General features: G+C 34.0%; 1 protein-coding gene across 1 annotated transcript; it reads left to right on the top strand.

Annotated features, from left to right (window-relative positions):
• Nucleotides 1-18,826: 18,826 nt before the first annotated feature.
• LOC128553689 (fibropellin-1-like) lies at nt 18,827-33,263 on the top strand (the record flags this gene model as incomplete). Its single annotated transcript, XM_053534865.1, has 14 exons — nt 18,827-18,987; nt 20,646-20,759; nt 20,988-21,101; nt 23,599-23,709; nt 24,929-25,042; nt 25,272-25,385; nt 26,495-26,608; nt 27,060-27,212; nt 27,466-27,579; nt 28,802-28,951; nt 29,320-29,480; nt 32,179-32,377; nt 32,802-32,825; nt 33,117-33,263. Coding segments are annotated over 14 exons (1,648 nt in total), but the record flags the coding sequence as incomplete, so codon positions are not given.
• Nucleotides 33,264-72,089: the final 38,826 nt, after the last annotated feature.

The following is a 72,089-nucleotide window of genomic DNA, read 5'->3' as shown; positions in this document are numbered from 1 at the left end:
GGGGTCCTAAATTTTACGTAGACTTATATTGGAAAAAATGTTACAAATTTTTTTTGTCTGAAACCAAAAGACATAAGCCTTTGATATTGGTTTGTAGCGTTGTCTTATGGTTCTCAACAAAAATTGTTCAAAATGTACCCCTGGGTGAAAAGAATTCCTGCCCTGGGGGTCCCAAGTATTATATAGACTTATATAGGAAAAAAGACTTTAAAAATCTTCTAAACCACATGACCTAGGCTTTTGATATTTAGTATGATGCATTGCCTAGTAGTCCTCTATCTAAATTGTTCAAATTATGCCCCTTGGGTTAAAAGAGGTCCCGCCCCGGGGTCATTTAGTTATTATATGAGTTATATAGGAAAAAATACTTTAATAATTATCTGATCTTATTTCCAAGACTGTTTAATTATAATTACCTTAGATCCTAAGTAATATGATGTCACTTGACTGTGACCTTGACCTGCTGAATTTCATTGACCATGAATGTGACCTACTGACTTTCTTAATGGTTTAGCATCAGTTTGTAATTTGAAACATGTAGCTCATATTACTCAGGTGAGCGATCCAGGGTCATCATGACCCTCTTGTTTATCCGCGCTAGCCAATGTGCGCTCAGCATAGCACTATCTCTTTGCACAGCATTTTTATATTTTCCTACTTTATATCTACTGTTGACTGCCCTAATTCTTAATGCTTAGATATCGATGACTGCAGTATAAACCCTTGCAAAAATGCTGCAACGTGTGTGGATAAAGTCAACGGTTACAAGTGCAACTGCGTTATTGGGTATACCGGTCATGACTGTGATACAGGTAATTTTAAAAGAACAAATTGAGTTCTCAGTCAAAATCAAAACATGTTTGCAGACCAATTCCCGAAGAATGATACAAACCTTCCGTCCTGATACGCGTTTTTGTGCATAAGGTTTATAAATTAACAAGAATGTAAAATTATTATCCGCGTTAGCTGTAAGCGAACATTTAATGTTTTCTTGAGTGTGTCCTCAGTTTATTGTTCACTTCTTTATCCGCTCTAGCCAAATGAGTATCTCTTATTTTAGTTGCACTTTTATTCACTTTTCCACAGTTTTATTTAATAAACTGTATTTCATAAACATTTTTAGAAATCAATGACTGTAGTATGAATCTTTGCAAAAATGGTGCAACATGAATTGATAAAGTCAACGAGTACACGTGTACCGGTATTTCCGGCTATCCTGGTCATGAATGTCAAACAGTTAATTGTCACACTAAGTGAAAAGGATTTCTGCAAAAAGAATCGATAAATACAAGAACCTATACCTCATGAAACACACGAGCTTTCATTTGTTTTGCAAATTAAACAAGGAAACAAAATTGCCTTCCACCCGACCTTATCAAAGTACTCTGCTTCTTTCGTAACGAATTTGATTCATTTCGTAGCATTTTTTGTCGCTTAATTCCTCTTATAATATCTCTTTGCACTGTATTTTATCTGTTGTCTTACTTAATATCTACTCTATATCTTGCTTAAATTCTAAATGCATAGATATCGATGACTGCAGTACAAATCCTTGCAAACATGGTGCAAGGTGTGCGGATAAAGTCAACGATTACAAATGCAACTGCGTTATTGGGTATACTGGTCATGACTGTGAGACGGGTAATTTTCAAAGAACAAAATGAGTTCTTAGTCGATGTGAAGACATTTGTGCTTCCTGGTGAATACTACAAACTTTCCGTCGTGAAACGCATTTTCTTTTCTTGCATAAGGTTTATAAATAAAGAAGAAAATAACATTGTTATTAACACTTGCTATGGCTAACATTTAACCCTTCCTTGATTTTATCCTCAGTCTATTGTTCACTTCTTTATCTGCTGTAGTCAAATGTGCTTACCATAGTATATCTTATTCTAATTGGACTTTTATTCACTTTCCTACTTCATATATTTTATCATTTCATAAACTGTATTTCATAACCTATGTTTGGCTGTTAATGACTATACTAATAATTACATGACTGTGAAACAGCTAATTGTCACTCTAAATGAACAGGAATTTTACAAATTAAATTTCGATAATACAAGAATCTTTACCTCATGACACACATGAGCTTTCTTAAGCTTTGCAAATTAAACAAGAAAACAAAATTGCCTTCCACACTGACCTTATCAAAACTTTTTACATTTACTGTGCTTCTTTTCATTTTGTACGAGGGATGTTCGAAATGAATTGCTTATTTCTATCTAGAGACTTCAAATTTCAAGTTAGCCCAAAAGGGCTCATTTCATGCCCTCGAAGTACTCCCCGTGGCTAGAAATGCAAAGTTTCAGCCGATGTATCCACTTCTTGAAGGCGTCACGGTACGCTGATTTGGGCACAGTAATAAGGTACTGATGAATTGCAGATCCAAGTGCCTGTCGGGACTGGTATTTCCGCCCAGCAAGGAATGATTTCAATTTCGGAAACAAAAAGAAATCACATGGGGCAAGGTCTGGAGAATACGGGGCGTGAGGCAAAACAGTTACTTTTTCTTTCTTCAAAAACGCCGTAACTATTGCGGAGGTATGAGCGGGGGCATTGTCATGTAGAAGACGGACATGTTTAAAACCAGTGGCAGGGCGTCGTTTCTGATAATACTTTTTCAGTTTCTTCAGTACTACGTCTTTGTAGTACTTTCCGGTGATGCTTTTGCCCTTTTTCACCGGCACTTTTATCGCGACTCCTTCACCAGAGAAGAAGATTGCATACAAAACCTTCTTTGCACTCAAAGAACGTTTGGCAATTATTGGGCGTTTGCTGTGTTTAGTGGCCCAGATCTTATTGCTAACCTTTCTGACGGGCTCAAAATAATGGACCCAGGTTTCATCACCTGTGACGACATTGACACTGCTATTTGTCATATTTTGGAAACATTTGAAGCAGCTTTTTGGCCACTTTAACCCGTTGCCTCTTTTGCTCATCAGTCAACAGATGTGGCACCCATCTAGCAGAAATCTTTCTGACTTTCAAATGCTTCTTCAAAATAAGGCGAACCGTTGATAGTGATATGCCTACCTTTCGTGCAATATCACGAACTGTAAATCTGGCATCTCCTTCAATGATTTCCTTTATTTTGGAAACGATTTCTTTACGAGATGCAGATATTGGCCTACCTGATTTCGGTGCATTTTTGATGGACTCTACACCAGACTCAGATTTCTTTTTCCACCGCCGAACTGTGTCATAAGACACACAAGAAGGTCCATAAGCAGTAGAAAATTCAGTCATCAGCTGTTTCAAAGAACAACCAAGTTTTGAGCGAGCTTTGATGTAAGCCCGTATTTCATCTTTCTTGTCGACGCTTCTACCAACCATTTTTACTACAGTGGTCAAGGATTGCGTGTATTTAAATGGCAAATTTTATGTCTTACACTTAGTCTAACATGTACATTTATACATATATTGTGTAGGTATTGAATAACCCTATACAGGTAGGTATTGGTTTTTATCGTGCCCCACGTGGATATCGAGCTAGAGGACAATAAGCAATTCATATCGAACACTCCTCGTATTTGATTCATTTCAGAGCATTTTGTTGTCGCATAATTCCTCTTATAATATCTCTTTGTACTGAATTTTTATCTATTTCCCTACTTTATATCTACTCTATCTGTTGACTGCTTTAATTTTTAATGCCTAGATATCGATGACTGCAGTACAAATCCTTGCAAACATGGTGCAACGTGTGTGGATAAAGTCAACGATTACAAATGCAACTGCGTTATTGGGTATACTGGTCATTACTGTGAGACAGGTAATTTTCAAAGAACAAAATGAGTTCTTTGTCAAAATGAAGACAATTTTGCAGACCAGTTCCCGTTGGATGCTACAAACCTTCCGTCATAAGACGCATTTTCTTGCCTAAGGTTTATAAATCAACAAGAATATATCATTGTTATTCACGCTAACAAAGGCGAACATTTAATCCTTCTTTTATTCTGTTCTCAATTTATTGATCACTTCTTTATCAGCTGTAGTCAAATGTGCTTACCGTAGAATATATTATTCTTACTGCACTTTTATTCACTTTCCTACTTCATGTATTTAATTATTTTATAAACTGTTTTTCATAACCTATGTTTAGATATCAATGACTGTAGTACTAATCTTTGCGAAAATTGTGCATCATGTGCTGATAAAGTCAACGATTACACGTGTAACTGTATTTCCTGCTATACTTGTCATGACTGGACTGTGAAACAGCTAAAATTTTGTCACTCTAAGTGAAAACCAAATTTGGAAAAGAAATTTCGATAAATACCAGAATCTATACCTCATGAAACACATGAGATTTCTTAAGCATTACAAATTAAACACGAAAAAAAACAAAATTGCCTTCTACACTGACCTTATCAAACATTTTTGCTTTTACTGTGCTTCTTTCGTAATGAATTTGATTCATTCCAGAGCATTTTGTTGTCGCATAATTCCTCTTTGGAGCAGGGTCCTCCTATTAACTGCTGTAAGCATTTTAGGTCACCCCCCGCCTCACACCTCATCCCCGTTTCCTCCCAAACAAGAGTTTTCCCCGAATGGCGGACACCCCTGCCGGGTGGGGGACAACCCCCTCTACAACGGCCACCCGGTCCGATCCAAAAGTCAAGGTCTGGGGCGGAGCTAGGGGTGCCCAAACTGAAAAAAGTGAAAATTTTCAAAAACGGCCTCGGACCAACTTTGAGACCCGCTTACAAGTAAACAAAAGTTTTCCCGGGGTAGCCGCTATGCCGGCCCCCCATAGACCGTCACCCTCTACAACAGCCACCCGGTCCCGTCTCAAAGTCAAGGTCCCGTAGGGTCCTCCTATTAACTGCTGTAAGCATTTTAGGTCATCCCCGCCTCACACTTCCTCCCAAATTAGAGTTTTCCCCGAATGGCGGAAACCCCTGCCGGGTGGGGGACAACCCCCTCTACAACCGCCACCCGGTCAGATGCAAAAGTCAAGGTCTGGGGCGGAGATGGTAGAGCCCAAACTGAAAAAAGTGAAAATTTCCAAAAACGGCCTCGGACCAACTTTGAGACCCGCTCACGAGTAAACATGAGTTTCCCCGAGTTAGCCGCTATGCTGGCCCCCATAGACCGTCACCCTCTACAACAGTCACCCTGTCCCGTCCCAAAGTCAAGGTCCCGTAGGGTCCTCCTATTAACTCACCCCGGGTCCTCCTAGACAAGAGTTTTCCCCGAATGGCGGACTCCCCTGCCGGGTGGCGGACAACCCCCTCTACAACGGCCACCCGGTTACCTTCTTTTGGACAAAGAAAATCCTGGTTAAAGATTTACATATTTTTCATTTTTGTAGATCAATATCCAACCTCACTGGGTCAAGTCATATTACTCTGACCTTATTTTAATAAAGTATTTGTTAAATGGGTTAAAAAATTATCAAAAGAGGATACGATGTGAAAATCGTAAAGCACAGTGCACGTTTAGTGATTGTCCCCTCTACAGTTAATTGCTACGCTTTCCTATTTGATTGTGCGATGACTAATAAAGTGTAAGACTCCATGATGCTTTTCTCCTAAATCCTACATACAACGGACAGAGGATGTTGATTTTTGTCTTACAGTTTTCTTAGTCGTGCCTTTAAAAGTCAGGCTCTTGTTGCTCTGACTTCAGACAAGTTGTTGAGTACATTGGTGTATTTATACCTTAATTCAAGCTTAATTTTACTTTATCTGTTATTTTTGTACTATGTTAGAGCCTTTTCTCAGCGGGGATTTTATTTACATTGTGTTGTCTTACTTGTTGAAGATAGGGTAAGTGTGAGGTTGGCATGCCCTAAACGCGTGTAAACCCCCAGTTTCCTTTATATAGGTTACTGACCGTTCCAAGGCGGTGTCCCTATTTTCCACTGGTTTTTGTCTGTCTTGTATTTTTCCCTCCTCACTCCCCCTATTGCCCCCTCCTTTCCCCTTGCAATTACGCTACTTTTTTGCCTTCTCCCTTTATGTACGTTTTCATGGCTCCCCTTTGTTTTTGCTGCCGGAATCCTAAGATGGTACATTTCTGTCATTTCCTACTTGTGTGGATGCGTTTGTGTGCTTCTGAGTGAAAAACGGTGCCCTACTGCTTGTTCGTTTTTCTATGTTATTTAGTTGGGTTTGGTTGTGTGTTTATCTTTGGTACATGAGTGTTTGCTCTATTGTGATTTACATTGTAGTATGATTGTTATAAAGGAACGTGGCTCTCCCTTTCCTTATGCGTCCTTGTTCAACTTTCCTTTATTCCGACCCCGTTTTGCCCCTTACCATTTCATTCCCCTCCTTCTATATTTAGCATTTTGTATAAACTAATATGTACTTGTTAGATATTTGAAGCAACCCGTCTGAAATATTTTTCCATTACAGCTTTTTTTGTTGTGGGCCTGTTTTGCGGTCGCGTGGCTCTATTTGTGTGTTTAGTGCTCTGTGCTTCCGAGAAGTCTACCCTTACATTTTATCTTTTGTAGTTCATTGTTGGATATAAGGGTACCAAAACTCGATTTTAAAATAGAAGAAAGATTCTTTTCTTACAAAAGCCATGTTTGAATCATGATGCTTTTACATTTTGGAAACAACTGGATATTATTTTTTGCTATTGTCAGTCACCGGAAATTAAAGACTAACCAAATCTTATTATGATTCTAACCATGTTCTTGATACTTGTCAGGAACGATGTCATGCACCCAGGTATTTAAAGTTTTAAATTTCTGATGTAAGAATTAAGGATTGACAAATCATATCAAATATACAGCATTTCAAATAGATTTATCATTTTAACTCATCTAAAGGATAATATATTCGTTTCAATATGATCATGATGTGGCCCGACATACGGGACATTTGCCTGAAAAGTACAAAATCGAAACGGACATGTACTTCTAATTACACATAAAATTTTGCATATTCCAGATTTAGACATTATTCCGGAAAGAAGAAAAGCTGAAGTCATGTAGAAGCGTTTTTAAATATTTATATCATTATTAACCAAAATAACAATCTTCATCATGCCGATTAAAATTGTATTAACTAATGTGTCTTAGGTTTTCATAATTCTAAATCAGTATTTACTCTGTCTAATTTACGAATTATTGTATTGAGAGAAAACAAAACTCTCCCTTCATATTGGTCTTCCTCCTCCGTGAAAAGTGGAAATCCATTATGCCCAACAAAAACAATATAATCTTGATACTTTTCATTACTGCTTATTTCAAAAAAAGGGCGTCGATCATAAACGTAGTGATTGACTGATTGTGAGTGGCTAATTTTGAAACCGTCATTTACATAATTTCCGCCAGTTATGTATATTTCATTTTGTGGGTTTTTAACTGAAAAGTCAGTCATACAATGTATTTACGATTTTTTAAAATTGATGATATTACAGTTTTAATCGTATCTCAGAGATGGTTTCAAACTAAACAATATTTACAATCTCTATCTTAAACGTGCAAAATAGACATCTACCAGCGTTTACTTAACACTCGGACTCTGTAAAGCTGCCCCCACCACACCTTCGATCACGGTAGTACATCGTACAGCGGATATAGCAAGTTATTGAGCTGTAAATAATGGCATGTTTTGAAAATCTGTACTACCACTGGTAAGATTTAAAACTCTTTCAACACCTTTAAGATAAAAATTGTGGAAACGGCGAATTTTATCAAAAGTGGAATGATTTCAATGCCTGAAAATACATCCATACAGCTTGTAACGTGCGCAAAGGAGTTTATAAATAGACTGATGTTCCGTTTGATCACTGTCGAACCTTTATTTATGTGCATATTTTAGTAAAGTAGATCGGTTTTAGCCGATGCATCGAAATTCTGAACCGGCAATTCTCTTTTCGTTTCTTTTAATATCATACGAAAAATCCTGGATATCTGACTATAACAGTTTTTTGTATTATCCAAATGAATTTTGACTCGAGTTTACGGGGTATAGAATTTGCATTACAGGGTATAGACCGTTTTCAGAAATATCCTGTACGGTGTATAGACGAAGAATTGAGATGTACTGAAGGTTTCATTCAAAATGATTACTTAAAGTTATCTTTTCAGAATGTAAACAATGATGTATAAAATTAATGTGGAGCCAAACATGAAGCTTAAAAAAAGATAATGGAACATTATTTTATGAAACCTCATTTTATTTTTTGAGTATTATTAATATACTTATTCTTATTTTCATTAATAGTCATGTATGCATCTCTTCATAAAATTGTGAAAAATTAAACGATGATTTGTCAAAAGATGCAAACTTCACTGGAATGATCCTTGGGCGCCCCTCCCCCTTTCAAAATTGTTCAAAGAATTGAATTCCATGCAGAACTCTGGTTGCCACGGCAACCGAAAAGAAAATCTTTAAAAATTTTCTTCTCAAAAACCAGATGCCCTAGAGCTTAGATATTTGGTGTGAAGCATTGTAGTAGACCTCTACCAAGTTTGTTCAAATCATGACCCCGGGGTCAAAATTGACCCCGCCCCAGGGGTCACTTGATTTTACATAGGAAAATATTTAAAAATCTTCTCAAAAACCAAAAACTTGATTTTACATAGGAAAATCTTCAAAATTTTTTTAAAAAATAAACCAGAAGGCCTAGAGCTTAGATATTTGACATGTAGCATTGCCTAGTAGACCTCTACAAAAGTTGTTCAAATAATGACCCCCGGGATCAAAATTGACCCCGCCCCAGGGGTCACTTGATTTTACAAAGGAAAATCTTCAAAAATTTTCTAAAAATAAACCAGATGCCCTAGAGCTTAGATATTTGACATGTAGCATTGCCTAGTAGATCTTTACAAGATTTGTTCAAATCATGACACCGAGGGTAAAAATTGACCCCGCCCAAGGGGTCACTTGATTTTACATAGGAAAATCTTCAAAATTTTTCTAAAAATAAACCAGAAGGCCTAGAGCTTAGATGTTTGACATGTAGCATTGCCTAGAGGACCTTTACAAGATTTGTTCAAATAATGACCCCTCGGGGTCAAAATTGACCCCGCCCCATGGGGTTACTTGATTGTAAATAGAAAAATCTTCAAAATTTTCTAAAAATAAACCAGAAGGCCTAGAGCTTAGATATTTGACATGTAGCATTGCCTAGTGGACCTCTACAAAATTTGTTCAAATCTTGACCCCCTATCTTGACCCCCCCCCCTCAGGGGTTACTTGATTGTTCATCAGAAAATCTTCCAAAAAATTCTAAAAGTCATCAGTTTGACATTTGAAACATGTAGCTCATATTACTCAGGTGAGCGATCCAGGGTCATCTTGACCCTCTTGTTAGTACTTACATTCATACTTTTTCTGCTGCATTCACTATGAAAAAATAGATCATATGAAAATAAAAATGTTTAAGAAATCAAAATTAATTCTGTATTTATTCTGTAATTATGCATTTACAATTGTCCTTGATTTACACTGTGTGTACAAGTTAACATTTAAATATTTGCACTTGTCCATTCATGTATAGCAGAATCATGGCTCTTCAGATTGTGCATTGCACTTCACAAGGCTGTAAATCAGCTTTGGAAGATACCCACTTGAAGTTTTGTTTTTGCAGAAGAGTTATGAACCTTGAGTCAATATTTTTGATTATTTCTAAAATCTGGTTGAAATTCCTAAAAACTCTCTTTTGAAGACAATATTCCAAGCCATCAATGTCTATATGGAATAAGCAGCTGTTATGTTGCCTTCGCTGGAAAGAATCCAATTTATTCAAATTAAATCCTGCACAATGACTAAGGCATTTTAGTATATTACAGACTAACTTTGCCAGTTGAACACGGAATGCTCCAGTATTTTGCATGGATTGATTTAAGATTAAAATGAGCAAATTGTACGATTCACATTTTTGATAACTGATGCAGTTACATTCCTAAACGAAAGAAACTTTTCAGTTGTGCTCAAATCAGCGATGAGCATCTGAACTTTACACCGTTAATTTCGTCTTTTTTGTCAGGGCAATTTGCTTTAAATAATCCACATGCATTGTCTATACACCCTAGCTATTTACAGAAGTTTGAATGTAAACGGCCATTAATGAAAAAAGGCATAAAATATGGTTTCAAAATTTGATCTTCTTGTTTATTTTTGCTCGCTGGACCAGCTATATCCGCTGTACGATGTATCACCGTGTCGATAGGTGTTGATTAAGGTCGTATCTTCAGCCTCACTACAAAATGCAAATTAAGTAACGGGTGCATGAGATCAAAAGATGTGTAAACATCATGTGTTTTTTATTGCTTGGTCAGGATCTAAGTTGACAATAATAAATCATTGCCTGTTTGGTATCACTTTTCATAAATGCCCCGTTTGTACACATTACTAAAGTTATAAATCTGTAAAAGACAATGACAATTTCTTACAGAAAGACTTTTCCACATGCGGTAAATATATTTTTTCTTAAACGTAATAGTATTTGACAAAACCTTGTTTTTCTTTAAAAAAAAGTACTTTACATTGAGGTATTTGTGTGTAGAGGTTCAGAATTTATACGAGCATAAGAAATGTTGCAGTTTTGATCATTTCAGATTTTGTTCAGTGTGTAGTAGTTTATTTTGATCTCGTTATTCCATTTTACGCCTTTTCCAAGATATTCTAGTGAAAATGAAAGCAGCATGTACTGTGACATAGAGTTCACTTATACTATTATGCGCGCACACCTTAATTACAAAACAGTCTGTTTGAAGCACATGACGCAACTAAGCGTCATAAAGTGAGCAAGTAATTATAGACTACTATATTTTTATTGAGAAGTACGCACGAGTTTTGAAGTAGAAATATTGTGCGACTTTAGGAGCGCAGTAATATTACGCGAAAAACCCCCCAACTAATTCATACTCAAGGGATTGCTCGCATACTTCAAGCTAAGGCTGGGACGATTTCAGAATTTTGAAACCGATTAATCATTTGTTTTAAATCGAATCGAACCCGTTAATCGGGCAAAATGAAAATACTGTTTTCTTTCCTGACAACCGTATCAAGGTATTTCAAGCGGCAGACTTCCTAAGAAACTTACCAACTATATCGTTTGTAAGCATTTTGGCAATTAATTCATTATTAAGTCATAATATATCACGACATGATCTGAGACTATTGATTATGTAAAGTCGATGTGTTTTAGCGGAAATATACTTTGGATCTACGTGCTTGCCAAAGAAATAAAGTACGTCTCATGATATTTAGATATTGTTTCAGAGCGATAACAGGTTTTGCAAAATTGAAACCGCTTTCACAAGGTTATCGAATCGGATCTGGTTAAAAGTGATGAAGGGTTTTACGTCACTCACATTTAAAGATAATTATGCGAGTTTTAAGCTTTTCGTGGTGACGAAATTATTGTGCATCTTCTTATCTTCTGTCTAGTAAACGATTATCATCGAAAAGCGATGCTGGAATTTTTTATTACAAAGCTTGGCATACCTGCATATATATAATATATTTTATACAATTCACCGACAATAAATGAAACATGATAATATATACATTATAAAAAATATTCACAATGAGTATGAATAATGAGACAAGATTATATATCCCTTGCAATGTTACGGTGGCTCACGTATAGCCTCGTGTTTAAAACCAATCTCTGACAACTGCGTCAGGGAATCGACTCTTTAACTCAGTGGTTGGATTATTGGCAACTTTTGACAGTGACGTCACTTTGTAAAAAAGCTATAAATAACCTCGTTATATCCCCAAACGGATGTAATACATAAAAAAGATAATAAATATGTCCTTATCATATGAGAAACTCTAAGTAAGGTATAACCTAGTGGATATGTTGGTTACTTATCATGCAGGAGATGTAAGTTCATAACCAGTGGTAGTCGAGGTATAAATTAAGTTTTTTTTTGTAGCAAAAACATATATTTGTTTGAAAGACCAGCTACATTTGCTTTCCTTGATTTGGAAAAATGATGTTTTATATATTTTTCTTGTTAGTGTTTTTTTTTAATATGGTTTAAAACCCTGTAAAATATCCATTAAAATAGGAAAAAACCGTTAATTAACCTCATTAATTCTTGCATCACTTTATTTAACAGGTTTCACAATATTAATTGGTTACATGTTAAAATACCATTAAAACATCCATTTTTGACCATGAATCATGCCGTTGAAAATTTAGTTTGGTAGCCAAAAACGTAAATGGCTTTGAAAAATAGTGAAATTCTGTATATTTTGAATTTAACAGGATTATTCATGGCCCTTTAATTTGATTTAATGCCCATTAAATGTTCAGGTTCTGTACGATTTCATTTAAGAATAAACGTAATGGCCCTTAACAGCAATTTGATGCCCATTAAATCCTACATTCTGTAAAATGTGATTCGTATATTTTCAGAAGCACAAAAACTATTGTTTTTTTGTTTGTTTTTGGCTTGCACTCGTCCCATTGAATGCTTATAATTCCAGTCCCATATTGTTCTAAAATGGACTTTAATCACAATAAATACATACTGCATACACATCGTCTATAATATATCATGATGTTATATTTAGTTGCATTAAGGTTATTTTCCCTTGTTGCAGTTACGCTATTTTTTTCAAATGTTTGCCAAATTGTGTTCCTACAAAAAAATCTGATTTATTTCAATGAAAGTCGGATGAAAATATATTAATTTATTTGATAACATCAGTCTACATTATTTTGGTAAGGGTAAATACTTATTGGTGCATACCACTTTTTCTGTTTTTTGTTTTTCCTGTCCAAATAATCAGCATTTGTATAAGAAAGTGGGTGGGGCTAGGAATTTACATTATAAAATGTGTTCAGACCAGTTTAGATTTTCAAATTTTCCAATCCTTGAGTAGAAACTAAGGTTTATAGAAAAGTGAACAGTACACATGATTGTGAAGATTAACAGTCTGATTTGAATTCATTTGGGGCATGGGCAGTTCAATGGCTTCTTCGTTTCAATGAATCAAAGAGTGTGGTACGCTTGATTTTTTTTTTTGGGGGGGGGGGGGGGGGGGGGGGGTGAAGCTACTTGTGATGCAATCCCTCAAACATTTGCTCTTAGCTGTTAAAGTGCATGCACCTGAGCATGAAGGAGAGCTAAATTGTGATCGCCCATTGTGCGCTGACATGGTCATCAACAGTTGCTTTTTGAATACACCTGACGCCTAATGTCTTTACCAATAAAAACTTGGTCAGAATGTTTGTCAATATAAAAATGTTGAATAGTTAAAACTACCCACATGGTCACTTGATCTATTAAACCGGTGCCTGTTAATCCTTCTCAGTACAACACAATACAATACAATAGCCATTTTTTTCTCATTTCATATGAACATATGACAGAATGAGGATACAATATGAAAAATGTTTGTACGAGGCTGTTACATGTGTTTACATTACAAAATAATGAGAGAAAAAAGAAGAATCAAATATTCTTCTAGCATTTTACAAAACAGTACATTTGTATAGATACTATTACGTGTGTAGTAATACGTAGTTTAAATCAATACAGCAAATATCAATATGAAGTTGATTATCTTAAGATGTCTAATTCTGATGGCAAATTTTCATGTTCCTTAATTTGATATACCAGTAAAATATTACGAACTCATTAAAATTGAATCTGACATATTTAATGAGGCCACTAATCAATTTTTAATAATTAACGGCCATTAACAGAGTATTAAAAACAATAATTGCCCCATTAGTATTTACTATTTAATGTGGAATTAAGGAGTACTTTTTAATGGTACATTAATTTCATGCTTATTTCATGGCTTTTTATTAATATATGGCATTAAAACTATGGTTATGAAAATCCCATTAAATAGTAAGAATTAATGGGTGAATTTTAATGTTAACCTGTTAAAACTCTGGTAAAAACGTTTGAAAAAATTAAGGCCAATTTCATGACCCTTTTAATGGCATGTGCATCGAGTAGTGATGTGCTTTTCTCATTGTCAGTCCATTGTGTTTTAGAATAGATATTGCTTTCTCGTTTTTCTCCAAAGGCTCGTTACAGTTAAAAACGTGTTCATGGCCAGTTAGCCATTGTATTTGGAGTGAAAGGACGAACGTTTTCTACACAAATTGTTAAGTACGCGTAGTTCAAGAAGCAGAATAAGAAAATATCGTGCAGAAAAAAGTTTCGCCGACCGAATTCGAACTTGGTACTTTTCGGTTACTGCGATATCCTTTCGGCTACGTTTCCATATATGCTATAGGTAAAGAAACATAATCATAATCCAGTGCAATATAAGGTAAGGAAAACATTGGAAAGTAAACACAATATGACGTCACTGTCAGGTAGCACTGGTCGGATAGTACCTTGTTTATCTCTTCATACTATGGAGGATTTAAATAAATATATACTTTGTAAATTGTTTACAAACCGCATATGATTTTGATATCATATTAGAGTAGAAGGTATCCCCAGCTTGAATGTGTAACTGTTTTTTTGTTATACTAAGTGAAACCTTTTAGCTGTGTCGTCGCAAAAATTACCTTGCACGTCTATTCTGGCGCCACGTTAAAAACTGATAAAAATCGGCTTATTTTCTCTCGTTTGTTTATTTTCCAATTTGAATCTTACATCGTTATGTACGTTATAAAAATGTCAACGACGCTAGACAATTTGTTACTTCTATTTTTAAAATGATGGAAAAATATGAAGAAAAACGACATTCTCATTCTTTTTAGATGTTTGAAAAAATGGCACATTCGTCTAATTAATGTTTAGTTTAAACATATTTTATTGCTTATAAATACATTTATATACAGAGACAAAACATTTACGATAAATTGAAAAGTAAAAGGGCTGGGCGCAAGTTCTTACAACATTAGCGATCGGCCCTCCCCTACATAGAAAGTAAATATATATCATTATTTAGTATTTATTGCATTATTTTAAGCCAGTCAGTGAGATCGGTCGATAGTTTGAAGGTATATTTATTTCTCTTTTTGAAATTGGCATAACTTTTACAATTTTCCATATATTTGGATAGATACCTTCATAAATTGCCTATTAAACAAATAGTTAAAGGATATCTAATACTGAATAGAGTTTCTTTAAATAATTTATGACTTTTTTCATCTGGTCAGACAGCTTTATTTATTGGTAGTGATGAAAGTATATCTATTATCTCTTGACGGTTTATAGTGAAATCTGTCAAAATATTATTTGATTTATTGACAAATATTGGAAGTTGAGTTTCTGAAGAGTTAATTTTATTCATTTCAGCAATTTGCTTTTTCGTTATCAGAAGTATAATATTTTTCAATGTTTACTTCGCCAACGACTAATGTTGGTATTGAGTTGAAGGCGTTAGAATTTTCCTTTATAAGTAATTTTACAGTTCTCCAGTACTCCTTTGGATTATTCACGTGTGATTCTTCTAACGAAAATTCTAGATATGAAAAACTGTTCTTTAGTATGTGCTTTTAAGTTATTTACTTTACAGATGACCTTGACCTCGGGTATAATGAGCCGAGCCCCTGTTTATACTTTGTTCGCATACTAAGCAATGTTAATATTAAGTTATACAAAAATGTAGTAAGAAATAAGCAATAGGAACAAAGAAAAACAAAAGGTTGCCGAAAACTTTTAACAAAGAAAGCTCACGCCGACGCCGACACCGGGGCGAGTAGAATAGCACCTTTTTTCTGAAAAGTGGAGCTAAAAGGGAGAAAATAGCAGTTACTATAACGAATTTACTGTAGCTCATTCTTTCACGGCGCATACGTTCATGTGTAAATTTTCAATGATTGAATCAATTGTAATACAAGTATACGAATGAATACTAAAACCCGCAGAAAGAAAAATGTACTCAATTTACTCAATCTACTCACTAATCATTTATTAAAACGGTAATATAAGTAAAATTAATAAATGTCACCAAACGTTCAAATGTCTTCCACGATAACAGTCAACATTTAAGATATTAACTTTACAGGTTGAAAATCCCCATCAAATATAGTTATGAAAAAAAAAAATGATAGCAAAACAGTGTTCGAACACTTTTTTTCACGACGGATGCTTATAACCCGGACGTAAAACTTGCACAAAGGCGCGGCCCGATTTGAAATATTTTGAACTGCGTATAACCGCACGAGTGCTAAAGATCACGTCGACGTGACGTCAACCTAATATTGCTGTAATTATTTTAGCATAGCTGGTCATAATAAAATAGAAAACAGTGGAAACTTCACAGGTCGCTCAACACGACAAAAACAAAAATGTTGCAGACTCGGTTTGATTGAGCCTGTTCATGGACGGTAGTGGAAATGCATGCTACCGTCCACGCACTCTAGCCCCGGGTTGAGCAGAACTCAACATTTACACATGCTAAAAGTACAAAAGGCAATTCAGAGACATCCGCAGATGTATTAAAACGGCGGTGAAAATGGAACCTTCAATGATACACGTGTTGAGGCGTGGAATTGCATGAAGAGCGGCGTTTGGTCCCAAGATAAAGTTAAGGGTTTGCCCCAAACGAGAAAACAATGGGCAGAACTAAACAAACTGGAGTTTAGGAAGGGGATATGGAGCCTGCGTATCACAGGAACTTTCAAAAGACAAAATTAAAAAGCAGGCACCATATCCAAGGGGTGATTATACAATACCCAAGGCTATGAAAGCGGGAGTATTGGAACCACCCTGGCCGAAATGGTTATGTTGAGAAACTAAACAGTAGCAAAAACACGACATTAAAGTCGTGCTGAACGATCTGAGAAGATCGAAATATAACAGCCCTGATTGAATGATGTACGGGCACACTTTATCATATGTTTGACGTCGCAGGAGTATAAAAAGCCATTATATAAAAAAGCTCATAGAACACGAGATGCCAATCCCGCCTTGGAGCATTGAATTAACTGCACGAGGAACAGAAATTATTTGGTCACAGCGCAATGGATTTTTGACAAACTGACAAAATTACCTAGGCCTACTTACCACTCATAAGTGACCTCCGTAACAAATTTGATCTTAAACCAAAGCATTCTCTAGTCATTTTTGCAAAAAAATAAATAAAAATGATACGGTTCTGGCTCACTGTGACCTATTGACCTAAAAGGTGTCATTTGCCAGTAAAGTTCAACATCTCTAATAATGTTTGTCATTCTAGGCCAAAGTGTTCTCAAGTTATCGTCCGGAAACGGTTTGACTACTACAGGTTACTTTGACCTTGATCTTTCACCTAATGACCTAAAAACCAATAAGGGTCATTTGCTGGTCATGTTCAACCTCCCTATTAAATATCCTGATCCTAGATTCAAGTGTTTAAAGTTATCATCCGAAAAATGTTCACTGTGACCTTGACCGTCGTCTTATTGTTTTCAAAATTAATACGTATCATCTGCTGGTTATGTAAAATATACTTACCAACTTTCATGGTCGTAGGCCCAAGCACTCTCGAGTTATTATCGGGAAGCCGTTTAACTGTTCTAAGTCACAGTGACCTTGACCTTTGACCTACTAGCCTCAAAATAAATAGGAGTCATTTCCTGGTCATGACCAACCTACCTATAAACTTTCATGATCTATGCCCAAGCGTTCTTGAATTATCATGCAGAAACCGTTTAACTGTTTTGGGCCACTGTGACCTTGATCTTTGGCCTACTAAAGGAGTTATCTGCTGGTCATGACGAATCTTCCTATCAGCTTTTATGATCCTATGCTCAAGCGTTCTTTCTCAAGCGTTCTTTCGGAATCATCCAGACCGACATACTGACTGACCGGTAGACATCTGCAAATTAATATACCCCGCTTCTTCAAAGCTAGTGAGAGGGGTGGGGGGTGGGGGGAAAGGAGGGGACATAAGAATTTATAATACACTTATGTAATAACCTTCTTACGTCGACGTCGTTTCGTTTAAAGAATATGAAACGTAAAGATCAAATAGCATTGTTATAAAAACACTGATTCTGGTATGCCAGGTATGTGGCCTATGGCGAAGCGTATAGGCAGAAAGGGTCAAGACTGGACCATTGATAGTCTTGCTTCTGCTTATCATCATTACCTACTGTATAGCTACTGAGCAGTATATAAATTGAAGGTGATATTTCTCATCTTTTTAGCAAACCAGTTTTCACCTTCATAACACGTTTAGAAATCTTAATTATGTTAGGGGGCTAAACAAACAAAGTGATAAGATACAACAGTGTTTTTTTTCATTTTCTTTAAATATACAGTTTTTTATTAAAACTAAACGAAAATGCATTCAGGCACCTTAAAATTTCAATGATCAATTCTTCTAGTTTTTTAATATTTTAAAGATCATTAAAACTAAATAAAATATTTTTGTCATTTCTCTTTTTCAGTTTTAGATAATTACTTTATCTTTTACAAAATAAAGGTGAGAGTTTTCTGAAAGAATGAGAATTGTTTGGCTCTTAAAAATATAATTTAATTGATCAGGACATTACTCAACATGTCTGAGCTATAACAAATAACTATTACTTAAAATAATTTTGTGTATAATCTGAAAAAGCTGCATTTCAATCAATAAAATGCATATAGCAGGAAATAACCAATTATCTCTACATACAAATACAATTTATTAATCTCTGACATGGACTACATGTCAAGTCTATGGGGTATTATGGGCCCGTATCAGACTGGACCTGACAGGATTCTGTTTATTGGGGATTAAGATATCTGGCATTTAGTGGGGGTGTCAATTATATAAAACATTTTCTTCGTAGGTACATATTATGTTCTAATTCATTGGTAGTAGCCTGTCTTAGTCCATACTTTTTATTCTGAATAAACTCCATTTCAGTATATCTTTAAACGTCTGTGACAAGCTTTTGTAAAACAACTTTGATTTACACTCACATTTAATAACTTCTCTAATTTTTTGTTCAGCAAACTGAATCATCAAACGTATTTTCACATCTTTCAACTTTATGTTTCAGTTTTTGATCCATGTAGTTCAAATCCGTGTGAAAGAGGAACTTGTTTCCATCATAGCACACTGTTTCATTGTTTATGCCCCTCTGGTTATACAGGAAAGAAATGTGAAATTAGTAAGTATTTGTAATGTAATTTGTATCATTTAAAAAATATGATTACAAATACAGGAGGCAACCGAGCAAAAAAAAAGTATAAATGGTTTGACTGATTCTTTTCATGAGTGGTAATGAAATATACAACGACTCTGACGTCTCCTTGTGCCAGTTTACTTGGATCCATGATCCAATATTAAAGAACCAGAAATTAGAACAACATTGACTCCATGTACAGGAAGACAAATTGCGACCACAATACAATATTAAAAGGTTGATGTTATGACCACTAGGTCAAATAATAGAAGAAGTTTTGTAACTCTCTATAGACTACATTTTCCATTTAAATCTCACTACAAATTGACAGGATGTTTTGTCTTTGTAATATAAAGGTCAAAACTCGGTTACATAAAATCTTACAAAAGGTCACAAGGTCAAATCATATCAAAAGTTTGATAACACTCTGAAGGCTATATTTTCTATTTGATCTTCATTAAACTTTGACAGAATCTTAGTTTTTATGAAGTCTATCTTAGGTTTGAATCTTGGTTATCCGGGTAGAATACTAGGTTTGTGGGTAAAATCTTAAAGAGATTTAATAACACTCAAATGGCCCATTTTTGAACTGGTCTTCATGAAACTTGATCGGAATGTTTGTCTGTTTGTGAATACATTAAAGGCAAATTTTCAACTTAATTGTCATATATAGTTTGTCAGAATGTTTGAAATCAAGGTCAAGATTAAAGGTTACGTACCTAAGGTAAGAAACTTTGTCACTTAGTCAAATCATCGAAAAACATTGGATTAGCTACCTTATCTAAATAGAATATGGTCAAAAAGTTTGTCTCTATAAATCTAGGTCACATAAACTAGGCCACATAAAATTCTAGATTATATGGAGCTAAGGACATGGTCAGTTGATCGATACCGGGCCTTTAGGGCCTTTAGGGCCATCTTGTTTATTGATAACTGTGTTTGTAATAACATTTAACAAAATTTAAACAAAAAAGTAGGACTAAAATCGCCTTAATCTAGTAACTAAATAATACATAATAAATGCAACTCAATTGATTTTCTTTCTAGTAAAGTTTGATCCTTTTTGGAACTTTTCCATGTTTTGAAAATCATCATATTACTATTCCCTATCTATAGCAGTTTTGATGTGGTGTTATCCAAACCTCATTTATTATGTTAATATTCACGTGACCAAGAATCCACTTGCCCTGTAAAACATGTTAAATTGGCAATTCCTAATCAATAAACATATTATTTTTGTTGCGAAAAAAGGTACAAAAAGGAGTTTCTTCATAAAGCATTTGATAAATGGAGGCTTTGCAAATTTGTTTGATAGCACTGTGATATTATTGTTTGTATGAATGCATAGATTGATTCTTAACATAAATATATGGAACCACTTCTTTCTCTTTCGACTTCCATAGACTACATATTAAGTTGATTTACTCATCACGATTGTGTTTTAATGATATCACTACTTTTTCGTTGATGGAAACTGACATTATGATATGCTAGGTATCGTTGTGTGTCTATGAAAAAATATGTCAATGAGTTGAACACTTTCTCTTTGATTTAGGATGGCATTTATTTATTTCCAGATTTCTGTAGCTGTGTTTCTGAAGCCTTTACTTTTTCTCAAACTGCCATTGGTATTTTCTTTTCAGATATCAATGAGTGTCAGTCTCAACCGTGTTTAAATGGGGGCGTGTGTGTTGATACCATCGGCGATTTCAAATGTAATTGCTCATCGGGATTTGTCGGAAACACTTGTGAAATAGGTATGTAAAGGGTTTAGCAAGAAAGTAATACAATTTCATTTTATAGTGAACTTTGCGTTATATATATAGCACTGTTTGTCAGCTTAAAATCTGATCCTGTATAATCCGCAAATTACACTACTTGATTGTCCAACAGTCTTATATTTCTTAAACTACCAGTGAAATTATTTCTACTTCAGAAATCGGCCGCTTAATGCGTATTCTCAAAAGCTGTAAATATATTTACAGATGTAAACGAATGTATCTCTCAGCCGTGTTTAAATGGGGGATTTTGTAAAGATAGCATAGATCGATTTCTTTGTCAATGCCGAACAGGATTTGATGGAGACAGATGCCAGAATGGTACGTTAAGTCTATAAACTGCTAAGATGTGGATTGTTTATTACTATCTTTCTTGGTTTATTATCCCTTACCATGCTAGATTTCTAAAATGGACTGTTTTAGGAAGGGGATCTGAGGTTATGGAGCCTGCGTATCACAGAAACTGTCAAAAGACAAAATTAAAAGGCAGGCACCATATCCAAGGGGTGACTATACAATACCCAAGGCTATGAAAGCGGGAGTATTGGAACCACCCAGGCCGAAATGGTCATGTTGAGAAACTAAATAGTACCAAAAACACGACATAAAAGTCGTGCTGAACGATCTGAGAAGATCGAAATATAACAGCCCTGATTGAATGATGTACGGGCACACTTTATCATATGTTTGACGTCGCAGGAGTATAAAAAGCCATTATATAACATAAGCTCATAGAACATGAGATGCCAAACCCGCCTTGGAGCATTGAATTAACTGCACGAGGAACAGAAATTATTTGGTCACAGTGCAATGGATATTTGACAAAATAAGTGACCTCCATAACAAATTTGATCTTAAACCAAAGCATTCTCTAGTTATTTTTGCAAAAAAAAAAAAAAAAAAAAAATTATACGGTTCTGGCTCACTGTGACCTATTGACCTAAAAGGTGTCATTTGCCAGTAAAGTTCAACATCTCTAATAATTTTTGTCATTCTAGGCCAAAGTGTTCTCAAGTTATCGTCCGGAAACAGTTTGACTACTACAGGTTACTTTGACCTTCATCTTTCACCTAATGACCTAAAAATCAATAAGGGTCATTTGCTGGTCATGTTCAACCTCCCTATTAAATATCCTGATCCTAGATTCAAGTGTTTAAAGTTATCATCCGAAAATATTCACTGTGACCTTGACCGTCGTCTTATTGTTCTCAAAATTAATACGTATCATCTGCTGGTTATGTAAAACATACTTACCAACTTTCATGGTCGTAGGCCCAAGCACTCTCGAGTTATTATCGGGAAGTCGTTTAACTGTTCTAAGTCACAGTGACCTTGACCTTTGACCTACTAGCTTCAAAATAAATAGGGGTCATTTCCTGGTCATGACCCACCTACCTATAAACTTTCATGATCTATGCCCGAGCGTTCTTGAATTATCATGCAGAAACCGTTTAACTGTTTTGGGCCACTTTGACCTTGATCTTTGGCCTACTAAAAGAGTTATCTGCTGGTCATGACGAATCTTCCTATCAGCTTTTATGATCCTATGCTCAAGCGTTCTTTCGGAATCATCCAGAAATCGATTTGTGTACATACGGACCGACATACTGACTGACCGGTAGACATCTGCAAAATAATATACCCCGCTTCTTCAAAGCTAGTGAGAGGGGTGAGGTTGGGGGGGGGGGGGGGGGGGAGGAGGGGACATAAGAATTTATAACACACTTATGTAATAGTCTTCTTACGTCGACGTCGTTTCGTTTAAAGAATATGAAACGTAAAGGTCAAATTGCCTTGTTATAAAACTGATTCTGGTACGCCAGGTATGTGGCCTATGGCGAAGCGTAAAGGCAGAAAGGGTCAATATATAAGACTGGACCATTGATAGACTTGCTTCTGCTTATCATCATTACCTACTGTATAGCTACTGAGCAGTACATAAATTTAAGGTGATATTTCTCATCTTTTTAGCAAACCAGTTCTCACCTTCATAACACGTTTAGAAAGCTTAATTATATTAGGGGGCTAAACAAACAAAGTGATAATATACAACAGTGTTTTTTTTTTATTTTCTTTAAATATACAGTTTTTTATAAAAACTAAACGAAAATGCATTCAGGTACCTTTAAATTTCAATGATCAATTTTTCTGGTTTTTAATTTTTTAAAGATTATTAAAACTAAATAAAATATTTTTGTCATTTCTCTTTTTCAGTTTTAGATAATTATTTTATCTTTTACAAAATAAAGGTGAGAGTTTTCTGAAAGAATGAGAATTTTTTGGCTCTTAAAAATATAATTTAATTGATCAGGACATTACTCAACATGACTGAGCTATAACATATAGTATACTATTAACTAAAATAATTTGGTGTATATTCTGAAAAAAAAGCTGCATTTCAATCAATAAAATGCATATAGCAGGAAATAACCAGTTATCTCTACATACAAATACAATTTATTAATCTCTGACATGGACTACATGTCAAGTCTATGGGGTATTATGGGCCCGTATCAGACTGGACCTGACAGGATTCTGTTTATTGGGGATTAAGATATCTGGCATTTAGTGGGGGTGTCAATTATATAAAACATTTTCTTCGTAGGTACATATTATGTTCTAATTCATTGGTAGTAGCCTGTCTTAGTCCATACTTTTTATTCTGAATAAACTCCATTTCAGTATATCTTTAAACGTCTGTGACAAGCTTTTGTAAAACAACTTTGATTTACACTCACATTTAATAACTTCTCTAATTTTTTGTTCAGCAAACTGAATCATCAAACGTATTTTCACATCTTTCAACTTTATGTTTCAGTTTTTGATCCATGTAGTTCAAATCCGTGTGAAAGGGGAACTTGTTTCCATCATAGCACACTGTTTCATTGTTTATGCCCCTCTGGTTATACAGGAAAGAAATGTGAAATTAGTAAGTATTTGTAATATAATTTATATCATTTAAAAAATATGATTACAAATACAGGAGGCAACCGAGCAAAAAGAAAGTATAAATGGTTTGACTGATTCTTTTCATGAGTGGTAATGAAATATACAACGACTCTGACGTCTCCTTGTGCCAGTTTACTGGGATCCATGATCCAATATTAAACTTGATCAGAATATTTGTCTGTTTGTGAATACTTTAAAGGCAAATTTTCAACTTAATTGTCATATATAGTTTGTCAGAATGTTTGAAATCTAGGTCAAGATTAAAGGTTACGTACCTAAGGTAAGAAACTTTATCACTTAGTCAAATCATCGAAAAACATTGGATTAGCTACCTTATCTCAATAGAATATGGTCAAAAGGTTTGTCTCTATAAATCTAGGTCACATAAACTAGGCCACATAAAATTCTAGGTTTTCTGGAGCAAAGGACAAGGTCAGTTGATCGATACCGGGCCTTTAAGGCCTTTAGGGCCATCTTGTTTATTGAAAACTGTGTTTGTAATAACATTTAACAAAATTTAAACAAAAAAATAAGACTAAAATCGCCTTAATCTAGTAACTAAATAATACATAATAAATGCAACTCAACTGATTTTCTTTCTAGTGAAGGTTGATCCTTTTTGGAACTTTTCCATGTTCTGAAAATCATCATATTACTATTCCCTATCTATAGCAGTTTTGATGTGGTGTTATCCAAACCTCATTTACTATGTTAATATTCACGTGACCAAGAATCCACTTGCCCTGTAAAACATGTTAAATTGGCAGTTCCTAATCAATAAACATATCACTTTAGTTGCGGAAAAAAGTTACAAAAAGGAGTTTCTTCATAAAGCATTTGATAAATGGAGGCTTTGCAAATTTGTTTGATAGCACTGTGATATTATTGTTTGTATGAATGCATAGATTGATTCTTAACATAAATATATGGAACCACTTCTTTCTCTTTCGACTTCCATAGACTACATATTAAGTTGATTTACTAATCACGATTGTGTTTTAATGATATCACTACTTTTTCGTTGATGGAAACTGACATTATGATATGCTAGGTATCGTTGAGTGTCTGAAAAAAATATGGCAATGAGTTGAACACTTTCTCTTTGATTGAGGATGGCATTTATTTATTTCCAGATTTCTGTAGCCGTGTTTCTGAAGCCTTTACTTTTTCTCAAACTGCCATTGGTATTTTCTTTTCAGATATCAATGAGTGTCAGTCTCAACCGTGTTTAAATGGGGGCGTGTGTGTTGATACCATCGGCGATTTCAAATGTAATTGCTCATCGGGATTTGTCGGAAATACTTGTGAAATAGGTATGTAAAGGGTTTAGCAAGAAAGTAATACAATTTCATTTTATAGTGAATTTTGCGTTATATATATAGCACTGTTTGTCAGCTTAAAATCTGATCCTGTCTAATCCGCAAATTACACTACTTGATTGTCCAACAGTCTTATATTTCTTAAACTACCAGTGAAATTATTTCTACTTTAGAAATCGGCCGCTTTAATGCGTATTCTCAAAAGCTGAAAATATATTTGCAGATGTAAACGAATGTATCTCTCAGCCGTGTTTAAATGGGGGATTTTGTAAAGATAGCATAGATCGATTTCTTTGTCAATGCATAACAGGATTTGATGGAGACAGATGCCAGAATGGTACGTTAAGTCTATAAACTGCTAAGATGTGGATTGTTTATTACTATCTTTCTTGGTTTATTATCCCTTACCATGCTAGATTTCTAAAATGGACTGTTTTATCATTCAGTTTAGGCAATACCATTTATTAAGGAGTTTACCAAAAATTTACTGTCTGAATAGTGAACAGTGCAGATCATGTCCAGATCATGGACTGCACTGGTCACAAAGGCAGATTCACATGCCGAAAGCAGGCTAAATGTTAAATGCCCCTAGCTGTAGCCATTTTTAGCGATTTCTTGTGAGATTAAAATTGTTGATGCTTAGGAGAATCGTAATGATCAAACAACTTAAGACATGATTTAAAACGTGGGTTGATTTTGCAGTCATGTTTCCGAGAAGGTGTTGTATCTTTCCGAATATATCGTAAGGTTAAGTTATCCTCTTGTTTTGTGAAATTTTACATTTTTCATCAACATATCGCTCGTTATCGCTAGCAAATATAAATGATTAAAGTTATCAAATGCATGTAGCTTTAAATAAATTTAAATTGTATCATCAGATACATTTACTTCAAATGAAGATAATCCTCATCAAATGTTTTTTCCTTTTCTAAATCCTTAAATCAGACGTGTATGTAGAGCTACATTCATAATTAAATTCAATACAGAAACATTCGATTGTTAAAACATCATCCAGTTTTTTGAGGTAGTACATATTTGCACTTGCATTAGACAGGCAGTATTGAAGTCAGGACTATTTCAAACATAAATGCATAGTAATGTTAATACCAAACACATGTTAATTTTATGTTTGCATATACTACTATATTTAGAAATTGTTCGTATTTTCACATATGAAATTATGGTCTAATATGAGTGTAAGAAGGAAACTCAGTATAGACATAAAGAAAACAGTTGTTTCAAATCCAGTGAACTCGCACATCAAGCTATAGTACAAACATCTGTTACAAAGGAACAAGAACATTTAAAGTGAAAGTGGATTTTAAATAAAGTTTACTCCGCGTCAAACATGGTGCGTGAAATACTTTTGCGTACTATAAGCCGCAATTAAGCGCCATATCGCTCTCCATTCTAACTGAATTTGGATATGTAATTCTACATTTCCAGTTGTTGATCCTTGTATGAGCAGCCCTTGTATACGAGGCATTTGTTTTTCGCATGGGCTACAGTTCCTTTGCGAATGTCCATCTGGCTTCACGGGGAAACTGTGTGAAACTACCAGTAGGTATCTAATTACTCTACAAAAAGGTTACAATATCTTACAAAACAATTACAAATACCTCAAAAACCTACACAGGTAGCTCAGTATTAAAAGCACAAGTCTTCCGAGTAGACGCTGCTATCGTCGAAAATAAACCAACCTGCGATTTACTCGGGAATGTGTCAGCAAGGTGTAACGTTAAACGTACGTAACATTTAGATCAACTTGTCGCTGTAACGAATGTAAATTATTGTTTGCTGTCGGAATGAAAAAAAGTAATCATACGTACAGTGTACTGATGCTTGTATTCATTTCGCGGTTCTCTAAAGATATTAAATAATTTACTTAATTATGAAATGAATTTTCAATAATTTGATATGAACTTTCAAAAATACATTTCCATTCAATGTTCTTTACAACTGAGCCAAGTTTTGAATGCTATTATGTTCTTGAATTTACTTCCATTTATAGTACAGCTGACACTCAATGGGCCAAAGGAAAAGTACTTGAAAGTACCAGCCGGTAGTGAACTCGTGATGAACTGTAGTGTGTCTGGGATACACCCGCCTAAATTTCATTGGTCAAAAGTAAATGCTTGCGGGATTAAATATGAAAATATCACAGGTTTGAGGATTTACTTAACATCCAAGAGCATTTGCAATCATTTTGATACTAATTCAAGTACTTGTAACGTGCTCTGAGTATTTTTTCTGAAACATTTATAAACACTTTTTGACGTCACCGTTCTTAACTGCTTTCAATTTTGAATTAATGGAAAAACAAATCATCAACTGAAATAGGAAAATGAAATATCTTAAAAGGCATTAAAAATTTCGATGAATTTCCATGATAGACTTCTTTTATGCATGTTTTCTAGCATCAGTTTACCGCGAGTCGCACGCCTCCCTAGGGGACGCTGGAACATATGTCTGCACTGGTTCAGACGGCTACGGTCCTAATGTTACCAACTATTTCCATGTGGAAATACTAAGTAAGTCTGAAAGATTCAAATTGCAAGCGATTTGTAACAGACTCATATACAAACGTACCATTCAAATATAAAAGATTAGACAGTTCTGCTTGTTTTACAAATCTTGTTATACAACGTAGAATTTTTGACCATATTTTTATTGCATCATTGTATCTGGAGGAAATTTAGCCAACCACTAAGATCGATCCTGTGCTTGATTCTTTAACAAACTGATTTGAAAAATTGATATTCCGATCTAGTTTCACAAAGAGTATATGCGGAAAAACATCAATGTAGAATTTAGTAAAATTTTTCACAGTTGAAGATCATTTATATTTTATCATATTGCTAAACAAAAGGTATAGGTACACCTGCTTAGTTTTTTATCGATAAGTTTGCCTTGTATCAGTTAGAGTCATTATATTGCTGCTTATTTTAAGTCGTTAATATGTTGGATCATTTTACCCTTAAATCTATCTAACATCAAAAGGAAAATAGTAGCAAGGTGTACATGTGATATTATTCCTGGCAACATTTAGGCTACCCGTGAAACGGCTATCTAGTATTATACTAGGATTTCTGGATAACTAATGATTCGTCGTCACTTCCTGTTAATCAAACGCACAGAACTACTTCAGGTTATTGTTACACAATAAGAGCTTAGAACATTAATTGGGCAGGTATTTTGAACATTTGCATCGTTCATTTTACACAGAAAAAGTTAGTTAAGGTAAAAGATTCCATACCGTGCTGTATAATAACGCAATTATTGTTATACTTTACTCAAAATCATTACAGTCAGGTCATTCAGCTCTACTTTTTGAGAGGGGCCTCCGTGACCGAGTGGTTAAGGTCGTAGACTTCAAATCATTTGCCCCTCACCGGTGTAGGTTTGAGCCTCACTCGGGGCGTTGAATTCTTCATGCAAGGAAGATATCCAGCTAGCTTACGGAATGTCGGTGGTTCTACCCAGGTGCCGCTCGCGAGGAAATAATGCACAGAGGGCCCCTGTGGTCTTCCTCTACTATCAAAGCTGGAAAGTCGTCATATGACCTAAAATTATGTCGGTGCGACGTTAAACCCAACAAAATAAATAATCAAATCAGTTTTGTGAACTTTAACCTGCAATACATATAACTCTAGTTGTATCAGAAAGTAAGATGCGGTTTATAAAATTATGTATTCATTTTTACTGGCATACAAAATAAAGTATACGTCAATATCATTGGTAATTTGATTACAGCTTCACAAGAGAACGAAGTGTGTAATTTCGATGACGGAACATTATGCGGATGGGTACAAGAGAAGAGTGACAGTTTTGACTGGACGTTTCAAAGTGGCCCTACACAATCTGATGGTACAGGTCCTGATGTCGATCATACACTTGGAACATGTAATTGATTTTACTGATACAGGTCATATAAAAGAATGCAGTTGTTTTAAATATGAAATTAAGATTTTGTCCTTCTCTTTCTTTCTATCAGACTATCTTCAATATCGCAGTTTGTACTAACATGAACGCTTAAGATATCGTGCCAACAGGAATTTACAAATAATTTGACAGATAATTGGCGTGGTGTAAAAATCTGTTCTCATAATTGCCTCAAAAATGACTGTTGTGTTGTTCGCATGAATTCAAATGTAATATGTAATAAACTATATATACCGAAACATATTCGTAATATCATTTCCTATGACGAATTTCTGTTTTAGTCTGATCATACATAAACAGTGCTAAAATTGCGGGTGATTCCATTTCAGTACAAGGAAAGTATGTTTATATTGAATCGTCATCGCAAAGAAAATTCAGCGAGCATGCCAGTCTTTTATCACACGTCATGCCGGCCAATAGGACAATGTGTTTCGAGTTTTGGTATTATATGTTTGGCGACGGATCGGGTAGATTATTTGTACTTGTGAAGGTAAAAGCTTCCTTCATACTAGCTAAAACAAATTGTGATTTTATCTAGCTTAGGAATCTAGAAAACATGCCTGTTTTCATGTGGTTGAATAGGTTTGTTCCAGTTAAGAACGCTATTCATTGAAATGGTGTATTGCATTTCGAACCAGTGTTAAAATTGCACAAGGGTACAATAAACATTTTAGAAGAATATAATTGGTTGCTTTGTGAAAAAGATGGCTGTTTCTGGTTTTTTTTTCACGATTTCCTTAATACTTCTAAGAAGAGCTAATACGAAGGGATGGCAGAACTATTTGTATCGGGTGTGTTTATATTCTCCGAATTTGAATATAAATCATTTGAAATAATTACTCGTTAACGGAAGTAATCGTATTATATATATCTGTGTACATATATTAAGAACTCAATTAAGTAAAAGAAACAAGCATCTTTATGACATATGACTTTCATCAACCACTCAAACATTAAGCAAAACAAGTTAAAATTATTTTAATCTTATATGTAAAGCAGTCCATCCAGAATGACTACAAATACAACTGGAAGTCACTTAAAACGAGATTATACATCGGCGAAAATACAAGGTAATGAGATATCCACGCCAAAGGAAGTATAACGTCTATCCTTTGTTCTACTTTGGTTATAGAACATTCTGAAATTTGAATTATCTTATATTAACTTGAATGCATTTTTTAGCTCACCTGTCACATAGTGACAAGGTGAGCTTTTGTGATCACCCTTCGTCCGTCGTCCGTCGTCAGTCCATGCGTGCGTCCGTCCGTCCGTCAACAATTTCATGTCTGCACGATAGTGGTTTCATTTATGATTTTATTTTAACCAAACTTGCACACAACTTGTATCACCATAAGATCACGGTTCCTTTCTTGAACTGGCCATATTCCAATATGGGTTCCAGAGTTATGGCAACTGAAAGGGCCAAAATTAGCTATTTTGACCTTGTTTGCCCAATAGCAGCTTTATTTATGATTTGATTTTTACCGAACTGGCACACAACTTGTATCACCATAAGATCTTGGTTCCTTTCTTGAACTGGCCAGATTCCAATATGGGTTCCAGAGTTATGGCCCCTGAAAGGACCAGAATTAGCTATTTTGACCTTGTCTGCACAATAGCAGCTTTATTTATGATTTGATTTTTACCAAACTGGCACACAACTTGTATCACCATAAGATCTTGGTTCCTTTCTTGAACTTGCCAGATTCCAATATGGGTTCCAGAGTTATGGTCCTTGAAAGGACCAGAATTAGCTAATTTGACCTTGTCTGCACAATAGCAGCTTCATTTATAATTTTATTTTAACCAAACTTGCACACAACTTGTGTCACCATAAGATCCCGGTTCCTTTCTTGAACCGGCCAGATCCCATAATGGGTTCCAGAGTTATGGCCCCTGAAAGGGCCAAAATTAGCTATTTTGACCTTGTCTACACAATAGCAGCTTTATTTATGATTTGATTTTAACCAAACTTGCACACAACTTGTATCACCACAAGATCTTGGTCCCTTTCTCGAACTGGCCAGATTCCGTCATGGGTTCCAGAGTTATGGCCCCTTAAAGGTCCAAAATTGGCTATTTTGGCTTTTGCAGCTATATAGAGACTTCATTTATGATTTTATTTTAACCAAACTTGCACACAACTTGTATCACCATAAGATCTCGGTTCCATTCTTGAACTGGCGAGATTCCGTTATGGGTTCGAGAGTGATGGCCCCTGAAAGGGCCAGAATTAGCAATTTTGACCTTGTCTGCACAATAGCAGCTTCATTTATGATTTGAATTTAATCAAACTTGCACAAAACTTGTATCACCACAAGATCTTGGTCCCTTTCTCGAACTGGCCAGATTCCGTCATGGGTTCCAGAGTTATGGCCCCTTAAAGGTCCAAAATTGGCTATGTTGGCTTTTGCAGCTATATAGAGACTTCATTTATGGTTTTTAATATTTGATACAAACTTCCAAAATATCTTTAACAACAATAAATCTTGGATTCCATGACAAATCAGATCCAATCATAGGTTCCAGTTATTTTATATCTGATTACCTCCTCTGACTGTAATCAAAATGGATTTATATCAGTAAGTACTTACAGGACTTATTTGAAATTTCATTATTGTTATTAGTTGGACTGAGACAATCAGGGTAGATAACTATGGACTCATTTTATGTCAAATTACCTCCCTTTATTTCAAATTAAAATTGTTATATCTCCATAACTAATGAAGATACCGATCTGAAATTTCATTTATGTCAACAGATTTATTTGGCAGATCCTTCTTTTGTCCACTTACAATTTTATTTTTTAATTACTTCCCTTTTACATTACTATAAATAGCTTATTTTTAGTAACTTTTTTATTATTGGCCGTAGGGAAAACACGAGACCAGTTTTCTGTGGTACAACATGGACGGTACCTCCAATTTTTAGGTATATTTTAATATAGCTATACATTGTTAGTTTTTTTTTTCTTTTTGGTTAAATTTTTTCCCTTTGTTGTTCCTGTCCTTTGGACTTAGATATTTTTAGGACCTTCTTGTCCTCAAGTGCAATGATAACAGGTGAGCGATATAGGGCCATCATGGCCCTCTTGTCTTGAATTTTTTGGCTCAATTTTGCTTTTATCGTTAGCTCTATTGAATTTTCCAAACATACATAATTTAAATATTGGAATGCTTCTGATTTAGGACACTTGCCTGAGGAAAGAAACACAGTTGTTTGAAGAGACAGGAAACCAAGGAGCACAGTGGAATAAAGCGTCTGTTACAATAACAGACCATTTTGTCCCGAATGACTACATAATTGTCCTGAAAGCCGATGTTGGATCAACATTTCATGGAGACACTGCTGTTGATGATTTAGTTATTTATGAGGGTTCCTGTCGAGGTACTGTTCACAAAGAGTACTTAAAGGACGGTAGTCTGTATTCAGACTATATGTTTTGTTCACATAGTTTGTTCTTAAAACGTGGTATGATTATAGATTTTTTAGATAATGTAGTATTTTTGACAAATGCTCATTCATTGAAATTCAGCATTGAATTTTATTTATTATTTATGTCCTGTATGCAAATATTGGCATGCTTTCTGTGCCAAGTATGTATGCGGTAAGCATACATCAATTACTTTTAAATTTAGCCTTCAAATTAAAAATAAATAAAAAGTGTAAGTTAAAATCGAACTGGTGAGATTATTAAAGTCACTATAGGATAGTTTAAAACTTAGATGCGGCGCGTTGTTGCCTGTGAATTTTTATTTTGTATTTGCTATTTCGTACACTGAATTTAATCTGAAATATATCCATTTTACAGGAAATCACGGGGTACCTATTGTAGGTAAGTTTGTATATACATGCAGATTCTATAGAATAAATCAAATAGAATGTTAAATGAAAACAAAACTTTGCTGACAACCACGTAATCCATCGTTACGCATTATGCATTTAAATAATTTGTATGCACATTGAATAACAGACACAATGAGAATAGCTAAATGTAATTAAATCTTAATGAGTGAGCACATGCATATTCAATTTATCATTTATTATTTCTTAAAAATATGTAAGTTATATTTTAGAATTTATACTTTTATGTTAAGTATTGACGCAAAAATTGATATCATTACAGGTTAAAGACGAGTATCCTTGGGGACGCCATTATATTTGATATAAGTATTTATCATGAGGTTTCAATTATATCCGAGTTTCAAACCTCTATGGACACTGTTTCTACATTTTGCTTTCGCATTGTAGTTTAATAAAACACACTTTTCAATTACATATAATGTGTGTCCGTTTTTATCCTTCTCGGCAAGATATGAAATATGTGGTTATGGTAATGTCTCAGTTGTAAAGGTAAAAAAACCATGTCATCTCAATCCCGTAAATAAAGGAACATGTATATATCGTAGGGTGTGCTAGAAAGTAAAAAGCATTTGCAGAGTTTCAGGTTTGCAAAAAGAATACTGTTAAGATAAAACTAAAGATACTATACAAGAACAAATATTACATATTTTCTTGTGTGGTGAAGAAGTCAAACAAACTGTTCTGTTTGTCACAGGGCTGAATATATTAGCAATCCCGGCGTAGGTTCTTATTCTCTTCATTATTCCGTAATATAAAAAAAAACTAAATATGGTAACAAGAACTTAGCAATCATGATAAAATAAAGATAAAATATTACAAAATTGTAAAAAGATAATTCACGTATTGGGTAAAGAAATACAAAATACAATATTAAATAAAAATATATTAAAATATTTCTGACATAACGTCTGATGAATGAATTTTCCATCTAACTCGTAAGATTAGAAAGACTGTTATTAGGGCCGAAGGAATTTGGCGGTGAAAAGTGCAAAGAGATTAAGAAAAACAGACCAATGTAATTCTTGCTCTCATTCTATCTCTCATTCAAACATGTAAGACAAACAAGACGATTTGACAAACATGACAAGTGTTCTCAAAATTGCACGGACAAACACACGGATGAAATGCCTCGGGAACTTCCGTTAATATCCGTGATATAACGTACATTACCGAGAAGCCCCGATTCAATACAACAGGAGATAACACCACATAATAAAACGAGGGTAAGTTTTATTTTCCCGCTCCTTAAAAGATTTAATGCACGGCACACGTTACGGTTAAGGATAAAACAGTCTATAAAATTTATTTATTTATAAAATCGTGACATTCTCCCCTGCTTGGAGAAAATGTCTCCTGACATTTTATTACACTACAACTATAAAATATCTACAATAAACTACAATTCTACAATACCCAGTATGAACCTATATGCTTTAAGTCTCAGCATTTCAATTTTTGAAAAATGAATATCTTGTGAAAAGATTATATCTCAAAACAGTTTACTTATGAATCCCGAGCTGCATTTGAAAATAGATCCTTTCAGTAAGATTCAATAAAACAGGATCACATTATGCAAATATATTTCGAAAGAACATATCGAAAGACTCTGAAGAAGTCAGAAATGGGATTATGCTGAAATTATAGGTAAATAACCAAAATATGCATAACTGACATAATATTGGATTTATGTACCTGCCACAGATAATTAAAACAATATGACCAAGTTTTAACATATTAAAGGTAGATGCTCATTTTTAGTTTTGAAATTAAAGGTTCTATTACAATTAAAAACATATTCATTAAAGGTGCAGTACCAAATATTTTGGAACAAAGATAATAGAAAAATAAATGAAAGCGACTGCAAAAGAAGGTTAAAACAAGAAGACATAAATTGAATATGTACAAAAGTATAAACAATTCCCAATCTGTATTTTGGTAATACATGTTCTTGTGTTTGGCCTACATGTATACATGCCTCTTAGATGCATGACAATGAATAATACGAATAAATGAAAATTCCACTGAAACAAAACATGTAGTTAGTCTGAACCTTAATTATTTAAAGATCAGTGTTACAATATAAGACACCTGGAAAATAAATTTTCAATTACACAATTTACATTGAAAACTGAATCCGTGGCATTCTCCCCTGTAACGCAAAATAAATTTCACCCTGTTGTAGGAGAGAATCAACATTTGCATTTATGGGATAAACCCATTCTTCATATCCCATTGGTGATTTCCTACCTTTCTTTGGTCTCTGAGGTAAAAGAGGCTCTGCATGCTCTGTAGACTGTTGCGAAATATGCCGGCTGTTGTCTGTATCAAGAGCTTCGGACCAATGACCTGATGAAAAATTACTGTGGTTCTGATTGCACAAAATTGAAATTTGAAATCCAGTATTTTCTTGAGACTCAGTCCTAGAAAAACTATGTGTGTCCCGCTGAAAATCAGAAACTAAGTTGAACCTACCCGTAGAATTATAACTGGAGAGGTTTTGCACATTTCATTACTTCTCATGAACAGACTCAGTCAAACCTAGACTGCTATTATTCTTCTTGGTTGCATTCTTTGCTTCCAAAGGATCTTTTTACAGATTTTATTCACTGTCACATGTAACATGTGTGATGTTAGATAGCTGCACTGGTCGGGGAAAACTGATGCAGGGCTGTGGTAAAAGTCTCCGCCTAGGTGGTATAATGTACCTCGGGACTGTCTCACTGGTCTCTGAACCACTGTCGGCGGCTCTGTTTATGATGGATTTTTGACCTCTTGGGTCTCCACTGCTTCTGTTGTTGGTAAATTTCTCTATTTGTATTTCTGTGTGTCCTGGTGTATATCTTGTGTAGGGGCTTTCTGCTCCCTTGCCATTTTCCTTCTTTACCATGTAAACTGGCAAGTTCTGATCTGAGATTTCTGTTAAGAGATATGGTTCTCGTTGCCACTTATTATCCAGCTTTCCCTTTGGTGTCACATTCTTGATAAAAATCAGATCACAAACTTGTAGTAAAGGACTTTGCTGTCATAATCCTTCATGTACTGCATGAAAGGAAAGGGCCAGCCAGAGTAACCAGAGCAAATGAAATCCTCTCTGGCTACTCTGGTTACTCTGACTGACCAGACTAGCCAGAACATGTTAAAATCCTAGAACCTCTGGCTACTCTGGCCAGCCGGAGTAACAAGAGTTCTGGCTACTCTGGCTGAACTCTGGCTACTCTGACTGCTGTGGCTAAGTTCACGCACATCAATAGATATGACATAACTGGGCTACAAGAGACAAAGCTAGATGATATTGACAATATAAACATAGATGGTTACTCAGTATTCACTTCAAAACAGAAAGTCAGTTGCTAGGTATAGATCAGGAGGAATTGCATTACTTGTTAAAATGTATTATCAAATTAAATAGAGATTCTAGATAGTGGTAGTAAACTAATACTTTTGTTCAGATTTAAAAATGAAAATGTGCAAAATAATATAGAAATAACTTGTGGTGCTATATATATTCCACCTATAAGAACAAGATATGCACATGATGATCCATTTTAAGAATTACAGTTAGAAATAGACAAATATAATGGTAAACATTTGTTGTTGTTTGGAGACTTTAACTCCAGAGTTAGTGATGGAAAAGACTATGCGGAGATAGATAATTTCATTTATGACCTATATGGAAATAATGAAGCTGTAGAAGAAAATAAAGCAATATTTGACAAATTTGAACAATTCAATGTTCCTCTTGACAGACATAATATTGATAGTGTAAGTAATGAATATGGTACAAAACTGTTGGAATTTTGTAAAAGTAATGATCTATTTATTCTAAATGGCAGGCTCAGTCCTGACTATGTAAGATGTAAAACAACATGCAAAGGAAATGTGTTGTAGATTATTTTATAACAAAGCTGGAATGCTTTGAATTTTTTAAACCAGTGTTTGGTCATGAATTTTGTTCATTATATTCGATAAACACAGCCCTGTTTCACTGTGCTTGAATTTGTAACATGTGATTGAAACTGAACAATTAAATGTAGAGTACATTTATAGTGAACCTGTATTAAATACAACAATCGCAAGAAGTGTAAGTCTTTAAAAACAAAACAAAATAAAATCGCTCAGAGATAATAAATACAAAAACAGTAGAGAGTTTTGGAAGATAATTAATTCAGTTGATAAGAAAATATCTGAAATAACTTCCCTGGATAAACTGTTCAACTTTAAAACAAATGTAAATGGTAACACATTTGACAGTGAGGAAGATATAGATGCTGACACCTCAAGTGGTACAAACGAGGATATTAATTTACTCATTACAGAAAATGAAATTTTAAATGCTATGAAAACTTTAAAAAACAACAAAAGTCCAGGTATTGATAATGTTCTAAACGAACATATAAAAAGAACCATTGACTGTAAGTTGCCTATCTATGTCAAGTTATTTAATCTGATTTTTGACACATCTGTCATACCTAACTTGTGGACAAGTGGAAATATCATACCAATATATGAACAAAAGGGAGACAAAAAACCCCTGAAAACTACAGACCTATAACATTGTTCAGTTGTGTTGGTAAATTATTTAATGCTATCATTAATAATAAATTGAATGAATATGTAGATGAATATAATGTCAATCAATTATTGCCAGGCTGGATTTAGAAAGAATTTTTTAACTATTGATAATTATTTGTTTTACAATGTCTGACTGAGTTGTCAAAAAACCAGTAAGAACAAATTGTGCTGTGCTTTCATAGATTTTAAACCACCTAGAGCACCAGTATGGACACAAGGATTATGGCAAAAACTTGAACAGTATTTTATCAATGGAAAGTGTTTTAATTTTATAAAAAATGTGTATGTAAATATCAAGTCAAGGGTTGTTACCTAAGGTGGTGCATAATATTTTTTCCATGCTTAACAGGTGTAAGACAAGGCGGAAACCTGTCCCCTCTTTTATTCTCATTATATCTAAATGATCTGGAAGTTGTTTTTTTTTAAATCAAACTAAAGCAAAAATTGTAACAAGTGTTGCACAGAGAGATGGGTTTTACCAATTTTTAGAAATTTTCATTATATTATATGCTGATGACACAGTTATGTTAGTGAAAATGAAACTGATCTGCAAAATAGTTTAAATGTTTTGAAAATTACTGAAAGCAGTGTAAATTAACTGTAAACGTCAGTAAAACAAAAATATTGCTAAAAGGTACAAGAAGAAAAAAATATAATCACAAATTTATATTCAATGGTCAAAATTAGAGATACTTAATGAATACAAATACTTTGGTATGTATGTTTCAAGACATGATAGTAACTTAGCAGCCAAAAAACACATTGCTGAGCAGGCCAAAAAAACAATGTTTTCACTGTTATTGAAGATAAGAGTGCTTAATTTGACATTTTTAATGAACCAATTAGGCCAATTTTATCTGGATGTGAAATAAGGGGCTTTGGATATTTGGACATAGTAGAAAGAGTACAGCTGAATTTTTTCAAACTCATTTTGAATCTCAAAAAGAGCACACCATCAAAATGTTATATGCAGAACTAGGAATTATGCCTTTAGAAATAGAAATAAAAGGCAGAATTGTTGCTTTTTGGAGTATTTTAAATAATGTTGACTGTAACAAATTGTCTAGTAAGCTCTATCTTAATATGTTTGTTAATCAGACGCAAGTTAAATCCAAGTGGCTTGAAAATGTTAAAAAACATTAATTGTATCAAATGGTTATGCATATTTATGGAACTTATTTGCTGATGTAAATGCCAAATGGTTAGCATTGGATTCTAAACAGAAAATTTAAGACCAATATATGCAAAATTGGAATAATGCTATTTCACAAATGTTTAGTGCAAATTATTTTAAGTTTGTCAAGGAAAGCTTTGCCCAAAGTAAATATATAAAATTGTTGCCTAAAAAATATTGTAAAACAATGTCAACTTTTTATGTAGGAACCACAAGTTACAAATAGAGGTAGGAAGGTGGCATAGTATTCCCCTAATCAGACAGGAAATCTCAGTTATGTAATCATAAGTTGAGATGAGTTCCATTATGTCTTAGAATGCAAACATTTTGTAGATGGTAGAAGGAGACTTATTAAAAGATATTATTTTACATATCGAACTGTATTGAAATATAATCAGTTTTTCAATAGTGATAATAAGTTTGAATTAATTAAACTTTGTCAGTTCCTTGATATTATAAAAAGAAATGTAAAAGCTAGTTACAATTAGCCAAATACATGAAATGTATAAAAATGTATTAATGTACATATGTATATGCAAATTTCCTAAAAGCATAGTTCACGGTGCAATTGCAATTGTATATGAAATGTAAAAGAATGTAAAAGATATTATATAATTAAATGTACTGATGTAAATAATATGTACATACAGTATGGGCATGCATGTATTAAGTCTTCTTACATTTCGTTTCGGTAAGATCACTTGTGAGACTACATTGACCTGCTTTAATGTAATACCACAAAGTCACTTTACTTATAATTATTAAACAAAAATATCTTATTACCAATAACTAAGAAATTTTAGAAAAAAAAAAAACAAGTCCCACAAGGTTTGATTATCCCAAACATCGAGCATTCATATCTCCAATTTAATCCTATTTCAGATATAAGTACCACTCTAAAACCTCCATCTCTGAATACATGTATATCTATACATTTGAAAATTGCTAACCATCTATTGTACTATTGTTTAATAGCACATGGCATACTGTATATAGCCGTATATTTATGTAAACCAACTTGCTTGAATGATGTAATAATAATACATACACTTCGTACATTGACCGTAGACAGAAACAGGTATCATTTCAACAGTTTGAAATATTTGATCTTCACAACAATAAACACATTCACTAAACTACTTACCAGCTTACACAATGACGTAAAATGTCCAGCAGCCAGTCTGACAGCAAAGCAACCGCATATTCATAATAAAATATAATATATAAATATTATAATAAACACACAAGTTGATTAGAATACACAATTGATCAACGCAAGTACAAAGTGCTCTCAATACATGTATATAAACATCACATAATAATAATATATAGATGACATTAAACTTTCATCGCTTATAAGCCGATCACGAACATAATTTAAGGGGACGCAGAGTTTGAAATTAGAAAAAAGTTGGTGGAGTATGATAAATTTACCTGCAAAACAGTACAAAGTTTTGGTACATGAAATGGATACTGTTTCAACGACTGTTATAAGTACACAAAGGATTGCTCACTAAAATAAAAATGAGAAATATTCAAACAAGAAAGTTATTGTTGAATTACATACGACTTATTGTGTACATTCAAAGTCAACAATGAACTTTTTTGTGCAAAAATAATAGTGCTTTACCATGTCCAAACATTTATCAATATCCTACAGATTCTAATTTAAAGACAAAAGTGAAATAAGTTCACTGTCTTTATTTTCATTTTGCATATGTAAGGACACACATCACTAGTATTTAGTTTGTTTACAAAGTAGTGCATATGAAAAGATATGGTGGCCAAGGAATGCCACATTCAAAAACTAAAAGAGTATATTCCCCTTAATACATTAAACATTTATCGTTACAGAAGTCAAGTGGCTTACAATAAGGGCCTAGAAATGGTTCCATTATTAATTTTCAACTGAAATGAACTACGATACACTTAAATATCAAAACACATTCAACAAACTTTTGAAAATGTATTGTCTTAAAAATCCCTAAAATAAGGTATGAAATTTGGTTGAAAGATCCAATGAATGTGTATATGTGCAAAAGTAACATTCTAATCTTATTCACAAAACTTATTAATACACAGCAGGAATGTCAATGATTAAAATTGGTTGAATATACAGTTATCCTCACTTTAATGTCATTTATAATTTGTCCTTGAATTCTCCACCATACTTTCCATAACTCTGTTTGCACGAGTTGCACGAGACTGCTGTCATTCACGTAAAAAACGGGGTCAGACAAGTTGTAAATGCAATATCATCTAAACGTAACTAATTGATTGTGCAGTTCAAGAAAAACTTTATCTCATAACGTAATGAACAAGTATAATGTTGTAACAACAACTACACTTACACTGATCTAAGTATTGTCCGTAAGTATGTATTGACCTGGCACTTATTAATCTTCGCCAATATTTTCGGGCGTTTTCGTTAATTTACGCAATATTTATGTCCTGAAAGTATCTACATTACTAAAGTAACATGTAAAGTTAATCGATGACATGGTGGCGTAGAGGTAAGGTGTCTAACTTCCACGCACGTTACTACGGGTTCGAAATCACTTACTGAATAGATCTTTTTATTAATTTAATATATTGTAATGTTATCGTTTACATTATTTTATGTATCATATTTCCTGAATTTTAATTGTTTTCTCTTGTAGTAATTTTTTTCTGGAATGCTGGTGACAGATAATTTGTCTTTTTATCTAAGGTACTTTTAAAACAATTTTATTCCACCTTTTTACAACGGGTAAATATGATTACTCTTAATAAGTGACCCATAAATATCACGATATGTTTGATCAAATGAGTAGTAAGGTCAGACGTAGGACTCGAACCCACAATCCTGATATTGGCAGGTAAACGCTTTGTCCGCATAGCTACCTGCACATGTGACAGTATATCAATTAAGAACGATATATGTAATATTTAGTTAGATCGCTATTTATGTTCGGACACCGAAAATTAACTTACGGAAATATACGGAATATTCATGAGTGCTAGGTTAATACTTATGGACAATAGCAGTCGGTTTATAAGTGACTTTATTTATTCATTTTGTGTTTTGTTAATGTTGTCAAAAAGTATAACGGAAGTGTCTCTGACACAACTAAAGCGGAAACGAGTTTGATGCGCAAAGTAATACACTGTAAGTAATATTTTTTTGATAAATGTCCATAGAAATAAATAATTTTCTGATATTAAAGACGAATATCTGAATAGGATTTGTTATTTGATAAGAAATTATAATTATCGACAAGTTTTTTTTTTTTAAATCGTACACAAGCTGTCGCCTAACTTGTGTCCCGTTGTTTATTAGAGTTACCGTTCGTCCGGCGCAGTAATAGTTTTTGCAGTGAATCGCCGAGAAGTCGTGGGGAAATTAAAAACCATGTAAATAAACTAAAATTAACCACCTTTTCAAGATGAATTTCAAGTGATCGACGTTATGTATTTAACCCACTAGACCTGTGTAGCATCTTAGATATATGTTCTAAGGTATTCATTGTGTAGAATGTCATGTTATACTCTTGCAATGCTAATCCCACTCTGAGTTTTTTGTTTTTTTATCAATGAGAAAGATGGCGTCCATCCCGAGTTGAAATGACGTGGCGTTAAATGTTTACATGATTGTTTAAGCAAACCTGGTGCGTTAGAAAGAAAATCTCATCCCTTCAACATTATGTGTAACACTGGTATTGTAAAAAACCTGTTTTTTCCTTATACAAAAGCTTAATATTTTGTGTTGAAAGTACTTTCGCAAAGACCTCTGTTTTCCTATTACATTCACAGTACCACATCCTTATCCACAAAGTACTGAATTTTACAGGTGTCCATCAGTATTATATCAGTTTAGGAATATGTTTTTTATCTTCCCACCATCAATTTCTTGAATATATACCCCTTCCCCATTTCTGTATGAACTGTGAATGTAGCAATATGCGTCCCCTTAACAACATACTTTACACTTCTTTTGTAATACTCAAACTGAAGTTACACACTTTCCAGATATCACGCAGAAACGACAAGTCCAAACATGTGTATCAACTTAAGGCTTAACATTACGTTTTGAGAAACAAAAATCGAACAACACCAAATCATAGAAAGAAAGAGTTGTTTAACATGAAAATTGAACAGCAAGTAAAACATGTATATAACTTTACGAAACAAGTGTCAGTATACTGATATAAACATTGAATTCCGGATAAGGACTGCATAAGGGGCAAAACACAGAAATATTTGATAAACGAACACCATCTTTACCAATATTTAATCTGAACATTACATGTTCTGCCGTACTGTCCCGTACGACGGCTACGAAAACAAATCGGAAAAAAGTTGTCTCCCTTTGAAAATGAATGCCATTTGTATAGAGTTAAAGATGAACAATTACTGAAAACTGTGTTCCACCTTGCTATGTGAAATTTCACCTGTCAATCGCTATTGCAAATGCATCAAAACAAAAATATGTAACAGTTCTTTGAAAAATGGTGAGTTTTAAAAGGCGTTTGACTGTCCGGAAGTGGGGCCCCTTTAGGCAGTCCTTTTCCGAAATTCAATGTATATATCGGTATACTGACACTTGTTTCGTAATACACATGTTTTACATGCTGTTTGATTTTTATGTTGAACAACTCTTTCTTTCTATGATTTGGTGTTGTTTAATTTTTGTTTCTGAAACCGTAATGCTAAGCATTAACCTAAACTACAAAAAAGCATCGAATCCACGCATCACGCAAAACTAACCTTAAAATTTAATATACACATCAACGCAAGATTTCTTTCATAGAAAATTAAAATAGAGTTGCAATTAAATTTTAATCGCCTTTCCAAAGCATTAAAAAAAATTGAATGAACCCCCAACCCTATTATTCGTCTACAAAAGATAGACGGTTAGTGTTTTTACAAGCGATGCCGCTTTTTTGACAGTCTGAAATATACACAATCTCGTGCCAATTACTAGATTCAAACCAATCTTTAATTCGATAAAACAAATATATCTTGTCAAATTAATTATTTAGATAGTTTGTATACCGATAATTGATAAAATAGTAAAAAGACAAATAAACATATTGTTATTTTTTTAAATATTTTTTTGGATTTAACGTCGCACCGACACATGAAAGGTCATACTGGCGACTTTCCAGCTTTAATGGTGGAGGAAGACCCCAGGTGCCCCTCCGTGCATTATTTCATCACGAGCGGGCACCTGGGTAGAACCACCGACCTTCCGTAAGCCAGCTGGATGGCTTCCTCACATGAAGAATTCAACGCTCCGAGTGAGGCTCGAACCCACATCGATGAGGGGCAAGTGATTTGAAGTCAGACCTCTCGGCCACGGAGGCCCCCAACATAGTGTTAAGTGTAGTTCGCATTGGTACGGGTTCGTTGCTCGTCATATGTATATCGTGCTTCTGGTGGAATTCGTTGCTCATTTTCCCCAGATTTTTCTGTCAAGCGAGCAACTGTTACGTGCTTGGTGTGGTACTTGGTGTGGGGTTGGGTAATCTTTTCCATATGCAACATACATGTACTATTCTCATAACGTAGATTTATGATTACTAATATAGCATCTAAAAAATGAATTGTAAACAATAAATGGTTACGATTTACGAAAGATATTCTGTTTGTTCTCTGTAAAGGACTTCGGACACTTTCTACATGAATTTGCCTACTTCAAGAGTGAAAAATAAACCACTAAGAAATAAATATTTAATAACAAATACCATCAAAATACATATTTGAGATTATTTCAGTATTTGTTTAATAAAACGGTGAGTTTTGCTCAAACTAGAATTACGTACCATGTTATATATACATATAAAAGATTCTTTATACAACATTGTTCGCCCCCACCCCTCGTGCATCAAAACCATATTTGGCCAGCATATGTAGATATTGATTATACACATTTTCTGTGATTATTGTGTTGATGCAAGGGGGTGAGGGGTGTGTGTGTGTGTCTGGGGGGGGGGGGGGGGGGGGGGGTATTTGGGAGAACAGTACTTTTAAACAAAATGTTTCCAAATGTAAGCTAACCAAAACTTTTACATTCACTTTTTAATAATTTGATAGTCACTTATGTTTTACATCTGTTTTTAACTCAAATAACATAAACATGTTTGCAAAGCGTACACATAGTATGTTATACATGTATAGTAGTGAGAGAAGCAAATACTGTGCATTCATTTTCATTCGTTGGGTTAAATATTCATTGACTTATCCTGGTTGTTTGTTGTAGCAGATTGGCAAATATGTGTTGTAAAATATTAGCAACACACCAGCCCTCCTTGCGACGCGCCGTGTTGTAAAATATTAGCAACACACCAGCCCTCCTTGCGACGAGCACGCCACTAGCGACGAGGAAGTTATTTATTTTCCATTATTTGTATTTTTTTTCATGTTTATTTTTCACTTCTTTTTTTCCCATCTTTTTCTGCGCGTTTATAAAATATTTATTTCTTTTAGACACATACTAAATGTCACACGCATTTATTACTTCATGAAGATTGTTCTTTGTGGCGGACTAGGACTAAACATCACAACAAAGAGGCAACATGTGCACAGCAATTAATCTGATCTTGACTATAGTCTATCAAACAGAAATAACGATTGGCATTGATATGCCTGTGATGCAGAGGTCAATAACAGTGTAGCTTCTTGGCAGGTCATATTAGTGACGGTTTCACATTCAGTGTGATGCCATTGAAGTTAAGTCGCTTTTCATGCAGATGGCATAAACAAATACAGCTAGACTCGAAAACGAACTAAAAGGTCCAGTCGAGTTTCAGGTGGAATTTTTATGCAGGGACTACTTCTACTTTAGCCCTACAAATGACATTCCTATTCACACATGTAATGCATCAATAATTTTACTTTACGAATAGTGTATAGATAAGAAAGTAAAGTAAGTTTAAATCAAGTACATGTTGTTTGCAAAAATATCGTTCTCTTTTTTTTTTATTTATTCATATGATTTTAATCTTAAAATGTTTTTTTCCCCTTAGATAAACAGATTTTGCCATTTTTTAACTGGAATTCATATATTTGAAACTTCCTCAAAGTGATGACATTATATTTTTACAGAAATTAAACATTTTACTTTTTCAAAAAAAATATACCCTGGGCTAGATTAAATAAGAAAAATATCTTGATAGGAACAGATACAAACCAGTTTTTGCTGTAATAAGTTAACTAACACATTGGTTTATATGTGATTCGAAAAGATTTGGGTATTGTTTAAATACTTAATGAGAATTTTGCATTCAAAATGTAGGCTAGAAGATATATAATATATATACCTCATGTTTGTATTATGTATAATGCATTGAGTGAATAAATTTGATTTCATTTGATTTGAAAATATAACGCATAAAACTTTAATTAATTAACGTTTTGTCAATAGATTGATATGGATGAACGTACACAATACGTTTTCATTCACGGTTTGTCTGTTGTGCATATAACAGAAATACTAAAGTATCAAGTTTTAAGTATTTTTGAATCATATGTTTTTCTTTCAATAATTACTTTAAGTTAAATGTATATATGCAAGTATAACATATTATGAATTCTTCCTGTGTCAATGTAATAAAGAATTCTAGTCTATTTTCTATTTAGAACATTTTTTACTGAAAGAAAAACAGCAACATTATACTACTGTTTGCAGATCAAATTGCCCCCTTCAACTTTTATCAAATCGATAGAGTTGCACGTTTACGTCACAAAAACTGTGAAGCTGAAGCTATTTTTGGAGTAATCTGACAGGTAAACCCCGCCTATTCATTCACCTTGTCGTGAAAGTTTTTTTTCTTTAATGATCTTGACGTCACACAAAGCGCGTGCGCTAACTCTATCTTTGAAGTATTGCCGTACTTGCATACATTGTAAAGTGCAATGAGGTGATAATGGATATGTTTTAAAAGTAGAATATAGAATGTTTCAATTACGTTCAAATGAAAACAGCGTTTTTTGTTTGTTATAACAATTATTATCGACGAAATTTCCAACGTACGTGATGCAAGGTATACAAGGTTTTACAGAAAGGTATCATTGAACCTTCAAGCTACATAACACTTGTAGATCTAATTGTCATATCCATAAAAACTGATGTATTTGATATTCAAACTTTTGCAGAGTCTTCCGTAGCTTAACTATCGCAAATCTAACTCCATTATACATGTAGATCCAGTTCTTCTTTATTTTATCTTTTAGTGGGTTTACATACATGTGAATTTATCTACTATTTATTTGAAGTCGTTTAAACACTATTTCAGTTATTCACATACAGGCAGTTGATAAGCCTTATCTTCGTTCATGGAAAGAACCATTTATAGGCTCACATAAGTCAAAATAATTCGACGTTTAGTTTGTTTTAATATATCTGTGACGGTCACTCTAAAAGGACCAAAATAACGTTTTAACTGAGGTTAAATTATTCCTAAGCAGCACACCGTCATGTAAAGTTATTGGTTTTATCGCTTGCACTTTATGAGCAATGGAATAAATCACTGAACAAAGGGAAAAATGTTTTGCATATCACAATTTTGTTTTTAGAATAAATCAGAAATGACTATTTTATGTACGACATAGTGAAATCTTATGTGCGTTTTAGAAGTTCTAAATCAGAGTATATCAATTCAAGTATTGACGTTAAACAAGGAGATCTGGCCAGTAGTTTATTGTGTTTATTTTTCTTAAATGATATTCTAGGTAATATCAATAGCAATTTAAATGGTATTCTTCAAATAGATGAACTTCAACTTTTTTTTTACTTCTGTTTGCAGACGACGCGGTTTTGTTTTCTCATGAGCCAGTATCGTTACAATCAATGTTGAATGATATAGAAATTTATTGTAACACATGGAGACTACGTCTAAACGTCAATAAAACAAAAATAATGATCTTTAAAAATTGGCGACATACGCAGTATGATTTTTTTCATTTATAACTCTAAAATTGAAGTAGTTGAATCATTTAAGTACCTAGGAGTTTATCTCTTTAAAAATGGCAACTGGAATCGAACACAAAAAGGAGTAGCACAACATGTGTCCTTTTCACTTCATAATTTATTCACTGTTTACAACCAGTTAGATTTGCCTATAAGTAATAAGATAAAATTATTCGATTCATTGGTCGCTCCAGTCCTTAACTATAGGGCCGAGGTATGGGGATACAACGAGGGCCGTGATATCGAGATTATACACTCTAAATTTTGCAGAAAATTATCATGTGTTAAACGTTCCACTAACTTAAATGCACTATATGGAGAACTTGGTAGAACCCCTATGTTTGTAAGAAGAAAATTATTGATGGTCAAATATTGGTTAAAATTGTTAAAATTGAATAGACAACCTTTGCTATTTAAAAGGTATAATATGCTTAAAACAGATGTAGATAACAGTTCCGTGTGTAATAAAAACAATTGGGCATACCAGATAAAAGTTATAATCGACGAATGTGGATTATCTTATCCATGGCAAAACCAGTATAGTATGTTAATAGATTATAACCAATTAAAACAAAGAATTATTGATGTATATTACCAAAACTGGGATTCATGTATCAATAATTCAAGACGTTTGAGTACATATTGTCTATTTAAACACTCGTTTTCTTTTGAAAAAACACCTGTAATTCATCAAAGAGAATAAATTTAGAATAGCCTTAACGAAATTCCGAACTTCATCAAATTCAACCTCGAAATCAAAGAATATGTAACAATTGTAATTCAGGTATGATTGAATCTGAGTATCATTTTCTTCTCATATGTCCTAAATACAGCACTCTCAGAAACAAGTATTTAAAACGATATTATTATACGTGGCAAAATATTAAAACATTTACAAATCTAATGTCGGAAAAATCCAGAGTAATAATAAGGAATTTAGCAAAATTTATCTATTTCGCCTTTATTAAGAATGTAAATGTCATTGATAACATTTTGCTATTGTTAAATGCCTTTTGCCTACTTTGTAACTTTGTAATTTTGTATTTGCTACAAGCATTATACAATGTTTTACGCAATAAATTGTATTGTTGTTGTTGTTGTTATTTTATAACAACTGTAAAATCAAAAGAACACACGCAGTATCAGAATTAACTCATTTTCATGGCAACTGGGAAAATTGTATTATTGCATTTGATTAAACATTCGATATACTACACTCAACAAAATTCCTAATCGATTTGTTTTTATTGTATTACTATTTTGTTAATAATGCATGTATATACACGAAATTTCACATACCGACATTTAAATAGGTACTGCAGCTAATTATTAATCTATTTTTGACAGACTCACAGACTCACTGCCAAAGTAACCGCAATAGGCGTTTTGACCAATTTAGCATATTTTACACGTGCAGGGCATGTGCACCAATATGCACGTGTTAATGAACACTTTTGGCATTACTTGCGAATTTGCTACTAGAAAAAACACATATCGTACGGTGTTCCGTTGGGGCCATCGCAGTTTAACGTTGTCGTCCTAAGGGCGAAATCGGGAAAACACGATATTTTGACGCTAAAACCCGAAGCAAAATATATCGCGTTTTTGCGCTGTTAATATCGTGTTTTCGCGTTTTCGCACTCGGTCTGCCGTCGTCATTTCGTGTTTTCGCCTTCGTGGCAAGTAGGGCGAAAACGCGAAAACACGATATTGATATCGTGAAAACGCGATATCTTTTGTATCGTGTTTTCGCGAACTTGTATCGTGTTTTCGCGTTTTCGCCCTCTCAACGGCAAAGGCGAAAGCGCAAAAGCACGATGTTTTAATATCATAATTTCGCCTTTCAGTTGGACTTACGCAAACGCTTGCAAGACATTTCGAGAGACCGTAAATTTGACCCCGATACATTTCAACCCCAACTACTTGGACATTTCGACCCCTCCTTGGACATTTCGACCCCTCCTTGGAAATTTCAACCTCAGTCTAATCCCTTTCTTCGACACCTATTCTGTGATGTGCATGGAGGTTAAAATATGTAGAAGTGTAGTTAACAATCCATTTTAGAGTTAATTGATAAAGATAATATGTATAACATGTAACAGAATAATGAAATCTGGATTGAGCTGATCTTTTCTTTTTGAAGGTGATATAGGTTTTGATGTATTTTTAATATTAAGATAACTGTTATTCAATAATATCCGTGTATAATGCTTGCTCGCCTGTATACCTCTTCATCGGTCAAATAAGGTAGAACTTGCTAAGACTTTATTGAATGTGTTTTTACATAAAATCTGTTTTATAATTAGAAGGCAGTCTGGAGGATATACTTACGTACCAGTTTACAAGTAATGTCTCTAAATGTATTCCTCTTTTTTTATAAGTATATATATATAAATGCTGTGTGAATCTATACGATGCTCTTGTTGAAAAACACGCACTAAGTGTATAAAACGGCAATGTTTAGCCGCATCTGCACTTAGAAAATGGTAACATACTAATAGAACAAATCAAATTATCAACTTTAAGATATCATCGTCAAAATCTCAAGTTAAGCTCCTTACCACCCCCATCCCCCGCCCCCACCCCCACCCCCCGAAAAAAATAAATACATAAATAAAAAATAAAAAAAATAACATTTGGATTGGCGAGAAACAATTGCACACCTTTACATTGTTATGAATTAAAATCATACCGCTTCTCAAATAGCTACAAGGTCAGAAAAAGATAGAAACTGGTAAAGTTCTACATGCCGGGAGTCAGTTATAGTTTCCATACGGCGCTATTTATAGTCAGAAAAATCCTTGCATTTATTGAATATTTTGCTATTATGCGAAATAAAACTTGTTTCTTTTACATTTTCACACTACTGACAGAAACAGAATAACCACCCGAATCGCATCAATACTTTATCTGCAAAAAAATGTAAATAGCACGTCGGCTTAAGTTTCGTGATCAGTTGAGAATAAGCCCAGTGTCATTAAATGCTCTCTCTATATTTTATCCATATATTGTGTGTCGTTATGTCTGTCAGTCAGTCTGTCTGTCTATATATATATATTTGTATATCATTTACTACAGATGGAATCTGCGATAGATTGTCCTTGAAATGAAAAGAATATCATGCGACAACTAGCGGGAGCTAAAAGAAGCAATTTCAGATTGGGGCAGATGTTGTTTATTATATGCATGACGATATACCATGTACAAATCTTTAATAAAAATTCTGTCGATCATTAGACCAAAAAAGTTCCATATAAGGAAAGTTAAAAAAAAAACAACATCATTTTCAAATTTAAAATGTGTTGGTGTGTATATAATCAGAGAGTATCCAAACGTTCTGAAAAAATGGCGAAAGCGTGTTTATACTTTGTATATTTTATGTGATTACTTTTTCAGCGAAAACACATTTGAAATAGGACTAACTGTTTTATTGTTTCAATTTTATTGGTAAAACATTCATGAAAATTTGGTATCTTTCTTCTCTGTCTTTTCAAAAAAATGACCGAAAGGAATGTGAACGTGATTTTAAGATAAACATGTATTCAAGTTCATTCTATTCATTACTCATTTGATTGTTGTTGGCGTAGTCCTAGCTAGTTCAGTCCATTGCTAATCAATCATAAGTGCAGCAAAATTTTAATTTTGAGACACATTTACAATTTCAAGACAATGCCTGGGTACCGTTGTAAAATTGCATTGTTTTACAAATAAGTGACTTTAATTGAGTTAAAAGTCCAGACCTTATTTGGAAAGATGTCGGGGTACTGGCAGGGTTATTTTGTTTTTGTAATGTTTGAATGAAATTATAACATTTGAATATGCAAATGAACAATTTTAAGCATGGTTCTACATAAACTAGTTCTGCACAATTTTATAAACCGAAAGTAATGAAGTAAATTCATTGTTCTGGATAACATAAAATATAGCCTAGACTCGTCATATATGATCGAAAATCTATGTATGAATTATTGGCGTTCATGCGTATCAAAAATGAAATTGTCACTATTTTTTCTAAAAATGTAATTGTTAAAATGTTGACAAATGAACTAATTCCAATAATTTTTTCAAATCAGACAGAAATTTTAGACATATATCAAAATATCTAAAAAAAAACACATAGAAATATACATTTTAGTTGGCTATATATTCCATTTTATATGTACATAATTCAAAACGGTGATGAGAAGTTTTAATAAAATCTGCAAAGTAGAAAGTTTTCTGTTTGCAATTATCTTGTGTTTTACTTTGTATACATATTTCATGTTACAATTTTCTCTGAACAGGTCACATGTCCTACTGAACAACACATCTTTAAAAATACTCCATCTATGTTAAAATAGTTTGGCTATAAATGTATATGCGCATTTTAATACCAAGTAAATAATATGTTATGTTACATTTGTGACTGGAAAAGTGGATCTATTGCCGATACGAAAAACAAAAAAAAAACAACTCCAAATATACTAAGATCGTCTCTCTCGAATTAACGGTCTCTCGAAATGTCTTGCAAGCGTTTGAAGGCGAAATTACGATATTAAAACATTGTGTTTTCGCGCTTTCACCATTGCAGTTGAGAGGGCGTAAACGCGAAAACACGATACAACATCGCGAAAACACGATAAAAAAATATCGCGTTTTCGCGCTATCAATATCGTGTTTTCGCGTTTTCGCCCTACTTACCACGAAGGCGAAAACACGAAAAGATGATGGCAGATCGAGGGCGAAATCGCGAAAACACGATATTAAAAGCGCAAAAACGCGATTTTTTTGCATCGTGTTGTCGCGTATAAGCATCGTGTTATCCTGTCAAACTACCGCGTTTTCGCGTAAAAATATCGTGTTTTCGCGATTTCGCCCTGAGGACGACAACGCGAAACTGCGATGGCCCCAACGGAACACCGTACATATCGTGAAATTGACACAACAGCTACGCGCCCGGGCTGTCGGAATTATACAACAAAATTCAAAATCGGTCACTTCAATGAATTGTACTTTGGTTAAATTTCGCCAAAAGAGCGCGGATGGTAGATAACCAACGATTGAAGGTTCTTGTAAACAGAAATAAGGTTAAAAATGGAAATAATCATCAAAGAGAGAGCTACAAACAAATAACATCAAAATTCTATTGAAATTGCAAAATTAATTGCATACGTGTCGTAAATAGCAACATTCTATAATTTTACAAATAAACTCTATCTTTTTGCTCGCTACACATAGCTACAAGCATAACTTATCAGATTTATGTAAGCATTTACAACGAAATTGCAAAAGCTATCATATTCTGAATTTTGACAACTCGGGAGTTTGAAGAAATATGAAATTAAAAAATGAAATGCTTCTCATATATGTGCACTTACAACAATGCCGAAGCGTATATCAAAATTGCATTTGTTAAAATACAATTACATTTCCTATCAAAAAATGATGACACTGAGTTTATCATTTTTGACCTGTCAGTTACACTAGCACTTTTTATCCTGAGCGTATGCGCTGCCTATGGTCACGACAGTGAGTCAATTAAAGCAATTTGTCCTGTTTGAAAGAAAGTTGCAAATATGTTGATTGTAAATCATTCATTTAGTGTATTGGAATACACATTAAAAGCTGATATGAGATAAGATTTCTGCACTTGAGATTTCTTGTTTAGTGGTGTCCAGTCTAAAAACTGGACTAGTGTTTCAACAGAAAAGTTACTCTAGCTTTATAGATCAAATGACGAGATATGTCTTACATTATATGCATTAAATACAACAATAAATGACACAGAACATCTATGTGATAAAAATATTTAAATAGATACCTCTGGTGTAAAGTTGATGTTCCGATTGTATTCTCTCATTGTCCTGTGCCTGAATATTCCTAAGTTTGCTAGTAGTATAATCTATAATTAAATACTTTTTAAACAGCTAAATACATTGTTTTTCATTTCATCATCAACATCATACATTTTGTTTATCATACAGTTACTTCTCCATGCACCGGAATCACGTGCGGTAATGGTGGAAAATGTATACCGGACCTGAAATTTATTCCGGTAAAAACCATTTGTATCTGTGCGCTAGGATTCATCGGTAGCGATTGCGAAACAGGTATACACTTGTCAGATGTTCCAAATACATATCTTTTGAACTTGCTACATTTGTAAATAAAGAAATTAAAACTTAATTTCAAACACACCTTTCTTATTTCTCTTCACTACTGAAATCGGTTATAAAGTCATGGATACGTAATGAAAAGTACAAATAGCTCAAATTTCCTCCTGCACAACTGTCATGTGTTAAAATGTTAAAATTTTTCTTACTGAGATACTTGGTACGAAATAATGACATAAAAATGCTGGGGAAATATTGCACGGATGTCAAAAACCCTAAAGCTTGCGAAAATATTACCTGTTTTACAGCTGTAAAACGTCTGTAAAAGACCTGTATTTTGAAATTACAGCTGTAAAAGACCTGTAAGTTGAGAATTACCAGAAATACAGTTGAAATTTACAGGGGTGTAAACAATTGTTGGTTTCAACAAGAGCTGTCTCCGTAGGATGACACATGCCCCCGATGGCACTTTGAATGAATAGTAATGGCCGATGTTAGAGTTTAGGACCTTTGACCTACGGAGCTGGGTCTTGCGCGCGACATATCGTCTTACTGTGTCACACATTCATGCATAGTTATTTTAAAATCTATGCATGAATGACAAAGATATGGACCGGACATGCCCATCAATGCACTATCTTGAAAAATGATCTTTAACGTCTAAGTGTGACCTTGACCTTTGAACTACGGACATGGGTCTTGCGTGTGACACGTCGTCTTATTGTGGTACACATTCATGCCAAGTTATTTGAAAATCCATCCATCGATGACAAAGATATGGACCGGACACGCCCATCAATGCACTATCCTTTAACATCTAAGTGTGACCTTGACCTTTGAGCTACGAACCTGGGTCTTGCGCAGGACACGTCGTCTTACTGTGGTACACATTAATGCCATGTTATTTGAAAATCCATCCATCGATGACAAAGATATGGACCGGACACGCCCGTTAATGCACTATCCTTTAACGTCTAAGTGTGACCTTGACCTTTGAGCTACGGATCTGTGTCTTGCGCACTGCACGTCGTCTTACTGTGGTACACATTCTTGCCAAGTTATTTGAAAATCCATCCATCGATGACAAAGATATGGACCGGACACGCCCATCAATGCACTATCCTTTAACGTGTAAGTGTGACCTTGACCTTTGAGCTACGGACCTGGGTCTTGCGCACTGCACGTCGTCTTACTGTGGTACACATTCATGCCAAGTTATTTGAAAATCCATCCATCCATATCAAAGATATGGACCGGACACGAAAATTGCGGACAGACCGACAGACTGACAGACCGACAGACCGACAGACAGACAGACGGTTCAAAAACTATATGCCTCCCTTAGGGGGCATAAAAATACAGCTGTGAAAATTATAGTTTAAAGTTACAGCTTTAAAATGGTCATGTCTAAAAATTACAGTTGTATATTTATTTGGAGGAAACATGAGTACTGTCAGCCATCTTCAATGCATTTTGGTGGAATATGACTGAAATTCACAGAGACACCACATCATCTAAAGTATTAGAATTTTAGCCATTATGGAGTAAGTGCAAATTCACAGAGACACCACATCATCTAAAGTATTAGAATTTCAGCCATTATGGAGTAAGTGCAAAAGTTTAATTATATAATACAGTTGTAATTAGACATGTGTTAGCACATGCATTAACAATTTACTCTTTATTTGAAACTGGTTAGTTTAAAGGAAATTATCACAAGATTGTGATATGTTTGTCAGGATACTAGTTATATGACCCAGGGAAGTGCCTGAGCCTTAGGTATCTTGAACAATGGTTTGGGTCCAATCGCTAAGGTGACTATGTCTTAGACTAGCTGACAAACTATGTGAAATGTCCTATGTTAAAACGTAGAGCTGATGAGACCAAATATCTCATATATAGAATTTTCCTCTGGCTACCTTGCCTAAATGATTCGTGTACCAATGATTCGTAAATGATTTTAATTATGAGCTAGACAATTTCAGGGATCAGGCAAATCACTAAATGTTTCAAACTAACAATTTTCAATTAGCTCAAACTCCTATAGGCTGGAGACTCTATACTTGACTGGTCTTTTTGTTAAAGTTCCCGTCAGACAATGTCTTTGAATCAACAACATACAAGTCCTATCGTATAGATGCTCGGCCTCTGTCCTCTCAAACTCTATATGATCGCCCTGACTCATGGATGCTCAGCGCCTATATGCTATCATATGTAGCATTCAACTATCATATAGGTATATCCCCGATGCCTTCGCTGTACTTCGCCAATAATGCTGAACCTTCTATAAGCTGGAACTCTCCTACTATCTCAGTAGATTACCAAACTCTGGGTCTCTGTCTCAGCTTCCCGATGCTCAGCCTATATATGCTATCGTCTATAGCATTCAATTACCTTTAAGGTTAAACTCCTATGTGCTGGCCCTATAGCTCGAAACCTTATCGAAATTCTGCTGCTCTTCTTTAGTCTATGAACTTCAAACGTCTCTTTTTTTAAATAATTTATCCGCCCTGACAGGGTAACTGCAATAGTCTCCTCATCAAGGTACTGGGATAAATTATTAGTTGAATCCTCGATGTGTCTTCTTCAACCGCTGGATACCGAATGAGCTCTCCGTCATCCATTTACCTATTTATACCTCAGCAGACGTGCTATTTTTAGAACTTGTTTCTGATTGGTCCAAATTTTAACATAAGGTTTTACAACGAGTACTTGCTCTATCAAATATCTGGTTCCCTTTAACTTTTGTATATGACATAATGTGCGAAGCTGGGACCCAGCTATCTATATAATGAACCCCAATCAGCCATAAATGACCCAAATTCTATTAATAACAGCAATTCAACAAAAATTATAGCAATGACAACATGAAAAGGGAGTCAAACACTATCTCTGCTTATGTGTTACGTTATCAATATATTAAATGTACAAATTATTCTGACAATGTTTCCAAGACATAGAAAGCTTTATAAACAAGATATGATGCACAGTTTCTACTTTTTATCCTACTCTTTAATTTTACAGTTGCTATGCTAAAAACATATTTGATATTGTTCTTTACTTACTAGATCATTTATTTTTTGCCTTTGTGTAGTAATTGCTACACTTTCTAGTGAATTACAATTCATTTTAAAACATTTTTGTACTTCTGCTCTCGCCCCTTAAAACAATGTACCCTTTTTCAAAACTTGTTATATTTCTACAGCTGTAACTTTTAGGCATATTTAGAGCTGTAACTTTTTCATTTTTACAGCTGTAAGTTTTTTTTTACAACTGTATCACAATTGCATAATTCGACCTGTTTCACAGTCGTTTTACAGCTGTAAATTGATATATACAGCTGTAAAGTCAATGTTGATATATAAAATTCATAGGTGCAAAATTGAAATAATCATGATTGTAATTTTGAACAAAAATACAGGTCTTTTACAGCTGTATAATTTCGTACAACAAGGTACAAAACATATAGGAAACTTTTCAAATGAATTCGAAAAGGAAACATGTTTCAATGTTATGTTACAGTAATTTTGCGTCGCGTTACGCTATTTCAGCCATTACATGTATGAAAACCTATTTCTTTTTTAAACCATTTATTGCTTATACATATTTACATGGTAATGACTGTTGAATTTCACAAGGCAAGTCACTTTCATAATTGGGAACAAGCCAAAGGGGGGGGGGGGGGGGGGTCGCAGTTAGGTGTCTGCGCAAAAAGTTTTTTGATTTTCTCTATATTTTATGACAATATACCTACATGTATTAAGTTTCATTCACAAGTGTTACTTTTATCAGTTTTGACTTATTTTTATAGAAATTCACATTTAAAGTGGGTGGGGTAATTTGACATGTAACCAGCCAGGAACACAATCTCCGCCGCGATTTTAAAAATGGTTCAAACTTTTTACCTGGAACTTTCGTGTTAAAATAAGTATGTAATGGACATTTACACAACATGTTGCGTTTTAAATTGTCTTGAATACTTTTTTCAACACAGAGCCACAAAGTGGCCTAATCAAATTTACTGATTTTCAATGGACGAACTTCACCAAAAATCTAAAACATTTTTTATTAGTTGAGATATTTAGGTGTTATTTTCAGCAAATATTGTAAGCTAAATAAACATTAAAATGACAATATATCAGCACACTCCGATTAATATTGGAAGAGTGGTACACTCTCAAACTAGGGAAAAGTAGATGGGGTAAATAAACATGCGAAGCTAAACATTCGAAGCAACACAACTATAGGAATAATAATTTTGCAGTTCAAGAAATGGCCTCAGATTATCTACTTCTATCTTAATTATGCCCGTATGAGTGGTGGGGGCATATAGATTTGATCTTGTCCGTGCATCCGTGTGTCTGAGCGTCCGTCCGTCGCCCGAAGTTCTTGACGCACCTAGCTCAAGAAGTATTTGATATAAATTGATGAAAAATTGCATGAGTTTTTATCGTGATATGTACTTGCGTACCTTTTATTTTTCTACGGTCTCTACGTTCTTTTTTGTCTGGCTCCGCCCCTTCTTTCCAAAATTATGGCCCCTGACATAGTCAAAAACACATATTTTCACCTTGTGACACGCCTAGCTCAGAAAGTATTTGATATTGATTGATGAAACCTTGCATGAATCTTAACCATGATATGAACTTGCGCACCTTTTATTTTTCTACGGTCTCTACATTCTTTTCCCAGAGTTTTGGCCCCTGAAATAGTCAAAAATGCACATTTTCACGTTGTGATGTGGATAGCGCAAAAAGTATTTCATATAAATTGATGAAACCTTGCATGCATCATTATTGTGATATGAACTTGAGCATCTCCTATTTTTCGCCTGACTCCGCCCCCTATTTCTAGAGTTATGGCCCCTGAAATAGTCAAAAATGCACATTTTCACCTTGTTGTGCGCCTAGCTCAGAAAGTATTACATATAAATTGATGAAACCATGCATGAGTCTGCATGATATGAACTTGTGAACCTCCTATTTGTCGTCTGGCTCCTATTTCCAGAGTTATGGCCTCTGAAATGGTTCAAAATGCACATTTTACCTAATGACGTGCCTAGCTCAGAAAGTTCGATGTAAATTCATGAAGCACTGCATGAGTCTTGATTATGATGTGACCTTGCACACTTGGCATTCTTCTTGAGAACCTTAGCGCTTATTACAATGATTCATGTTTGCAGTTTTAAGGGGATATAGCCTCAACAAACATTTTATACAAAGGATTCATCATTCTAGGCCATATACCTCTTGAACTATGAGCATCACAAACAAAACATCCACTATTTTGGATATTTTAAGGGCAATAACTCTGTAATAAGCGCTAAGGTTCTCAAGAAGAATGCCAAGTGTGCAAGGTCACATCATAATCAAGACTCATGCAGTGCTTCATGAATTTACATCGAACTTTCTGAGCTAGGCACGTCATTAAGTAAAATGTGCATTTTGAACCATTTCAGAGGCCATAACTCTGGAAATAGGAGCCAGACGACAAATAGGAGGTTCACAAGTTCATATCATGCAGACTCATGCATGGTTTCATCAATTTATATGTAATACTTTCTGAGCTAGGCGCACAACAAGGTGAAAATGTGCATTTTTGACTATTTCAGGGGCCATAACTCTAGAAATAGGGGGCGGAGTCAGGCGAAAAATAGGAGATGCTCAAGTTCATATCACAATAATGATTCATGCAAGGTTTCATCAATTTATATGAAATACTTTTTGCGCTATCCACATCACAACGTGAAAATGTGCATTTTTGACTATTTCAGGGGCCAAAACTCTGGGAAAAGAATGTAGAGACCGTAGAAAAATAAAAGGTGCGCAAGTGCATATCATGGTTAAGATTCATGCAAAGTTTCATCAATTTATATCAAATACTTTCTGAGCTAGGCGTGTCACAAGGTGAAAATATGTGTTTTTGACTATGTCAGGGGCCATAATTCTGGAAAGAAGGGGCGGAGCCAGATAAAAAAGAATGTAGAGACCGTAGAAAAATAAAAGGTACGCAAGTGCATATCACGATAAAAACTCATGCAATTTTTCATCAATTTATATAAAATACTTCTTGAGCTAGGTGCGTCAAGAACTTCGGGCGACGGACGGACGCTCAGACACACGGATGCACGGACAAGATCAAATCTATATGCCCCCACCACTCATACGGGCATAATTAAGATAGAAGTAGATAATCTGAGGCCATTTCTTGAACTGCAAAATTATTATTCCTATAGTTGTGTTGCTTCGAATGTTTAGCTTCGCATGTTTATTTACCCCACCCACTTTTCCCTAGTTTGAGCGTGTACCACTCTTCCAATATTAATCAGAGTGTGCTGATATATTGTCATTTTAATGTTTATTTAGCTTACAATATCTGCTGAAAATAACACCTAAATATCTCAACTAATAAAAAATGTTTTAGATTTTTGGTGAAGTTCGTCCATTGAAAATCAGTAAATTTGATTAGGCCACTTTGTGGCTCTGTGTTGAAAAAAGTATTCAAGACAATTTAAAACGCAACATGTTGTGTAAATGTCCATTACATACTTATTTTATCACGAAAGTTCCAGGTAAAAAGTTTGAACCATTTTTAAAAACGCGGCGGAGATTGTGTTCCTGGCTGGTTACATGTCAAATTACCCCACCCACTTTAAATGTGAATTTCTATAAAAGTAAGTCAAAACTGATAACAGTAACACTTGTGAATGAAACTTAATACATGTAGGCATATTGTCATAAAATAAAGAGAAAATAAAAAAAACATTTTGCGCAGACACCTAACTGCGACCCCCCCTTTCAACTTTGAACTTGCATTCAACTGCAAGTTGTTCTCCTGTGTTTTCTTCGTCTAACATTTATATATACCATTCCGTCATACACATCTGTTTCCAAAGAAGAAATATTAATGAGAATTGTAATAATTATTGATACCAGAATGAGCAGAGCATATGTCCTATTACCCATTATTAAATGTTTTCGAATGATCTTTGTTCTGTGTTTTATTGTTCCTTGTACGAAGCATATACCCAGAAGTCCTTTAGAGATTTCAACGAAACTTTTAGATGGTTACCAATAAGGTCATTTGCGTGGTACAAGAACCATAACTATATGGCTTCAATGTGTTTATTTGTGCTTTCCAGAGCATATATCCAATTGTTCTGATTTTGTATTGAATTCAGATAAAGAAAAATTTATTATAGCGAGAAGGTGCTGAGCACTTTTCTGCGAAATGTTTCCTGTCCAGAGCGTATATGTCTTGAAGTGCTGAAAAGATTCAATGAAGCATGAAGTCTATACTTAACAGCTTACACGCCATTAAATATATTCCCATATTTTTAAATAAATTAGAAGTAGTTAAATAAAATTAAGCATACATATTTATCATTATGATGTTAGTGAAATACACGTTCACAAATCTCAAATATATCGTATCAAGAAAAGATATCATTTGATTTATTTCAATTCCGGATCCCACTTTTAAAAGTCAAGAAAATACACATGAAGGTTGTGCCTATTGATTTTATTTCATAGTATTATAATTTACCTCCAGCTTTACCAAGACAACGTATTGTTTAATCATAATCTATAATATGTAATATAGAAATGAAAAAAAAAATTCAGAATCAACATTGATGTGATGTGCTTTGAGGTGGAATTTAAAGTGGATGTTGAAGAATTGTCACAATAATAATCGAACTTTGTGCCTTTAATGTACTTTAGGTAGACTTTCAATTTACATTTGTTCTCATTGGAAACTTGACAACTTTTCATTTTAATAAAAAATATCGAGATTTACTCATGTGCTTGATGTCATGGGAGCGAAATAAGCCATTACTAGAATAATAACATTCTGACTTTGGCGTTGTTTTAAACATAGGAGACGCTGGACTATTTGAAATCGTCTGTATTAGGTAACGAAAGAAGACATTGAAATATTCAGCAGGGCATGCTAACGTGTGATAAAATAAATGCAAATGTTACATTATGCATTTTCACACTGAATTATTAAACCCGTTGAATGAAAATGATAAAATGCCTTACAGAGTCTTGCTTTTTATTATTTTATCAAAATAAAAAAGTAATCGTACATTCAAAGAGGTTTACTGATCCCATCCTATAAATGATAACATGTGCTTACTTTTGAAACCTGTTGTTGCGTAACACTGCGAAAAATATGTGCATATACGGGAGTATACGGTCCCGTATATGTCTAATATACGAATATCATATAAAAGGTATCTTTCCTGAAAGTATGATCAAAACCTATGCCTTAAACATACTTTTGGATCTTGACAATCCCTAACTTTGAATACTGACATAAACTGTTGAAACGTATTTATGCTAAGTATGAATGAACGGATCTATGTAAGAGAAACTTGAATGTCCAATTAAAGAATACGGGATTCCCGTATATGGAATGTTCCATAAACGGGAAAAAATGTTTGCGTATACGCCCGTATATTAGGAGTATACGAAATGCGTACACTCCCGTATATGGAACCATTTTCCGCAGTGTAAGAGTGTAACAATTTCTTGTTACAGTAAATAAAAGTAACAGAAAGGCAGACCAGCAATTATTAACAATAACAATCTTATTGATTAATTTAAGTAACAATTCAAATACCTTCAAAATGTCAAAGAGCTGTAAAATCCAATGATATGTAAACATAGTCCAAATCCTGCCCAGGTAAAAAAATCCAATTAGAATAAATTTCACAATATTTCACAGAGTTCAAAAGTAACATTAGTATATTCAAAAATTATAATTGTTCTCTTCAAAGATAACTTTTAAAATCCACAATTTAATAAATCCTTCAAAATATTAAATATCCAAACTGGTAATATTTTGTTATTAAGAAATACACGAATGTTTCATCAATATCTACGAGTTCTATATTTTCGTTATCCTGAATTATCTCACTATTTCTTGTATCTTGGAAGGTTCCAGAATTTTCGTGTAAAAATAAAATTGAAAGAACAATCTGGAAAAATCAAGAACAATCTGTTTTAGAAATGTTTTTTTTTCAGTTTTGTTACAGAACACAATAGAATATTCTGGACTAATTTTAAATGATGTCATAAAACTAGGTATGAACACAATAATTTGCCTCAGAGGAAAATGACATATACATAACACTGTCTTCATATCATGATTAAACAAAAATGTGTTATCCTTTGTGACCGAACGGATAAGTTCGATGACTTCAAAAACACTTCTTCTTACCGTTGTCAGTACGAATCGCTTCGGTGATAGAATGATTTCATGAGAGTGCGAAGCTATCAAGTTGGCTAATGGAAGGTTGGTTTTTCCGGCGAGAAGCCAGTCTTTAATGCAGTAATGGCCCGGAGAGTCACCTGGTGTTTTCATTTACTACAAAAAGACACAAAGTCGGCATATGACCTATAAATGTGATATTTTACACATAAAGTGAACAAAGGGAAAGTAGATTTGTTGACTTACCGAACAAGATATATTTTTAGATGTTATCAAAATGTATTAAACAAGCGTCTATTATCCATTTTGTAATGATTTAGTTTACATTCATTGAAATATCATATTTCATATAATCTGTAGTGCATATATTATTTAGATACTTTTCAAACCTCATAATCAATTCTTACTTTTGCTCTAAGTGTTTATTTTACTTTTTACAGGTCAAGACCATTTTTTCGGTAAGACTGAATAGTTTCTTATAATATAATATAAGAAACCATACTAATTATTTTGTGGTAAAGGTTCAAAAGATAAATTTAAAAATCGATTTTCTTTACAAACTATTTTCAAACAATGAAGTCTCTTTTTGAAAAACCTTTATAATGTTTTCAGACTGAATACTTTTTCTCAGCACAAAGTTCCGTAAAATAACATCCTATTATAAATGTATAATTTGGAGCATTCAAAGTTAATATAAATTTTTTAGACGGAACCTAAATTGACTGAGAGTCTGTCAAATGGATTAAGTATTTTATGTCAACCAAAATCGATCTGTTATTTACCATTTATTACAAACAAGAAGTCCGGATCTTGGAAATAAACTTGATTTGTTTTAGTGATTTAAAATGTTTTAGTTGCAATTCAATATGGGAAATATCAAATTGTAATTGCTGCTTTAGAGTGGGCGTTTCTTGCCAGCCTGTAATTAATAACTTACAATTCACAATAGATTAACTTATATACATTTAAAGACACGCTTGCATAATGAGCATTTGTAATACATTTGTCAAATGTGAGTCAGCCATAAGTGTACATGTTCCTTCTCATTAGAAGGAATAAAAATGGTTAACAAAATATGTAAAACAGCAGAAACGTCAAGTTTGGCTGCAAACCAAACAGTGCAAAAGATGCAGAGACTAGAATAGCATATCATTGTAATCGAATTATGCCTAATGCAATATCTATCAATGCTGCCTACTCATTAGTCCTGTTATACATCCAAATACAAAGTCGATGTGTTGGGCTATTTTGTAGTCAGGCACGTCTGTCCTCCTTTTGTGCGTGCGTCCGTCCATCGTGCCAGTTTATACTTTGTTAATCGCTGTAAAGAAATTTCATAAAGTTGGCATCAATTGTTAACTTTATACAGAAGACTTGCAGAGCGCACAAGCCGGTCAACAGGTCTATGGTAAAATACTTTATGTCCAATTCATATTATTTAAGTCACTTGTAAGATTTCAATAAAAAGCAGCATTTGTTTACCTTACCAACATGACATATAGCGAGTTCAACCCGGTCACTTGATGCAATTTCTAAGTCGCACAGATGGTAAGTACCTGTACTAAGTGTCCGCTCCATATTTTTGTTTAAAGATTTTCATTAAACTAGCATCGACTGTTAACCTCATAACTGTGACTTCAAACCTGTTGTAAAGTAAAGTGATTCACTATTTCCATTTAAACGATTTAGCAACGAAAATAGTGACATTTTAAGTATCACTTACTACCCTTAAGCTCTAAGATGCTAAATATAAGTAAAAAGTTAACAGAAAAATAACCATTCACTTTGAAATGAAAGAAAACTTGTGTATTTTTTATCAAATGACGAATCAGTATGTAACCTAGTATTTTAGTGGACTGTTATATATTTCTGAAAATCGACCTTTTTACTTAGCTTTTAGTCTTTTACTATTTCAGTTTCATACCAACGATATAAAAACAAAAATACCCCCGACCAAAAAAGCTACTTTCAGTTCTTGAGTTCAAAAGAAACGGATATTATGTAGTAAAATTAAAGAGGAGAACTTGTTTAAGTACAAAAGGGGCATAATTCTGTCAAAAACACAATTAGAGTTATGGGGTATGTAGCCACACATGCAGATTTTTTTTTATTATTTTGTGTTTCAAGTCATTATCTTATATAGTACCAAAGTTATGTCCAGAAAACGAAGTTTGTAAAAAATTTAAGTATAAAAGAGGAATAATTCGGTCAAAAATACAAATCAGAGTTATGGGGATTGTTACCACACATGCAAATGATGATGATAAAGATACATTTTAAGTTTAAAGTCTTTATCTTATATTCTTATAGTAGTATCCAGAAGCGAAGGTTGCAAAAAAACTTTAAGTACAAAAGGGGCAAAATTCTGTCAAAAACACAATTAGAGTTATGGGGTATGTAGCCACACATGCAGATGATTATAAACAAATACTTTTATTTTCAAGTCATTATCTTTTAAAGTACCAAAGATATGTCTATAAACGAAGCTTTCGAAAAAAAATTCAACATGAAAATAATTCAAAGTATAACTCCTTGGTGACCTTGACCTTGGGTATAATGGGCCCAGCCCCTACACATACTTTGTTTGTATGCATGACAAGGTTTATGTGAACTTACAGTATGATACAAGCAAAATTAACAAAGATATGGCAGAAAAACAAAGGTTGCCGAAAAACTTTAACCTTAAAAATAACCTAAGTATAAGACCTTGGTGACCTTGACCTTAAGTATAATGGGCCCAGTCCCTACATACTTTGTTTGTGTGCTGGACAAATTTTATGTAAAGTTACAGTAAGATATAAGCAATAGTAACAAAGATATGACAGAAAAACAAAGGTTGCCGAAAAACTTTAACCTTAAAAATAAGGTATAACACCTTGGTAACCTTGACCTTGGGTATTATGGGCTCAGCCTTTGCAATACTTTGTTTGTATACTGGACAATGTTTATGTGAAGTTACAGTTATATATCAGCAACAATAACAAAGATATGACAGAAAAACAAAGGTTGCCGAAAAACTTTAACCTTAAAAATAACCTAAGTATAACAGTTTGGTGACCTTGACCTTTGGTATAATGGGCTCAGCCCAAACACATACATTGTTTGTATACTGGACAATGTTTATGTGAAGTTACAGTAAGATATAAGCAATAGTTACAAAGATATGACAGAAAAACAAAGGTTGCCGAAAAACTTTAACCAAGAAGGGTCACGCCGACGCCGACGCCGGGGCGAGTAGTATAGCCCCCCTATTCTCCGAATAGTGGAGCAAATAACTGAATGCTACTTTTTCAAATCATTCATACATTTTAATCTATATGCGTTATCGAAAACGCTTGAAAATATACGTAAAAATTTGAAAACGGATAAATATACTAGTACCAATTTTTAGAGTAGTATAGAAAATAGCGCTGAAGGTCTAAACAAAAAACTCAAATCAATCAGAAAGTGAATATTTAACGAGAAATAAAATATGTAATTACAGTTTGTTCATTCTCTTTTGGATTATTGATGTTAAATATTTTATATTATAAGACATACATCTTTACATCAACCTGCAACACTTTTTTATGAAACATAATAAACGCATAGAACGCTTGTTTTGTCTTGACATTGTTCGTTGTTACACTTTACTCCTGATTATCGATGGATTATGTATTTTTTAAACTTCTTTTAGAGGGGCTAAACAAATGTAGTGAGTGAATGAGTGAGATTCACTTTACGGCCAATCGACACAAAAAGTTCATATATCGCAAGTGAATCAAAAGAAACAAAATGCGTACTATTAAAATAATACATCTAATGAGTTCCAGGTTCTAAATTTATCATTCCGCGTTCATTTTCTAATCGGGTTTCTGATATGTTAATTCTACTATAAATACCCATACAGTATTTAGTTTTTAATTGTTTAACCCACAGAGAAATTTAAAGTTAGAAATTGCTTTATTTTGAAAAAAACTTAGGTTTTATGTTTTTCATTTTTTACTCGGAATAGAAGGAATTCGTATGCATGATCTATGCTGGGGATCGATCGATTTGTATACCTTTAATAATTAACAAGACGTAATCAAAGGATTTTAAAAGCTAGCAGCAAGTATGCAAAAATAAAAAAGAACAATAACATTATTTCGTTTTTCGGTTCTGTGTCATTTTCACAGTTGCTATTTATTTTTTGTTTATCTAATCGGGTATAAATTATTTTTTATGGGGAGTTAACAATGTACTGAGAAACTCCCTATTAGGCTCCGCCTACTAAGCTATCTACCTCCGGCTGAAAATTTGAAATTTGTATCGATTTGTGTGGGTAGTTAACGATGTACAGGGACAGTTGCGTCATCAGCATTTTTACGTTTGTTCTTCAACAGGCTTGCTTTATTTTTTCTGCCATTTGAAAACATGTTTTAGTAAAATTTGATAACCTCTCTTCAAGTTCCTCGACCATAGCCTTGAGTTTTCCGTGTAGAAACAAGGCCTCCCTATGGGCCTTCTTTATGGCTTCTGTGGTTTCCTCATACTCCTTTTTGATTGTCAACCGTGGTTGATATGCTGGTACATGATCTATAATCTGTTATAAAATTCGCTTAATAATTACGATGGTCTATAACGGGAGCTCCGCTTAATGGGACATAATTTGCCCTTTTGCATTCAGAATGGCACAGGACAGCAAAATGGGCATTATAACATAAAAACAGCACTATCGAGGTGTCTAGGGGTGGAAGGGGGAGTAAGGACAAAGGGGATCTTTAAAACAATTTTTAGAAACACATGATACTGCAGGTAAAAAACTTCTGGGAATGGAGACAAAATGGGGTGGTAGGGAAGATATCACTGGGAAACAAGTAAGAATGATACGAAGATACAAATATCAAACAAGCTCACTGAAAGTAAAACAAACAAGGTGTCAAAGAACAACAGTGATCTACTTATTCAAACGTTTTGTCATTAAAAAGGTTAAATAATGAACAAGTAGAAATGTGGCAACAATATAACTTCCCCGTCTAATGCTAAACTAATGAAATAACATAAATTATGCCAAAAGTAATTGCTTAGTTGATAAAGGGGCACGTCATTCTCAGAAATAACAAAACAGAGTTATTGGACCTGTGCACTTTATGTCAAATTATCACTGTGTACAAGTGTGTTAAGATTTAATATATCCCAACAAGAGGTTTCTCAGTGATACCAGCTTACAAAAAAAAAGCATAACCATAAATGGATATGTCTAAATAGGGGTATACCTTTGTAAGAAATGAAATAGAGCTTTGGAAGATGTACACTGCATGTCAAATAATAACAGTGAACAAGAGAGTTCATCCATTCCCATTTGTTGATACTGAAATATTAGTTAACACACAAAACTAACAGCAATTGCTAAGTCGTAAAGAAACAGGAAATTTTGTAACAATGTAATACAGAGTAAAGAAATCTATGCAGTGCATGACAAATTATCGCATAGAACACGATTGTGAAGTTTCAATCCATTCACATTAGTGGGGAGTGAGATACTTGCATATATACAACACTGAACAAAGAAATTACTAATTCTAAAAGATGATAACTTCATAAAAGTGCAAAAATAGAGTTATGGAACCTGTAAAGTGCATGTCAGATCCATGACAGCTAGCAAGTGTGTAAAGTTTCCATTCATTTATCTAAACAATGGATTCTGAGTTTTCAGCTCACATACAAAATTAAACCAAATGCCGATGCAGACGCATGGATGAGTTCAATAGCCCTACCAATTATTTCAATAGTCAAACTAAATAGAGGCATAATTTTGTGAAAATAAACAGTTTTGCGACCTTTTGCAATACATGTCATATCATCACTGACAGTTTGTGAAGTTTGAATCCATTCCCACAAGTAGTTCCTGAGATACCATCTTACATACTGACCTTAACAGAAAAAGTCTAAAAGGGGGCAAGATTTTTTTAAGAATGCAAAAAAAGTTATGGTTAGTGAACAGTTTTGTGAAGCGTCACCTAATCCCAAGATATGTTAACTGAGAAACCAGTTTACCGGATTATACAACCTGATCAGATGAGGCTGATGAAGGGTGAATCGTGCTAATGACAAAATTTTTGATCTTCGGGTGTGATCTTGACCACTGATTTAGCAGTAAAAAACAATGATAAATGTCCAAAATGGAATGCCACGTTCCCAAAACGAAGCCTCCCCAAATCTCAGCTCCCAGTACAAGCAGGACACAAGAGGACTAAACAAAGAGAACCGCCTTGGGACGGTCTGTAGCAAAATCACAAAAAGCTTGATCCGGTTATGGTGCGCAACTAACCTCATTCTTAACCCTCCCCCCCCACCAAGTTACAAAGTAATGCGACAGTGTAAACATAAACAATCTCTTAAAGGTGAGTCCCCAACACACCCAATGGCGACAAGCGGCGCGGCATGTAAACCACAAAAATGCTCTTGTAAATTCATATAAAATGCAAATTTTAAGAACATAAAATGCATGTACTTAAAGTCTTTGCAGAAGACAGAATATCAAGCGAAACATACTTACTAAAGGTCAGAAGACAGAAATCAAAATATTTCAGTCCCAACTAGATTTTAAAAACTGCCTATCATACAGTCCTTTCACTCTTTCGTCAGACACAATCAAAGAGTTTGTGTCTTGTTACCTTAATACCCATGATTTCACATTAGAGATATAAACAGGACACGAAAATTGTGAATTTATTTTACTTCTAGGTGTGACCTAGACCTTTTGAGCATAACAAATGGTCTCGCTACGGTGAATATTTATGCAAAATAATTTGAATATCTGTGCATGCATAGAACACTTACAGTAAATGACACTATAAGGAATTAATTGACATTTTTGACATTAGTTTCGTTTATTATTATTCATCATACTTTCTTCTACCAGATGCCAAATATGAATCGAAAAGTTCAAATATAAAATCTTTATTTGACGAACATGCCGAATAAACATTTGACATTAATTTACAATAAATGCTTTCTTCTTAGAACAACCTTAGTCATGGTATGTTGGACCGTCAGCTAACTCTCAATAATTATAATGGGGTCATCCAAGGCACTAGAGAGGGCATAAGTGGGAATTTTATTGCTTTGATCTAACAGAAATTATATGGTGTTAGTTTCACCAACTGAATATAACTTTTTTTGACTTACTGTATTGGCAAAGAGGTCTAATTATTTGTAAACAGGTGTTAATAATGTTCAAACTGTCGACGTGTTGATAAATGGAATTGGAGAATGAAATAATATAATGGAAGAAAAAGAAAGGGAGTTTAGTCTTCGATGAAAGCGGAGCCTAAGGATAAAAAACATTAGACTAGCAGCCGAGCGACCCGTAACAGTCTTACAACACTTTGACAGAGCCTAACTTCGTTAGTAAATAAACACTTTTTCTCAAACCTAACCCCGTCCATGTTATATCAATACAATGGAACAGTTCGTACAGGATAACACTGTGAGTCATGTATCTTACAGTCTTGAAGTTATTTCCCATACTTTGGTGCATATTATGAGTATCAGAGATCGTTCTCTTTCCAACAATGGCTGTCTCAGCATATTTGACCTTCCGAAATTCTGCGTGTTTTATCTACATATTTTTTTTGAAATGCTGACCGCTGTAGAAATTATTCATGTTATACATGATTTTTCAATGCCTTAAGGTTAAAAGTGCATGGTTTGCACGAAATACTATGTACATAGTCACCTAAGATTACCATAAAGTTTGAGTCTTAGTTGTTTTCAAATATTTTATCCAGGATCATTTCCCTCAGATGAAATAACTCTTTTTCAGAAAATGATATTTTAAATATTTTTTTCAGACTGCGTACTTTGATGCAGTTAGCTACACATATATCTAAAACAAATAGTACCTACTTGAAGTTTGTATTTTTAGTGCCAATGCCTATAATTCTTTTTCTTTTAAATGTGACTACTGTTTTATGATAGCTTCACAATCTAATGGTCAATTCAGCGTTAGTCCTCTTAGATTTTCTTGGGTAGATATCATCTCTATGTCATGCTAAATGTATTTGGTTTCTTTTATAAATATGTCTTATTCATCTTTTACAAAGGAAATTTTTCAGCTCTACTTGTTTTAGACAAATTACAAAGCCATTCAATAATAAGCTAATAATGAATTTTAGCCCCATTCATATATACATGGTACTTTCACTTTGGAAAACAGCCTATATGGTTTCCAGTCTGTTCCCATATATGTCTTAAATGTAACAACTCATATAGCATTTAAAATACTTTCTTTGAAACAAAAAAAAGAACGACCAGTAAGTTTGAAAACATTTGTGAACATTTCAATTTTTTATGCCCACATTTGTTTTTGAAATAGTTTTTGCAAGAGTTATCATTCTGCTGTTATTGTTTTTCATTGACTTCTTTGGTGTAACAGATTAAAAAAAAACTTCACTCCCAGCTGGGAATAGAAACACCCATTGTTACAAAAGTAGCTAACATAACAAGACAGTTTAAGTTTACTGCGAGAAGCTAGATATCATGGAAGTGGCTAGACCCAGTTTGGAGGTCCGGTAATCAATATACATGTACTATTTAATACCGGTGTACGGGGAAAAGATATATTATCATTATTTTTTTTTTTTTTACTTTTTTTTTTATAAATATTATGCTTTATAAGATAGCTCTCACTCAGGGTTGAAGACATACTGAATATGAAAGTTTAACAGCGATTTACGTAAGGAACTGTTATTTTTTACAGTAGCAAAATTAATTTAACAATTTACGTCTTACGTGAATAAAAACGTAGGTTTGATATATAAATCTTAGAACCCGAGAACAACACGAATTGAATTAATGCTTCCATCAACACAAATTGCTGATCACTATTAATAACTCGTTGTAATTCACAATCAAGTTTTTTCAGGGATCAAAGGATATAAAACTTCTGTTTTCTGATTCTTGCAATATATTTAAAACCACAATAAAAAAAGAGCACATTTTTGAAACCATCTGTTTCTCCGGATGTAGTTTTCAGTATTCATATTGATTACCGGACCTCCAGACAGCCCTGTGGATTGTCTAGATGTCTGGCAACTATACGTCTGCACTAGAGGTCTAGTAACAGGAACTCCAGACTCTTGGTCTTGAGGTCCGATTAACGGACCCCTAGCTAATGCCATTTGTCATTATGACATTTGAAATGGGGCTCATATGTTACTTAAAACTTTATTCTTTTTTTCTTGGCATTGAATGAAAACGTGTTCA

This window comes from Mercenaria mercenaria, unplaced genomic scaffold (genome assembly GCF_021730395.1).
Source record: "Mercenaria mercenaria strain notata unplaced genomic scaffold, MADL_Memer_1 contig_4201, whole genome shotgun sequence".
Classification (NCBI taxonomy): domain Eukaryota; kingdom Metazoa; phylum Mollusca; class Bivalvia; order Venerida; family Veneridae; genus Mercenaria; species Mercenaria mercenaria.
This window is presented reverse-complemented; position numbering and strand designations above follow the sequence as displayed.